At 37.6% G+C, this 51,134-nt stretch overlaps 3 protein-coding genes and 1 long non-coding RNA gene across 10 annotated transcripts; 2 read left to right on the forward strand and 2 right to left on the reverse strand.

Moving 5' to 3' along the window:
• The first annotated feature begins 2,494 nt into the window (after positions 1 to 2,494).
• On the forward strand, positions 2,495 to 5,465 carry LOC136251294 (uncharacterized). Its single transcript, XM_066043740.1, has 3 exons — positions 2,495 to 2,726; positions 2,782 to 2,877; positions 4,316 to 5,465. Exons 1-3 carry the CDS (start codon positions 2,652 to 2,654, stop codon positions 4,742 to 4,744), a joined length of 600 nt encoding a protein of 199 aa, XP_065899812.1. The 5' UTR covers positions 2,495 to 2,651; the 3' UTR covers positions 4,745 to 5,465.
• Positions 5,466 to 23,170: 17,705 nt separating this feature from the next.
• LOC136251303 (short-chain collagen C4-like) lies at positions 23,171 to 31,885 on the reverse strand. The gene is made up of 3 exons (XM_066043748.1): positions 31,546 to 31,885; positions 29,844 to 30,033; positions 23,171 to 23,970 (listed from the first exon to the last, which is right to left on the reverse strand). The coding sequence occupies exons 1-3, from the start codon at positions 31,720 to 31,722 to the stop codon at positions 23,249 to 23,251; spliced, it is 1,089 nt and encodes a 362-aa protein (XP_065899820.1). The 5' UTR covers positions 31,723 to 31,885; the 3' UTR covers positions 23,171 to 23,248.
• Positions 31,886 to 33,897: 2,012 nt separating this feature from the next.
• Positions 33,898 to 38,287, reverse strand: LOC136238185 (uncharacterized). Its single transcript, XR_010692841.1, has 3 exons — positions 38,067 to 38,287; positions 34,688 to 34,758; positions 33,898 to 34,193 (listed from the first exon to the last, which is right to left on the reverse strand). It is a non-coding gene; the product is annotated as an uncharacterized lncRNA (long non-coding RNA).
• Positions 38,288 to 39,798: 1,511 nt separating this feature from the next.
• On the forward strand, positions 39,799 to 41,344 carry LOC136238158 (uncharacterized). Of its 7 annotated transcripts, none has more exons than XR_010692838.1 (7): positions 39,799 to 40,196; positions 40,249 to 40,424; positions 40,474 to 40,534; positions 40,586 to 40,760; positions 40,811 to 40,951; positions 41,002 to 41,082; positions 41,275 to 41,344. XR_010692838.1 is itself a non-coding variant. In XM_066028513.1 (7 exons), exons 1-4 carry the CDS (start codon positions 40,136 to 40,138, stop codon positions 40,870 to 40,872), a joined length of 399 nt encoding a protein of 132 aa, XP_065884585.1. In that variant the 5' UTR covers positions 39,799 to 40,135; the 3' UTR covers positions 40,873 to 40,951; positions 41,002 to 41,082; positions 41,134 to 41,221; positions 41,275 to 41,344. The 7 variants fall into 7 exon arrangements, 5 of the variants coding, with proteins under 5 accessions (XP_065884585.1, XP_065884592.1, XP_065884581.1 ...); XR_010692840.1 differs by having other exon boundaries at positions 40,474 to 40,530; XM_066028513.1 differs by lacking the exon at positions 40,474 to 40,534 and adding an exon at positions 41,134 to 41,221 and having other exon boundaries at positions 40,249 to 40,349.
• Positions 41,345 to 51,134: the final 9,790 nt, after the last annotated feature.

Here is a 51,134-nt window from a genome sequence, read left to right on the forward strand (position 1 = left end):
ATAGTTTAATTGTGTATCTCCTATAAGGATTCACTGTCTGGAGGCCTATTAGTCACTAGGAGTTTGTGTACAACAAATGTTTGGTCAGCAGGTTGTTTGTGCCGTAACTTCAAATCTTTAATGGTAGAAGCTAGCTATGCTTATTTGCAGTCTGATGTTTGGTTGCCTAGCATCAATGTTTGTTCCTGCCCTAATTGTTTAATTTTCCATTGGCTGAACTGTTTGTATAAATGTACTACATATTTAGATTGTAGAGTATTTTCTAGAGTATGTATCCATAATATTGATCTGAATGTGAAAAAAGCATTTGTCTATAATCATGAAAGCAATCTCACACAGCATACGTATATGATAACATGATTACTATGAGATTTGATCGTTACATGTACAGTACATGCAGCCTCATGAACTCAGCACACACAGTATACACATCACTTAATTGAATTGGTCCCAGGATCAATTTGAGTCTTGCACTTGTATTAACATATGTTAAAGATTGACATCACTATAGACATAGTCCCATTAAGAACTCATCTCCCTATAATCCATCACTTAATGGTATATTTAATGTCCTAACCTAGTCAATTAATGGCCACATGCATGCAGCTACTTGTCACTGGGTGGGAAGAATATATACCTCAAACCCCACAATCATTGGTAGTGATCAGCAAAGAAATGTGATGTCTTTATCAATTATATAGTATAGCTGCTTGCATCTAACTTAAATTGTACATTCCCATAAAAAAAACAAAGGTTAGTCACTATTTTTACAGTTTGGTTTGTTATGCACACTTTATGAATACATTTTCATGTGGAACATATTGTGCATGACATAAAATATATATCTGTAATTTTATCAATGAAGTAATACCAATGTGGGCAATGGTTGGTCGGTCAGTCAGTCAGTCAGTTGGTTGGTGGGTCGGTCGGTTGGTTGGTTCATCAGTCAATCAGTCTGTCATTCAGCTAGTCAAAATCTCTATATCCAAGGGCAGTATTTATTTAAATGAATGCTGGACCCTATATTCATTTATGTAGAGTTAGCTATACTTTTAGCATTAAAGTGATTAGACTACCGTTGCTTCGAGATCATCTTTATCACATGCAAGTATATGCACAAAAGCAAAGTCTTCAGCTACCACATAGTCTACCTAGTTAACCAGCATTGGGACACCTGTGCACTACGTACAGAAGTGACAGGAAAATTGGGACTAGTATAACCTGCAGGAGGCCGCACTATGTTTCATAAGTGAAGGCATGGACACCCGAAGTCACACACACACACACACACACACACACACACACACACACACACACACACACACACACACACACACACACACACACACACACACACACACGCACGCACACACACGCACACACACACACACACACACACACACACATACAAACACACATGCACCCACAATTTAACACAAACACACATGCACACACAATATCAGGTATATACATGCCAGTACAAATGTCATCATTAGCCTTTAAACATTCCATTACCCCACTTGAAAGTAATTAGAACTAATAAGGTGCTTCATCACTTGTCTCACCATAGTCTGACATCTAGTGCAAAGTTGATACACACACTTAGGGCTTGCAACATCACTTGTAGTGCACTTCACTAGGCCTCTGATTAGAAATCAGAACAGAAACCAAATGGCATGTTACACCAGAGTATCAGTTGCATCATCCAGTAACAAAACTGTTACTAACCACCAAGCACCATGAGAAGGTACGATTTGGAGTCTGCCTCACACACACACACACACACACACACACACAAGCGAATGTCATGCATGAATCTGTAAAGCAATTAAATTAAATTAAATCATACTTACATGCTTCATAGAATTAAAGCAATTAAATTTTATGCTTCCTCCACTGCTGCCATTCCATTTTCTGGGTGGAGTGAAGCAAGATATACTATAGCTACTGATAGCTACTGTACTGACAACTAAATATGTGACTGGGCCTGCAGCATGTGGGCACATAAAAATTGTCTACTTTTTCAAACTTTGATGTGTCATAATTTCACATTCCAATATCATTGCAATTTTATGTTCATATTACACATTTAGTTGGCTTCAACATACAAGTTGCAGAATGAAAATATTCTATTCCAGTACTGAGATATGACCGGTTGTGTGACAGGGTATAGTTTGTGCCCACATGCCCTATTTTCCCAGGCCGGGACACATATTTTTGTGCCTCTTCAGATTTTGCACAATTTTTGTTAAATTCTTTACTTTTGCATTTCTTGAAAAACTTGAATGTTTTAATTGTGTTGGGACACATAGTATGTGCTGTAGTTCACATGAAAATGAATTCCTTTTGGTAATATAGTATAGGACCAACACAATTAGATTGTTTCCATAAATATAATGCTTCTTTTTTCCTTATGTACACTACCTGTACAGTTACAATAATTACACACAGCTGCTGAGCTGCAGGTGTCATATTTTCAGCTGGCTACCTGCCACAGGAAGTTGCTTATTGGTTTCTCATGGTGCTGCTACAATATAAAAAAAGCAAAAAAATTGCAAATAATGTCAGTACACCTGCAAACAAGAGTTGACCTATCTGCAGTATACATAGCGGTATATTATTGATCCAGGCATAGCAGAGTATTATTGAAAATGAACTTATTCTTCTTGAGTGCATTTCTATGCACTGCTGTGATTTCTAGTGGAAATGCAATTGATGATCCAATGGTATGATAACAGGTACAAATTGTCTTAATCTTCACCAATTTTGTGTTCTATACAGGATTTTACTGAGCAGAAAAGTCATCAATATCAGTTTGATCCTCTTCATTTAGAGCAGTCCTACCTGGGAAATACAGCAGGAAGACGATTAAAGAGAGTAAGCCAGTGATTATTACTTATAGCATTGCTAAAAGGTTGTCCGGAAATTAACACTTTGCCTTTGCCTATAATGCTTTGTCTTCTTATGCTTTGACAAGTCTTTGCCTTTACTTGTCAAACTATATAGCACACTATCAACAGGCCAGCATTCTATAGTGTTAAGTGTAGCTATATATTAAGGTTTGAACAAACCTGTGCACTAGTATACAGTAGCCTGTACAAAGAATATTGACTACTTTATGCTTATCTTTTATATATATATATATAATACTGTACCTTATCCCAATTACCTGTGTGACAAAAACAAGATGCATAGATTAATTGGACAAGATGTATACCAACAAGTAACTTATTATCTGGTGCAACACTTTAAGTGTATATAGCAATTGCAAGCAGTTTTGGGTTTAACAGTGCAGCTGCTTCTTTTTGGAATAGTGTAAAGAAAAGCTGCTTGATATGATCTTAGTTGATCACCTTGGCTATCTATATAAAGTGAGTAGAGAATCCGAAGCTAACACATACGTATAGAGAGTAAACAACTGAAGTTGAAGTGTCACAGTGATACAATAGTGAGGCTGAGTTGAGGTTTTGATTGTGTCATTTTGAAGTGTTTTAGCTATACAATCTGAGCTGGAGACACATGCAGCCTTTCGTGTAGCAAAATAAATGCTATATAGTAACTAGCTGCTCATAACTAATGGTGAATACCATTCACCCGACAGGGTGTTAACTTTAAAACTTTCTGTATACACTACAGGTGTTAAAGGGATTCAAAAGACAATAATTTTACTTAAAATGATTTGTACCATAAAAATAAAATCACCACGATGTTCATCATAAATTATTGTAAAGCCCCATGCCAAGCTTCGTCTTCATATGTATTAGCTCAGATTATGAAGCAATCACACAAGTTACAGTTAATGCATATCAATTCATATTATTCCAGGATTTTATTGGAAAATATAGGTACTGCAACACCTAGTAAAGGCACAAACCTGTGCTCTCTCACCTGCCAGCGTCTTAGAGACAGTCCTAGACTCCCAGAGAAACACGCATCATCCCAGATACTGTTGAAGCACTGCTTATTCTGCTTTTATTTGCCTTGATTGGCTTTTTCTGAACTTTAGGATTATGCCAATGGCCTAGCTCTCTTAGTATAAGCGAAATTTGAACAAGTATTCTGAAACGGCATTTGGCTTTGTGGCTAATGTCAATTTTTTGCAATAAGCAATACCTTTTCAGTCAGTATGCTGTATGCTACACAAGATTTGATAGTCCCAGAAACCATACTATTCATGCACATTATATCAGCTGATTGCAGCAATGCTTATAAATACAAATAGTTGTATGTACCATGTGGCCATATTGTATGTACCATAATGTTCAACGTGGCCACATGAACACAATATGCAGTTAATGCCATACAATAATGCTAGGTGGTGGAGTGTTCGGATGGTGATGCAACTTACCAAAAACAATATCCTAAAGAAAACATTCCTTATAAGGTTACAGCATTAAAGTGTGCTTACTTGGCTAACTATTCCTATGAAGAGTACAGCAAAGTACAGGGGAAGATCAACTCTATGTCAACAAAGTTTAATTTTAATCACTTAAACATTACAACAGATCTCAATAATGTGACTAGTAGTGCTGACACTCAGGGTTTTGTGGCCATAGACGAAACAAACTGTGAAGTTTTTATTGCGTTTAGAGGCACAGAGAGCTTCCAAGATATTATAAATGATGTCAATCTTTATGGACACAGTGAGATGTCATCATATGGTGGAAAGGGTACTGACGATTTTGCCACATTTCTTAAAGGTTTCAACAAAGCTCTTTTGCCTGTCTATGAATCCAAAATTTAGCCAGCAGTGGTTGATGCTTTACGAAAAGGAATGAAGGTTTACTTTGTAGGCCATAGCCTTGGTGGAATATTGGCAACTATGGCAGCCATCAGGACGTACCATGAGAATTACGATAATACAAAGTATGCAAAAGCTTGTACCTTTTTGTTTATGGCTGCCCTCGTGGCATTGGAGGAGGTTGGAAATTTTATGACTACAACAACAAGCCTAAAGTTCATTCTTATAACATTAAAATCAGAAATGATTTAGTTACAAATTGTCAATTGATGTCAGGATTTGAGTCACCAGACAAAGTCTACAGCCTAGGAGAATATGATGGCAGTTCTCGTCAAGCCCATTCCATGTCAAGTTACATTGAAAAGTTGGAAAAACTTGCTAATGATACATACAATCATAATATACCAGCAAGGGATTCTACCTTGATAGCATCAACCAATTGTGAACGTAGAGAACAAGTGGGCTGTTCAAGTACGTGGTTTTCAAAATGGTGCTGGATTAGATGTAATCCTGATAACTTTGATGACTGGTGTTGGACCAGAGAATTAGATGAAAGGCGCAACTATAAAATGTGTGAGGAGCAGCAAGACAACCTCAGCTGTGGAGATAACGGATGTTCATAGAGACACTAGAATGGTTGTCCCAGCATTGTTGTTAAAACATTTTTTTTGTTGTTGTGCTATCAGACTAGCTATATGCACAGTGCATGTTATTAGTTACTACATCCAATTGCAGTATAGTTTTATAATGTGACTATAATTTAATTCATGCTAACCAAAGGCTGATTAAGGGTACAGGGATAGGGGAGAGTTTAAGGCACTGATTCATTATTATATAGGCAAATAATTAATCAGATACGTAAATAATTATTTCATTGTGTTTTACTGTTTAGCTATAATAAATATTGCCAAAAAAGGTATCTTCTACTAAGGTAATTACTTGTAACTACAATACCTACTACACCTTCGGTGACTTGGCATAAACATGCACTTTATACTCTCACTGCTAGATGACTTGAGTAACATAGAAGGGGCTGAGATAAAGTACCAATAAAATGTAACGTAGTGTATTTCCCACCCTTTCCATTCCCACACAGGTTCATTCTTTATGGGTGCATGTCACTGTTCACACTGCTGTTTCCCTCTCATTATTAGTGATAGTTTAATTCAATAGGGCACACAATAACCATCTGCGTGGGAACACTATGCAAAGACCAGAAATTTGGCATAAACTACGGTGCATCTCATCACAAAAAGTCATACAAAAAGTAACTGAATGGAATAGTAGTATAACCTATAGTCGGTATTATCTACATGCTTCTATGGCCAATGAATTGCTGTAAAAAAAACCTAAAAGTTAGGGTGGCATGAAGCTATGAGAGTTCGTGAGTAAGGCAGGACTATGTTATTTACTTCTATGTGGCTAACGGCTGACTTTTGGTAGATGTCAATAGTGATGGGACAAGTTGTATAATCAGACTGAAACAGAAACCTACACCAAAGAGTACTATTATTATTATTTGTGCATTTAAAATCTATGTACCGGTAGTTTTTGCACTAAAAGTACCTCAAGATCCAATCTTGTGATTATAAAATTTTAAAAATAACTAATAAAAATTTTACTTTGTGGTCTACCATTTGCAATCCTGTTATATGAATACTTTTATTTTCTCTTTTGTAGTCCACTATTGAGACTAATAAGACACAATAATGCCATGCAAAGCAGTCCAACCAAACCTCATAACTATTACTGTAACAGACAGTAAAGTTACAGTTTCCTCTTTTTGTGTACACTATTTATTGAAATTTGTTTCACTTACTATTTGGTTAAATTGTTTCCAGATTCAACCCTGTGATAGTTTTTAGTGGACACACTCCAGACCCTTCCATCTAAAGCAAACTGTGTGCACTTCTTGTGAAGTGCCTTTAGTCTATCCCCTGCAATTGACACTTTAACACACAAACCCTCTCATAACTGTTTGGATATTAATTTTTCAGTTTGAATCATGCTACGTAACTATACTGTAGAGCCTACCATGCACCTCAAAATTCAAAAGCTAGTATTGACAAATATCTGTAGTCAATACGATCCTTCTCTGTACTTTCCACTTCCTGTTCTTTAATCAAGGGATAGTTTTAAAAAGAATATTTGATAGCAACCTCACACAATAATTAAGCAATGGGAGCACAATAAAACCAAGCATATGAATGCAATAAAACCAGACGTGTAGATGCAATAAAACCAAGCAATGTGCATGGGCACAGTGGAACTAAGCGATGTGGGTGCAATCACACCAAGCATGTAGGAACAACAAAACCAGGTATGTATGTGGGCATGCACTAACTACACCCCATCACAACATTTTTACATGGAGACAGTCCAAGATGAGTCACAGTAACACCAGTGTTTAACAGTAACTTGCTGAGATACTTTTAAAGTACAGTATCAGTACCTTGACATAAAATATTTGAATAGACTTGTTTACAGTTGCTGCTATGTATATTGATATGTTAGCAGATGTTGAATGATAAAATTAATGATAGCACATACATACTTAAAGGGGTTAACAATTTGGTAACATCAAGACACACGGTAGTGTGTCGTGCGGCCCAAGAAGCCGGCGCGCCACACCGTGAGTATATTAACAGGAAGAAAGAAAACGCAATTTTCACACCTATGTAGCTCTGATCCCTACTCCGATTGGAACCAAATTTGCTACAGAAGTGCCGGCCAGTCAGGGGAGTCTACATATCAAATTTGAAGAAAATCGCTCCAGCCATTTCCGAGATACGAGCGAACAAAATTTTATTTTAATTTCTTCGTTTTTTCTTCTTCTACTTCTTCATTTCGCACACTTCGCAAAATCCACCATACACACGAAGTCGTGCTCCAATCTAGCTGAAATTTGGCACACATAAAGGACTCATTAAGGCGGATCTTAGTACCAACTTTGGTAGGAATCCGATGAACATTCACGGAGTTATGACCGATTATTTGCGTAAAATAAGGTCGAAGGTCTGTCACGTGTGAGGGATATTTTACTTGACAAACATCCTGCAGGGCGCCCTTTGGATTCTAGTGCAGTTATTGCTCCCTCTCCACATGCTTTCCGCCCTCATCCAGTATATGTGACCCGGTCTGCGAAAAGGGCTCTTATAGCCTTTCCAATTATCCATGTTTGGCTAATCATAACTCCTAATCTACTAAAGCTATCACCATGTAATTACACCCACAGCTACTGCCAGGTTAGGGTTGTTGAGTGACCAAATTGTAGGCTTGTACCATATTCACCAGTCAAGTTATGGGTTACCATATGTATGCAATTGGAAAGGCTATAAGAGCCCTTTTCGCAGACCGGGTCACATATTATGATTGTATCACTGGTTCTTTGATCCGTGCAGTTGCGTTACATGTTGATGGGGAAGCTGGACCATCTAATTTGGATGCTCATGATTGGCGACGTATCTGTACTTCCTATCATAGTGCCTCTGCTGATATATGTAATGCTTTAGCTTCTTTTGCTCGACACCTATGTACAGAATTTGTGGATCCATCTGGTTTGGAGGCTTATACTGCTTGTCGTCTAATTGCTCTGGATAAAAATCCAGGAGTTCGGCCAATTGGTGTTGGTGAAGTTGTTAGAAGAATCATAAGTAAAACTATCCTTTCAGTGGCTAGTGTGGAGACACAAAAATCTGCTGGTTCTCTTCAACTATGTGCTGGTCAACCATCTGGCTGTGAATCTGCTGTCCATGTTTTGAGACACATTTTTGATGACAGTTCTACTCAGGCTGCTTTATTAGTGGATGCTTCTAATGCCTTTAATAATTTGAATCCCCAGCTTGCTTTAGTCAACATTCCATCTGTTTGTCCTGTCTTGTTGAATATTGTCATAAATACTTATCGTACTGATGCCAAACTCTTTGTTGGGGGTGAGACCATTCTATCACGTGAAGGTACTACACAGGGAGATCCTTTGGCCATGGCTATGTATGCCTTGGCCTTAGTTCCAATGATTAATCATTTGCATGGCCATATTAAGCAGGTGTACATGTGGTATGCGGATGATGCTGCAGCAGCAGGTCTTCTTACTAATTTGAGATCCTGGTGGAATATGTTATGTGATATTGGACCCCAATATGGCTATTTTGTTAACTCAGCTAAAACATTTCAGATTGTTAAGGAGGAGCATGTTGTGCAGGCACATTCAATTTTTACAGACACTGGCATTCAAATCACTACTGAGGGAAAACGCTACCTTGGTTCTGCTTTGGGATCTCCTGCCTTTGTTGAATCATATGTGAATGGGAAGGTTAAAGAGTGGTCTGATGAACTGTTTAAGTTGTGCAAATTTGCTACTTCACAGCCACATGCTGCTTTTTCTGCTCATACTCATGGATTGTTTGGAAGATGGATTTATCTCTCCAGAACTTTGCCCAATATTTCTGAGTCACTTTCTCCTTTGGAACAAAATATCCGTTTGCATTTCCTGCCCACCTTAACTGGTAAATGTGTATTTAGTGATCTTGAGAGACAATTACTGTCATTGCCTTCACGCTTGGGTGGTCTCGGCATTATTAACCCATGTGCGTCATCTGTTGCTCAGTTTGATTCTTCACAGAAAGTGACTGGTCCCCTGGTATCTCTCCTTATTGAACAGATAACTGAGTTCACTGTCACTGAACTTGATAAGCAATTTGTTTTGAAGCAGGAAATCTATCTTAAGAACCGTCGCAGCTGTGAAGAGTTGGCTTCTGCTCTTCATCCCCAGCTTTCTCTGGATCTGCAGCGTGCTAGGGAATTTGCTTGTTTGAAGGGAGCATCCAGCTGGTTGACTGCTTTACCGATTGATGAGCATGGGTTTGCTCTGCATAAGAGTGATTTCCGTGATGCTGTTTGCCTCCGTTATATGGCTGGCCTCTACTCCATCTGCCTACTGAGTGTATCTGTGGGACTTCGTTTACAGTTGAACATGCTTTTACCTGTTCCCATGGTGGTTATCCAACATGACGCCATAACGAAGTTAGAGATATTACAGCCCAGTTAACGTCAGAAGTTTGTCCAAATGTAGCCACTGAGCCTACTTTGCAGCCTGTCTCTAGTGAACGATTTTTTCATCGCTCTGCAAATACTGAATGTGGTGCTCGTTTGGATGTGAGAGCTCAAGGATTCTGGGGTGTTCGTCATCAGCAAGCTTATTTTGATGTTCGTGTTTTTAATCCATTGGCCAACACAAATCGCTGCAATTCTCTTGCCAGTTGCTTTCGGTCTCATGATCGAGAAAAGCGTAGGACTTACGAACAAAGTGTGCGTGAAATTGAAAGGGCATCATTCACACCTCTTGTGTTCTCAGCTTTGGGAGGAATAAGCAAGCCTGCAGAAACCACCCACAAAAGATTAGCCTCACTCCTTGCTACAAAGAAGAATCAACAATATAATGTTATGATCACCTTTATTCGCTGCAGATTATCTTTTTCCCTACTACGTTCAGCTATCATTTGTCTTCGTGGAAGTCGTTCTGCTGCTGGTCGGCCTCATAAAGATCTCACTGACTTTTCTCTTGCTGTGAGTGAGGGAAAGCTCCCTCTTTCTGACTGATGACCTATATGCAATTTTGTGTGTGTTTGAATAATTAAAAACTATGGGGCATTGAAAAAAAAAAAAAGGTCTGTCACGCCTACAGGGTAAACCCCTTGGAGGAATGAGTTGAAAATTGCTATGTGGATGGAGTAACCATCGTAAGAGTGCCTTTTTGTGGTTTGAAAGGAATCGAGATAAAGACCATGGAGATATGACGCAAAACCCAACCTGTGTCACAATTACGCGATCGAATTTTATTAATATAAAACTATTAGTTTTCACGCCTACCAGGTAAACCGCTTAGAGCAATGAGCTGAAAATCAGTATGTAGCTGGAATAATCATCATAGAAAGTCCTTACAGTAGTACAGAAGAATCGGATTACAAACCACTGAGTTATGATTCGAAAGGCAACTACGTTTAGCAAATGTGAGATCGAGATACTCTAATAGAACAGTCACCTTAATAGAACATTCAGCTACGTTTATAACATAGAATTATATTACATTGCAGGTTATTCTGTAGGGAATTCAGCTACAACCAGTTAATCTGATAGACAATTCAGCTACAGGAAAGTCACCCTGTCAAGAGTTTACCTAGAAACAAATCACCCTGTAGAGAGATCAGCTAGAAGAAGTCACCTTGTAGAGAGTTCAGTTACAAAGAAACCACCATGTAGAAAGCTCAGCTGCAAACAAATCACCCTGTAGACAGATCAGCTAGAAGAAGTCACCTTGTAGAGAGTTCAGTTACAAAGAAACTATGCACCATGTAGAGAGTTCAGCTGAAAACAAAATCATCCTGTAGAGAAATCAGCTAGAAGAAGTCACCCTGTAGAGAGTTCAGCTACAAAGAAACCATCATGTAGAGAGTTCAGCTGCAAAAAATCACCCTGGAGAGAGTTCAGCTACAAACAAACCGCCCTGTAGAAAGATCAGCTAGAAGAAGTTACCTTGTAGAGAGTTCAGTTACCAAGAAACCATCATGTAGAGAGTTCAGCTGCAAAGAAATCACCCTGTAGAGAGTTTAGCTGCAAACAATGCACCCTGTAAAGAGATCAGTTAGAAGAAGTTACCTTGTAGAGAGTTCAGTTACAAAGAAACCACCATGTAGAGAGTTCAGCTGCAAACAAATCACTCTGTAGAAATATCAGCTAGAAGAATTCACCTTGTAGAGAGTTCAGTTACAAAGAAACCACCATGTAGATAGTTCAGCTATAAACTAGTAACCCTGTAGAGACATCGACTAGAAGAAGTTACTTTGTAGAGAGTTCAGCTACACAGAAACCATCATGTGGAGAGTTCAACTACAAACAAGTAACCCTGTAGAGACATCAGCTAAAAGAAGTTACCTTGTAGAGAGTTCAGCTGCAAAGAAACCATCATGTAGAGAGTTCAGCTACAAACAAATCACCCTGTAGAAATATCAGCTAGAAGAAGTCACTTTGTAGAGATTTCAGTTACAAAGAAACCACCGTGTAGAGAGTTCGGCTACAAACTAGTGACCCTGTAGAGACATCAGCTAGAAGAAGTTACCTTGTAGAGGGTTCAGTTACAAAGAAACCACCATGTAGAAATTTCAGCTGCAAACAAATCGCCCTGTAGAAAATTCAGCTACAAACAAATTGTCCTGTATAAAGATCAGCTAAAAGAAGTTACTTTGTGGATAGTTCAGCTACAAACAAATCACCCTGTGGAGAGATTAGCTAGAAGAAATTACCTTGTAGATAGTTCAGCTACAAACAATTCACCCTGTAGAGAGATCAGCTAGAAGAAGTCACCTTGTAGAGTGTTCAGTTATAAAAAAACACCATGTAGAGTGTTCTGTAATAAATATATGTAATATATGTATAATTTGTACATTTACTGATAAAATCAGAAATATGTAAAGTATTTGACATCTGCTTCATCTTTTCTTCTTCCTGTGGTAAAGAAAAAAGATAGGTTAAAATATCTCCAGTATACAAATACAAAAAGAAGTGAAATCTAATCAAAAACAGCTAAGCAGGTGCGGCCCCCAAAACGGCCATTGTGAAAAAAGATGTGAAATCCGAGGTGATGGCCAAGAAATGGCTGTGATGGTAGGTTAATGGTAAAAATTTTAATAATGACAATTTAGGTGAATTTTGTGCCAAGACCCGCACCTTTTTTTACAGCTTAGCTGTTTTTGATTAGATAATATTATGCAACAAAGATGATACATTTAATGACACCTTTGGAGAGGATAATATGAACACGTATATGCATACAGCCTTGGAAATGGTCAGGATGAATACCACATACAGTAGCTAGTACACATAAGTTGCCAGCTAATTCTGCATTATGGTACATTCATGTACATTATAAGCTGAGTTTGGATAGTGTGACCTGTCAGAAACCAGCAGCTATGTCATTCAGAATAACATCACAACCAACCACTCTTCCAAGGCCTGACTGATTGAAGCTTAAAACTTTTGTTGAAGTACTAAAGTGTTTTTAACCTGCAACAACAACATTTTATATGTAGTTGAAATGGAAACATACAGTATGTATTAGATCAAAATGCAGTTACGTATAGCTGTTTTGAAAAAATACTGTAGGAAAATAACTTGCCATTATTTTCACAGCAGGTGCAGTAAACTCAGGATTTTGCAAGTCCATTGTAGTGAGTCATATTATAAAAACTAAATGGAACTCATGTGAAAGACAGCTAGGCTAATTTCACCAAATTCTTATGAAGTACTTTGTATTGGTTCTTATACTAACAAGTTCTGACAAATATCTTGCAATACACTGTAGAGAGAAAAATTGCTCAATGCTAAAATGTTTAATAACCAAAAAGCATAGGTGGACAGCTATCATAATGATTCCATATTTAAATTTGTAATAGTGAAGCTTACAGCAAACCAGAATAATATTTACAATAACTTCAAATCACTAACAGATTACTTGCTGATCAAGACACACGGTAGTGTGTCGTGCGGCCCAAGAAGCCGGCGCGTAACACCCGTAAGTATATTGACAGGAAGAAAGAAAACGCAATTTTCGCACCTCCGTAGCTCTGTGCTTCCTTGATGAAACAAGACGATTTTTGCTGTGGACATGCCCCCCAACTGCAGCACTCTACATTCCAACTTTGAGCGAAATCGCTTCGCGCGTTCCCGAGATATGCGACTTCAAAAATTGGCTGAGTTTCTTCGTTTTTTTTTTCCTTATTTTTCTTGTCGCACACTTACAAAAACTGCTATAAAACTCGAACGCGTTATCCGATTGCCTTGAAATTTGGCACACAGAAGGGGGGTATAAAGGCGCATCTCGGTACCAACTTTGGCTGGAATACCATAAACAGACAAAGAGTTATGAGCGATTATGCACGAAAAATAACACCAATATGTTGTCACGCCTACAGGGTAAACCGCGTATGGGAAGAAGCTGAAAATCGGTGGGTGAATAGGTTAACTATTGAACCTCAAACCTTTTGTGGTTTGAAAGAAATCGAGCTAAAAACCAGGAAGATACAGCGAAAAAATCAACAGTGTGTAACAATTACGCAATCGAGATTAGCTAATTTTTAATTTTTTAATTTTATTATTATTATTATTATTATGCTTGCCACGCCTACCAGGTAAACCGCTTGGGGTAATGTTTTCAAAATCGCTGTACAGATGGAGTTATCATCTTAGAAAGGCTCTTCAATGGTGTAGAAGAATCAGACTTAAAGCCACGGAGTTATAACACGAAATCCAACTTGGTGTAGCAAGTGCGAGATCGAGATACTCTAATAGAGCAGTCATCCTAATAGAGCAGTCACCCTGAACAGAATTCAAGAGATCAGTTAGAAATAAGTAACCTGTATAGAGATCAGCTACAAACAATTCACCCTGTTAAAACATCAGTTAGAAGAAGATTTCTTGTAGAGAGTTCAGATACAAACAAATCACCCTGTTGAAAGATCAGCTAGAAGATGTCACCTTGTAGATACTTCAGTTACAAAGAAACCACCATGTAGAGAATTCAGCTACAAACTAGTGACCCTGTAGATACATCAGCTAGAAGAAGTTACCTTGTAGAGAGTTCAGCTACAAAGAAACCATTCTGTAAAGAGCTCAGCTGCAAACAAATCACCTATACAGAATTCAGCTACAAACAAATCACCCTGTAGAGAGATCAGCTAGAAGAAGTTACCTTGTAGATAGTTCAGCTACAAACAAATCATCCTGTAGAGAGATCAGCTAGAAGAAGTTACCTTGTAGATAGTTCAGCTACAAACAATTCACCCTGTACAGAGCTCAGTTAAAAGAGGTTTCCTTGTAAAAAGTTCAGCTACAAACAAATCACCCTGTAGAGAGATAAGTAAGAAGAAGTTACCTTGTAGATCGTTCTGCTACAAACAATTCACCCTGTAAAGAGATCAGCTAGAAGAAGTTACCTTGTAGAGAGTTCAGCTACAAAGAAACCATCATGTAGAGAATTCAGCCGCAAACAAATCATGTATAGAGAGTTCAGCTACAAACAAATCTCCCTGTAGAGAGATCAGCTAGAAGAAGTTTCCTTGTAGAGAGTTCTGCTACAAACAAATCACCCTGTAGAAAGATCAGCTAGAAGAAATCACCTCGTAGAGAGTTCAGCTTCAAAGAAACAATCATGTGAGAGTTCAGGTACAAACAAATTGTCCTGTAGAGAGATCAGCTAGAAGAAGTTACCTTGTAGAGAGTTCAGCTACAAAGAAACCATCATGTAGATAGTTCAGGTACAAACAAATCACCCTGTAGAAAGATCAGCTATAGAAGAAATCACCTTGTAGAGAGTTCAGCTACAAAGAATCTATCGTGTAGAGAGTTTAACTACAAACAAATCACCCTGTAGAAAGATCAGCTATAGAAGAAATCACCTTGTAGAGAGTTCAGCTACAAAGAAACCATCATGTAGAGAGTTCAGCTACAAACAAATCGGCCTGTAGAGAGATCAGCTAGAAGAAATTACCTTGTAGAGAGTTCAGCTACAAAGAAACAATCATGTAGAGAGTTCAGCTGCAAACAAATCACCTGTAGAGAGTTCAGCTAGAAACAAGTCACCCTGTAGAGAGATCAGCTAGAAACAAGTCACCTTGTAGAGAGTTCAGCTAGAAGAAGTAACATTGTAGAGCTACAAAGAAGCTACCATGTAGAGTTCAGCTGCAAACAAATCACCCTGTAGAGAACTCAGCTACAAACAAATCGCCCTGTAGAAAGATTAGCTAGAAGAAGTTACCTTATAGGGAGTTCAGCTATGAACAGATCACCCTGTAGAGAGTTCAGCTACAAACAAATCACCCTGTAGAGAGTTAAGTTACAAAGAAACCACCATGTAGAGAGTTCAGCTGCAAAAAAATCAATCACTCTGTAGAGAATTCAGCTAGAAGAAGTCACCTTGTAGAGAGTTAAGCTGCAAATAAATCACCCTGTAGAGAATTCAGCTACAAACAAATCACCCTGTAGAAAGATCAGCTAGAAGAAGTTACCTTGTAGAGAGTTCAGCTACAAAGAAACCACCATGTAGAGAGTTCAGCTGCAAACAAATCACCTGTAGAGAGTTCAGCTAGAAACAAGTCACCCTGTAGAGAGATCAGCTAAAAACAAGTCACCCTGTAGAGAGTTCAGCTAGAAGAAGTCACATTGTAGAGAGTTCAGCTACAAAGAAACTACCACGTAGAGAATCCAGCTGCAAACAAATCATCCTGTAGAGAGTTCAGCTAGAAGAAGTCACCTTTTAGAGAGTTCAGCTACAAAGCAACCACCATGTAAAGAGTTCAGCTGCAAAAAACTCAATCACCTTCTAGAAAGATCGGCTAGAAGAAGTTACCTTGTAGAGAGTTCAGCTACAAAGAAACTACCATGTAGAGAGTTCAGCTGCAAACAAATCACCTGTAGAGAGTTCAGCTAGAAACAAGTCACCCTGTAGAGAGTTCAGCTAGAAGAAGTCACATTGTAGAGAGTTCAGCTACAATGAAACTCCCATGTAGAGAGTTCAGCTGCAAACAAATCACCCTGTAGAGAACTCAGCTACAAACAAATATGCAGTGAAAAAGATCAGCTAGAAGAAGTTACCTTGTAGAAAGTTCAGCTACAACGAAACCACCATGTAGAGAGTTCAGCTACAAACAAATCACCTGTAGAGAGTTCAGCTAGAAACAAGTCACCCTGTAGAGAGATCCGCTAGAAACAAGTCACCTTGTAGAGAGTTCAGCTAGAAGAAGTCACATTGTAGAGAGTTCAGCTACAAAGAAACCACCATTTAGAGAGTTCAGCTGCAAACAAATCACCCAGTAGAAAGTTCAGCTATGAACAGATCACCCTGCTGAGAGTTCAGTTAGAAACAAGGAATCCTGTAGAGAGATCACCTAGAAGTATCGCCTTGTAGAGTTCAGCTACAAACAAATCACCTGTAGAGAGTTCAGCTACAAACAAATCACCCTGTAGAGAGATCAGCTAGAAGAAGTTACCTTGTAGGGATTTCAGCTACAAACAAATCTCCCTGTAGAGAGTTCAGCTACAAAGAAACTATTCTGTAAAGAGCTCAGCTGCAAACAAATCACTTGTACAGAATTCAGCTACAAACAAATCGCCCTGTAGAGAGATCAGCTAGAAGAAATTACCTTGTAGATAGTTCAGCTACAAACAAATCACCCTGTAGAAAGATCAGTTAGAAGAAGTTACCTTGGAGAAAGTTCAGCTACAAAGAAACCATTTTGTAAAGAGCTCAGCTGCAAACAAATCACCTGTACAGAATTCAACTACGAACAAATCACCCTGTAGAGATCAGCTATAAGAATTTACCTTGTAGATAGTTCAGCTACAAACAAATCTCCCTGTAGAGAGATCAGCTAGAAGAAATTACCTTGTAGAGAGTTCAGCTACAAAGAAACCACCATGTAGAGAGTTCAGCTGCAAAGAAATCATCCTGTAGAAAATTCTGCCAGAAACAAATTGCCCTGTAGAAAGATCAGTTAGAAGAAGTTACCTTTTAGAGAGTTCAGCTACAAAGAAACCATTCTGTAAAGAGCTCAGCTGCAAACAAATCACCTATACAAAATTCAGCTACAAACACATCACCCTGTAGAGAGATCAGCTAGAAGAAGTTACCTTGTAGATCGTTCAGCTACAAACAATTCACCCTGTAGAGAGAGCAATTAGAAGAAGTCACCTTGTAGAGTGTTCAGTTACAAAGAAACCACCATGGAGAAGTCACCTTGTAGAGTGTTCAGTTACAAAGAAACCACCATGGAGATTTCTGTAATCAATATATGTGACCGGATTTGCGAAAAGGGGTCTTCCACACACATCCAATTCCGTAAATGTTGGAGACCATAACTCAGTGTTCAAGTAACATATTAACCTGAACATTTCACCATGTATTCAGCTATAGTGGTGCTCACCACTGCCCAAATATCAAGGCAATAGCTCTTTCCAATCTGAAGTTATCAATTGTCAAAGTTGGCAAATTGGACCCCTTTTTGCAAATCCGGTCACATATGTATTATACAGTATATATAATTTGTACATTTTCTGATAAAATATTTAAAGTACATCTACTTCATCTTTTCTTCTTCCTGTAGTAAAGAAAAAAACATAGGTTAAAAAAGTCCCAAAGCTGGCCATAGGCCGGCTTTGGGGTATACAAATACAAAAAGAAATGAAATCTAATCCAAAACAGCCAAGCTGTAAAAAAAGTGTGCGGCCCTCAGAAAGGCTATGGTGAAAAAAGATGTGAAATCCAAGTTTGCGGCCAAGAAATGGCTGTGATGGTAGGTTAGTGGTAAAAATTTTAATAACGACAATTCAGGTGAATTTTTGTGAAGCGGCACAAAAATTCACCTGAATTGTCATTATTAAAATTTTTACCACTAACCTACCATCACAGCCATTTCTTGGCCGCCACCTTGGATTTCACATCTTTTTTCACCATAGCCTTTCTGAGGGCCGCACACTTTTTTTACAGCTTGACTGCTTTGGATTAGATATAATTATCAGTATACATTTACTATTATGTAAATAAAAAACTGCATTTTAAATTTCAATTGCGTACAATGATAATCAGCTTATTTCATGAAGGAGTTAAACTATTATTATCTCCAGGGGTGGATCTAGGGGGTGGGCTTTGGGGCTGAATTCCCCCTTCACTTTTAGGCTTTACTTGATCAATATGCTGAGGATTATAATAAAATTTTGTCTTAGCATAATTATGATCACTAATAATAGAAACACTCATAAACCCATCTTATAAACATCTTTCCAAGGCACTATTAGTGGATTATGCTAAAGGTTATGCAACAAGGATCCGGATCAGTATTGGAGGTGTACAAGATCGAGATACTCTAATAGAACAGCCACTAACTATGTACTCTAATAGAGCATTCAGTGTAAGCATAAAAGGTGGTTCTGTTATGGAATTTTTGCAAATCTGCCTGTGCCTATACATACAATGTAGTGCATTGGTCTGTTTAAAAGGCTTGTTCATATACTTGTTTAGTTATTACCGGTACTGGTATACTTAATTCAGGTACACAATTTCCATTGAAAATGCTCTCAGATTCAATATCAAATTTCAAAATTTTCCAGTTTCAACATTATTATTCTATCATGCATGCAATTGTGAGAGGGTGCATCATGTGCTTGGTTGTCTGAACTTACCCAACCCTTTCCATTAGCAAATGCTGCAGAAAGCCATATGTATCTAAAGGCAGTATATAAATATCTATGGACAGAAATATGCATTTTATGTGGAAATGTCTCCAAATTGCAGCATTTTAGCATCTATTTTTCAAAAATTTCTTGGGGGTGGCATGCCCCAGACCTCCTAGTTCCAGCATACCTCGCATGCTGGGAGGTGTGCAAAGGCACACCTCCACCCAAGAGATTAGTACCTTGAGTTAGCCCCCCCTTTTATAAATCCTAGATCCGCCCCTGATCTCATACACTGATATAAATTTAATTAGATTGTATAGCAAATGATTATGTCAATGAAATCATCTGGATGCTCAAGCACACTGTTTATTTATATGCGCATATCTGGTGAAGCCAGCAAAGCCTTAATACCCACAAAGTGTTCACACCTAAATTATAAAAGGCCAGGTACTTTTACTACTTTTCAGCATTCACAAAGAACTGATACCTGTATATCATTTTTGGTGCTAAAGTTTGATACTTTTCCATAAGTACCTCACTCAATCAGCAAACACGATGCAATTGTGGTGGTACCTCACCATTCTGATCCTCACAAAGGAACTAGTGATGGTTGATGATGATCAATATACAGATTTTCAGTTCAAGTCTCCATTCCTTCCTGGAGAGTCCTGTGAGGGAATATATAATAAGAATCTTAAAGCTAGACCAAATTAGAATATTTCTGGATCCTTAGTAGAGAATATTGTGGGATGAATTATACTGGATCATCTTGTGAGGACACCTACAACAATAATCCTGAAACTGGTGACAAGTCAGGTTACTATTGTATAAATAACAAATGGACTTACTGCAACATGAACAAACTTGCTGCAAGTGATACTGGTGACTTTATCTCAACATGTGCTGGTGTGGATGGGAGATGGAGGAGAATCACCAATGAGTTTACAATAGTAAAAAACATCCTAACAACTGTCCATGCTCTGATGGTGGAGGCTACGCAGCTCCACCCTTTGAGAGAGCTAATTATTACTGTGAATCAGGACCTACCAATTACTACAATAACAATGTCTATTACTTCAATGACATATTGTGGGACAGATTTGGCTACCCTGCTGGCAATTGCTGTGATGATCCAAACCAACTATGGTTTTACCGTGAATTGTGTGGAAAAACAAAAAGGGATATAGAAGCTAGACTGTGTACTATTGATCCATTTAAACAAAACCCTGTCTTGATAGACCAGCTGAAACTATATGTTTAATAAAAACAGCACTCATTTAGTTGCAACTTTGCAATAACGAATACATCATGGACTCTTACTATACATTATTGTGTGTATGATATATATCACCACATATTATAAGTGTTTGGATATAATCTTGCATGATCTCATTTACATGCATCCTGTAGCAGAGAAGGTAGGACATTGTGCATGCCACTTACTTAATTACATATTAATCTGGAATTTCACATTATTCTCAGTAATGCAGAACCAGCAAATACTGAAGTTCGCTTGGGCCAGGGTGATGGCCTAGAGGTCAGGAGATCTTAAGATAGCAACACTTTACATAAGCTTCAAGAAAAAAAGCCCCAGTAGCTGAGGGGTCCACAACTCTCCTGAAATTTCATACAGTCTCTTTGTAATCTTTAAACCTTTACAAAGTGTTGCAAAGTTCCATATGTGATTATGATTAATACAGGAAAAGGCACAGCCTGTATACCCGTTCAAGGAAATTTCTTTCCATACCAATAAATCTTGGATCAAGTAGCTAAATAACTACACTGTATCTAACAACAATTTAAAAGTATTAATGAAGGTACTATTTACGACATAATAATTAAGTAGGAAATGATTGGTGATTCCATTAATAAAGTAATGTGATCTACACATTCATCATGAGCATTCCTTACGCAATTATATTATTTTGCCCCTAGTTTTGTATAAATCGTTGAAGTAATTGTTAAGAAATCTGTAAAGGAAAATTAGCTACTGTATGTAAATCAACAGTAATTATTTTGAATAAAATTTAAATAACTCTGAGGAAAATCATTCCAAGTAACTGAAAATTTGGTGTGCAATAGTGTCAGATCAAGACAGGGAACACTAATAGTATCATGGTGTGTCAAAATACATTGCCATTAAGTATATTACTTAAATTAGATGACATCTGGAAATATCAAGGCAAAATTTTTTATGAGATGAAGAGCACAATTGATTCTGTCTCTACATGTTCACAGCAGGAAGATGGGTGATCTGCAATCCAGGTGTGTTTGTGTGTACCGTATGCGTATGATTCTCCATTCTAAATTCAAAATACTAAAAGTACTAATTTTATGGTTTATTGTGTATAAGGTACTATAGTTAAATGTAGATACTATGTACATGATTTACAGTTGTTTGCATTGGATAATAAGTTCTAAAGCAAAGTAGCTATCTTCAGCAACAGATCAGAGTAACAACTTCCTATTAGTTATTTACTTATTGTTGCTCTAAGTATTTCTCACTTGCAAAGATAATGCTTTCAATGACTGGTACATTGTTATTGTTTACTTCACTAAGGAACAGATGGCTGATGACGATTAATGGACAAACTCTCAACTAATAAGGTCTCTATTCCTTCTTGGGAAATCTTCTGACAGCTACAATACAGAGAGCCACTCTAATCAGGATATTAATGGGTCCTAAGCAGGGATTACTGTTAAATGGCATATACGGGATCATCTTTTTAGATAATCTGCAAAGATCATCCCAAAATGTGTGACAAGTCAGGATACTATCACATTTATGACAAATGGACCTATTGTTGCATGAAAGCTATAGCCCCACATGTGCTGGTGTGGGTGGAGGATAGAGAAGAATTGTCAAAATTGATGGAATGACTGCCCCTGAGGATGGCTTCAAGGAACTTATTATGGTGTTAATGTAGTTTCTGTCATAAGACTGATGGCTGGCGTACTTGTCCTTCTGACTAGTTGAAAACTTACCAGAGGGTGTGTGGTAGAGTGTAAGAGGGTATCAAATGGGCTATACTGTGGGCTCTGAAGGCACTAGGCAGGCAGTTATAGTATGTACACGCTGAGCTGAATCCTCAAAAACATTTAATAACTCATGGATGCAATTACACATGATCTTGAAATTTGGCTTATTTGTAGTACTGCTTGACCTGCTAAAAATATTTCAAAATCTTTTTGCTCAAATGTCTGACATAATATTTATGGCCAATCAAAATTGTCATAATACATTTCCTATGGGAAGCCATATAATTACAGTGTCCATTACAGCCCTTACCAAACTTATAATGAAGCCAAGCCATACATTTCTGTTGTTGACACCTTTGCTGTTACCACTAATCATCTGGTTGGCTGAAATGTTGTTAACTCTGTTGAGAAAAAAAATCCGCTTTTAATATTTAGCTGTTTTTCTGGATTCAGTTCAACTTGTACATACTATAGTGAGTCAGTAGAAAATTTCATTGAATAAAATTATTTTAAATATTTTTAGCAAGCTAGTGGAAGTATTTAGTGTCACACTTAAGGCACATTTGGGCTTGGTTATACCTAATCAATACTGCCAAGGTACCAGGATGGTATTGTGAAGCTGGTTTGTGCGTGACAGAAAAACCCAACCTCCATGATCCTTAATAACAGTATGATAGTGCATGGTCACAACATCTAGACATTTTATTCAGACATTTAGACATTTAAGACCAGAATTTAGACATAATATAATATGCAAGTTGATACTTAGCTTTTAGTGATAAAGTAATAGATTGAAAGAAGTACTATTCTCATCAATAGCTCCCAAGGGGTCAGCTACAATGTCTAAATCTTGTAGGCCATTGATGAAATCTGTATGTAATCTTAATTAAATCTCAAAATTGGACTAAAATTGTGTAAATTTCTGCTGATCTACATTATACCAAGTGACTAAAAATTAACAATAAGACCATTACCTTTTGAGAATAGCTTTGTATATACTATAAATCTCTGTGTGAAACTTTATCTGTAAATCTTGAAGGAAATTTTGCACATTGTGGACTCTTTGATAGCTTCCACAGTTTTGAGATGGGAGGTGCCTTCTTGATAGTGTTATAGTTAGGTAACCTGTTAATCACAGATGTGAAGCCAAGAGCCCTTCCAATTCTGACACCTTTATACCATGCTAAGTATCTTCATTAGAAAAGTATAGACAATCTTACGGTTACTAAGTAAGCCAGTATTATTATTATTTAATAGTACTATAGTGGTAAAGTGCAAAATTCAATACAGGCATACAGTGTATTATTATCATTTAGTACAAACTGCACATGAAAGCTCTCTACCATTATATGGAGGACAAGGGAGTGATTCACATCTTCCTTGAACAAAGTAGAGAACAGCACTACCACGGTATGATCGTGATCCACCTGATTTAAACATAACATCAATGCAAGTAAACTGTGAGCGATAGGCAGTAAATCGTTCAGCCATGAGATAGCCATAGTATTCTCTGATCCATCCTGTAGGACATGTGTATTTTGCTGGGAGCATGTAGACTGTAGAACGTTTTGTAACATAACATACTGCACATGGTACAAGTCGTCCATGAATTTGTCTGTAATTATCAGTACTGGTTTGATACTCAGTTCCAAACATGTGAGCTCTGTAGGTTGTTCTGCCACCAACTGATGAGAGATAATTTGGATCCAGTGGCAAACATTGTGGATTACTACCACCACCACTTTGTGTGCGATCTGATCCTCCTACTCTCCCGTGATACACTAGTTCTGCAGTTGATGGACACTTACCATGTCCCCATCTTACATAAACAGTTCCTCCATTCCTCTCTCCTTCATCTCCCTTAACCCCTTTCTGTCCTGTAGCTCCTTTTGAACCAATCAACCCTGTTATTCCTGGTAACCCACTATTACCCTTCTCTCCTTTTATTCCTTGATGTCCCATTTCTCCTTTCAGTCCTCCTGGTCCAGGATCACCTTTGTCTCCTTGTTCACCAGGATATCCAATTGGTCCTAATGAAACAGTTAACTGTATTATTATACAGTTATTTAAGTGCTCTACTTAAGTGTGAACCAATCATAAATTATAAGGCAGAGTTTGCTTCTCTGCCAACAGAATGGATGATGTGAATCTGCAAGCAATGACCATCAGATGCAGTTTTAATCCTTTCAATTTTAATGATGCTAATGGTCTGAAGTGATCCAATAAAAAGTTATATGAACATAATTATTTCCTTCATGGTATATTCATTTCTACGTACAGGTGTAGCTATATATAAAACCGTGCCATCATTGTCTGGATCAAACCCACATAATATGTTATCACACAAGATTGTCATGCACACATGTTTGCTAAATATGATACTTTGGTGTAACAACCTCTTTAATACTGTATATACATATATACATACTAGTGCAATTATTAAATTAAAAATGAATTAGCGTTCCAGTGATAAAAAGAAGTGGAACAAAAGATATGAATGATGGCAGCAATTAAAACATATAATTATATTGGCATGCTACAGTATGTACTATCTTTTCAATGTCAAAGTAAGGATTTTCCCACATAGCTATGTTGTAATAGCTATACCATCATTCATATCTCTTGCTGCACTACTTTAAAAGTTAATCCTGAAGCTTCATAATATATATAATATATTCATTATTATCAAGACACACGGTAGTGTGTCGTGGGGCCCAAGTAGCCGGCGCGCCACACCGTGAGTATATTTACAGGAAGAAAGTAAACGCGATTTTCACACCTTTGTAGCTCCGTGATTCCTTATCCTATTAAAACCAAAGTTGCTACAGGAATGCCGGCGAGGTAGGGGAGTCCACATACCAAATTTGAAGAAAATCGCTCCAGCCATTTCCGAGATACGATCGGCCAAAGTTTGGGTTTTTTTTCTTCGTTTTTTTCTTCTTCTACTTCTTCTTTTCGCACACTCTGCAAAATCCGCAATAAAACACGAATGCGTGCTTGGATCGGGCTGAAATTTGGCACACTTAAAGGGCTCATTAAGGCGAATCTCAGTACCAAGTTTGGTAGGAATCCGATGAACATTCACGGAGTTATGACCGATTATCTGCGTAAAATAAGGTCGAAGGTCTGTCACGCCCACAGGGTAAACCGCTTGAAGGAATGAGCTGAACATTGCTATGTAGATGGAGTAACTATCGTAGGAGTGCCTTTTTGTGGTTTGAAAGGAATCCAGTTAAAGGCCATCGAGATATGACACAAAACCCAACCTACGTCACAATTACGCGATCGACTTTATGAATAAAAAAACTATTAGTTTTCACGCCTACCAGGCAAACCGCTTAGAACAGTGAGCTGAAAATCGGTGTGTAGCTGGAATAATTATCATAGAAAGTCCTTGCAGTAGTACAGAAGAATCGTATTACAAACCACTGAGTTATGATTCCAAAGCCAACTACGTGTAGCATATGCGAGATCGAGATACTCTAATAGAACAGTCACTCTAATAAAGCATTCAGCTACGTTTATAACTTACTCCATTATAGAATTATATGGCATTGCAAGTTATTCTGTAGGGAGTTCAGCTACAAATAGTTAATCTTATAGACAATTCAGCTACAAGCAAGTCATCCTGTAGAGAGTTCAGCTACAAAATTAATGTGTTGCTGTAGAGATTCAGAACATTATAAGTCACACTGAAGAGAATTCAACTATAAACAAGTCACCTTGTAGAGAGTTCAGCTACAACAAGTCACTGTAGAGAATTCAGCTACAAACAAGTCACTGTGTAAAGGGTTCAGCTACAAAAAAGCTACCTAGTAGGGAGTTCATCTAGATCAGCTACAAACAAGTTACTTTATGCAATGTTCAGCAACAAGTAAGTCACTCTGTAGAGAGTTCAGCTACAAACAAGTCACTCTGTAGTACAAACAAGTCACCGTGGAGAGAGAGTTCAGCAACCAATCAAAAAAACACCATGTAAAAGAGTTCAGCTATACAAACAAGATATAACTCTATAGAGAGATCAGGTAGAAACTTAACAGATCACACTGTAGAGAGTTCAGCTAGAAACAAGTCATCCTGACTGAGTAGAGAGATCAACTAGAAAACATCACCTTGTAGAGAGTTCAAATCATCCTGCAGATAGTTCAGCTACAAACAAATCACCCTGTAGAAAGATCAGCTAGAAGAAGTCACCTTGTAAAGAGTTTAGCTACAAAGAAACTACCATGTAGAGAATTCAACTATAAACAAATCATCCTGTCAAGAGTTCAGCTAGAAACAAGTCATCCTGTAGGGAGATCAACTAGAAGAAGTTACTTTGTAGAGAGTTCAGCTACAAAGAAACAACCATGTAGAAAGTTCAGCTGCAAACAAATCATACTGTACAGAGTTCAGCTACAAACAAATCACCCTGTAGAGAGATCAGCTAGAAACAAGTCACCCTGTAGAGAAATCAACTAGAAGAAGTTACCTTGTAGAGAGTTCAGCTACAAACAAACCATCATGTAGAGAGTTCAGCTGCAAATAAATCACCCTGTAGTGAGTTCATCTACGAAAGGATCACCCTGTAGAGAGTTCAGCTAGAAACAAGTCATCCTGTAGAGAGATCAGCTAGACGAAGCTACCTTGTAGAGAGTTCAGCTACAAACAAATCACCATGTAGAGAGTTCAGCTAGAAACAAGTTATCCTGTAAAGAGATCAGATAAAAGAGGTTACCTTGTAGAGTGTTCAGCTATGAACAAACCATCATGTAAAAAGTTCAGCTGCAAACGAATCACCCTGCAGAGAGTTCAGCTACGAGAAGATCGCCCTATAGAGAGTTTAACTAGAAGAAGTCACCTTGTAGAGAATTCAGCTGCAAAGAAACCACCATGTAGCTAGTTCAGCTGTAAACAAATCATCCTGTAGAGAGTTCAGCTATGAACAGATCACCCAGTAGAGTTCAGCTAGAAACAAGTCACCCTGCAGAGAGATCAGCTAGAAACAAGTCATCCTTTAGAGAGACCAGCTAGAACAAGTCACTTTGTATGTAGAAAGTTCAGCTACAAAAAAAATCACCCTGTAGAGAGGTCAGCTACAAAAAAATCTCCCTGTAGAGAGATCAGCTAGAAGAAGTCACCTAGTAGAGAGTTCAGTTACAAAGAAACCACCATGTAGAGAGTTCAGCTACAAACTAGTGACCTTGCAGAGACACTAGTTATCTTGTAGAGAGTTCAGCTACAAAGAAACCAACATGTAGAGAGTTCAGCTGCAAACAAATCACCTGTAGAGAGTGCAGCTACAAACAAATCTCCCTATAGAAAGGTCAGCTAGAAGAAGTCACCTTGTAGAGAGTTCAGCTACAAAGAACCATCATGTAGAGAGTTAAGCTGCAAACAAATCACCTATAGAGAGTTCAGCTACAAACAAATCTCCCTGTAGAGAGATCAGCTAGAAGAAGTTTCCTTGTAGAGAGTTCAGCTACAAACAAATCACACTGTAGAAAGATCAGCTAGAAGAAGTTACCTTGTGGAGAGTTCAGCTACAAAGAAACCATCATGTAGAGAGTTCAGCTACAAACAAATCTCCCTGTAGAGAGATCAGCTAGAAGAAGTTACCTTGTAGAGAGTTCAGCTACAAAAGAAACCATCATGTAGAGAGTTCAGCTGCATACAAATCACCTGTAGAGAGTTCAGCTACAAACAAATCACCTTCTAGAAAGATCAGCTAGAAGAAGTCACCTAGTAGAGAGTTCAGTTACAAAGAAACCACCATGTAGAGAGTTTAGCTACAAACTAGTGACCTTGTAGAGACTGATATCAGTTATCTTGCAGAGAGTTCAGCTACAAAGAAACCATCATGTAGAGAGTTTAGCTGCAAACAAATCACCTGTAGAGAGTTCAGCTACAAACAAATCTCCCTGTAGAGAGATCAGCTAGAAGAAGTTACCTTGTGGAGAGTTCAGCTACAAAGAAACCATCATGTAGAGAGTTCAGCTGCAAACAAATCACCTATAGAGAGTTCAGCTACAAACAAATCTCACTGTAGAGAGATCAGCTAGAAGAAGTCACCTTGTAGAGAGTTCAGCTATAAAGAAACCATCATGTAGAGAGTTCAGCTGCAAACAAATCACCTGTATAGAGTTCAGCTACAAACAAATCTCCCTGTAGAGAGATCAGCTAGAAAAAGTTTCCTTGTAGAGAGTTCAGCTACAAACAAATCACCCTGTAGAAAGATCAGCTAGAAGAAGTTACCTTGTGGAGAGTTCAGCTACAAAGAAACCATCATGTAGAGAGTTCAGCTACAAACAAATCAACTGTAGAGAGTTCAGCTACAAACAAATCTCCCTGTAGAGAGATCAGTTAAAGAAATTACCTTGTAGAGAGTTCAGTTACAAAGAAACTACCATGTAGAGAGTTCAGCTGCAAAGAAATTACCCTGTAGAAAATTCAGCCACAAACAAATTGCCCTGTTGAAAGATCAGTTAGAAGAAGTTACCTTGTAGAGAGTTCAGCTACAAAGAAACCATTCTGTAAAGAGCTCAGCTGCAAACAAATCACCTGCACAGAAATGACAGAATTCAGCTACAAACAAATCACCCTGTAGAGAGATCAGCTAGAAGAAGTTACTTTGTAGATTGTTCAGCTACAAACAATTCACCCTGTAGAGAGAGCAGCAAGAAGGAGTCACTTTGTAGAGTGTTCAGTTACAAAGAAACCACCATGAAGAGTTCTGTAATAAATATATGTGAGAGGTTCAAGTAAAATCCAAATTTTATTTCTTTTGAACAAATCTGAAAAAAATGCAGATTAAAATTTAGCATTATGATGTCATCAATATGACATCATCATTATGACTTCACCATGCACAAGATTTATCAAAATTAGTTATTATGTTGATACGACATTCCTCATGGACTAAATTATATAATTGTATTTTAAAAAATAAGTTTTTAAAATACGGCAATAATGCTTTGATTTTACTTGAACCATATTTATATATATAATTTGTACATTTAATGATAAATATTTAAAGTACATCTGCTTCATCTTTTCTTCTTCCTGTAGTAAAGAAAAAAGACAGGTTAAAAAAGTCCCAAAGCCGGCCTATCACCGGCTTTGGGGTATATAAATACAAAAAGAAGTGAAATCTAATCCAAAACAGCCAAGCTGTAAAAAAAGGGTGCGGCCCTCAAAAAGGCTATGGTGAAAAAAGATGTGAAATCCAAGGTGGCGGCCAAGAAATGGCTGTGACGGTAGGTTAATGGTAAAAATTTTAATAACGGCAATTTAGGTGAATTTTTTGCCAAGACCAAGCGGCACAAAAATTCACCTGAATTGTTGTTATTAAAATTTTTACCATTAACCTACCATCACAGCCATTTCTTGGCCGCCACCTTGGATTTCGCATCTTTTTTCACCATAGCCTTTTTGAGGGCCGCACCCTTTTTTTACAGCTTGGCTGTTTTGGATTAGATATATATATATATATAGGTATCAATCAATATCAATATCTATTACTGGATCTCAGTTATCATGATCAAAAACTATAGTTAATTGAAGTGAAAACATACCAAAGTCTTCTAGGGTTGTAGCATGAATACTAGCATTCTTTTGAAGCTGATACAGTTGGAATTGTATGGAAATTGGGCATTATGATGGGATTGTTGAGCAATTATACATATATTATCAGCTTCAAAATAATGCTAGCATTCATGCTACAACCCTAGAATACTTTGGTATGTTTTCACTTCAATTAACTATAGTTTTTGATCATGATAACTGAGATCCAGTAATTGTATAAATTAAAGAGATTTATTAGATCAAGTGGGTCCCTCATTAAGGGAGTATATATTATTTGCTTTTTTACATGCAGTACTAATAACTTATACTTTGCCATTTATAGCAATACATACATAAGTACCTATTTCTCCTCTTGGTCCTCGATCTCCAGTATCACCTCTTGGTCCTGGAAGACCAACATCTCCTTTATGTCCTTCCTTTCCTATTAAACCAGGAGGACCCCTGGGACCTGGTGTACCATTTTTACACCAACACTCATCCTCTTGTTGCCTCTTTGTGATGTCATGAGTGATAATGGTATTTTCATGCAACTACAGTATTAATGGTAAATATTCCATGTATAATATGAAACTGTTCAGCTGTTGTGCTCTCTGTTTTACTTTGTGGTGCAGAAAATTATGCTCCTGATGTAAGATGTCTCAACAAAATTATTACATTCGCAGTTGCTTATCAGTATTAATATAAGTTCCCCTAAAAGCTAATGACACTCACCAAGCAACTCAAGCTTCAAACACACTTGTGTATAACTCTAAAGGTAAGTTTTTGGTGAGTTTGAGGCAAGCTAGGGTTGACCTAGCTTTGCCAGGACAATCGCTTCACTTTCTCCAACCTTAGCTTACCTCTAATTCAACAAAAATGTAATCATTCATACAACTAGTGTGTTTGATAGGGTTGTCCCGGCTTCGCCAGAATGAATGCTTTACTCCCTCTAATCTCATCTTAAATTTACACAAACCTTACTTTCATAGAACTATAGTGTATTTGATGCTTGAGTTACTTTGTCAGTGTCAATAACTTTTAAGGGCACTTACTGACACAGACAATCAATGTCAATAGCCACTGCGAAGATATATTCTTGAGGCATCTCACATCAGGACCCATATAATTGTCCATATTTCTGCACCATAAAGTAAAACAGAGGGTATAACATTCAAATAGCCTCATATTATTATTATATTATACATTCTTTTTAGTAGACAAAGACAACGGATTGCTCATTAAAAGTGAATCTTGCAAACTACCAAATTCATAGAGGCCCTTACAGTTTGACATGCTACCTCACCAGTAACTTCTCCCACAGCTAATTCTAGAAAAGCAAATTTCTATTTTCTTCCACCCTCAGTGGATCATTACTGATCCAAGCCCCCGTTTCCATGCTATTAGTTTTGCAAGCATTAACAGTCAACTCAAACTACAGCATCAACACAAACCTGTGCAATACTGCATATATTACCTTAAGGAAATCTTCCTATGGTGCATCAAAGACAGTTCATAAACCATCCCTAGACAAAGCAAACAATCACTATGATCCCAAGTTTTGTGGCTAACAGCAAAGATCACAGTACATCCTCAAACCATTACTGAAAATGTGTAAAAGGCAGAGCAACCAAAGGGAAATTACCCATGTGAATCTATCATAGAACTACTGAGAGCACAATGCTACTGGTGTAGATGAACATCATCTGAAATTTCAGTCAAACTTGCAAACATACAGTTAAATCATTATCCTGCTCTCAACATAGTATACAGTTTGTCACTCACTGTAGCTAATGCAAAGCAAGAACCTAGCTATTCATATAAACCTCAAATAAAATTGAAACAAATAAACAATAATACAAAATGTGGCTAGTTGGATTTATTGTGTTTGTACATCACAATGAGCATCAAATTACTTCACAGGGGCCACCACACATACACACACACACAAAATCGACACACTCCACACACAAACGTAAACTATAATTTGTAGCCACAGTACACTGGCTCAACGGGGCACTAGCTACACGCTGAACACTCAGCACAGTGTGTTTATAAGGACTTACATTAACTTGTTCCTGCAACTTCAACAACAGTTCCTTGTCATTCTCTACTTGCTGTTGTAGTAGCTTCAGTGTTGACCGGAAGTGCCAAGTCACACCAATGAGCAGAACTAGGCTAACTACTGATATTAACAAACTGACTACTAACATGACATCCTTGTTGGTAGTACTAGAAGTCATAAGTATCGGTTGATTTCACGCTTTCACCACGCTGCAAATTGTACGTTATACAATTTCACAAGTCGCTGTTGCCAGCCTATCAAAATCCACTGAAAAAATCCAAAACAGCACGATTTGTTAGCGTAAAAACTTCGAAGCAACTTCTAAGGCGTGGCTGCTGCAATTGATTTATCTGATACAGTAATTTCCAGATATCCGGCCCGCATTGAATTACCGTATGGTCTAAATATTTCAAGGGGGAAATTTTTGAGGTTGAGCAATGTTGCTAAAAAATTTTTTCATGGATTTGCAAACGCTTACAAAATGTATTGGATTATATGGAGGACTAAATACTTCAAGGATAAAATTTTCACCAGCAACTAACTATACCCAAAAACGCGAAATCAGCGAAATTTTTTCCCCCTTGAACTATGACTGATTATCGACCATACTTGGTGCCTTAACTTCTGAGTAACTCTGTGAAGGAAGGTCCTACAAACTTACAATTTTCACCATCTGCTCTAAGCGAATATATATATATATATATTTTTTTGGGGTGGGGGGGGGGGGGGGGCAGACTTTCAACTTAGAAACTTTTCATACGTAATTTTTTCTTGATAATGTCGCATACCTTATACCGGATATTAGCTTGCCCTTACAATACGTATATGTCAGCCCAGCGTTGAAACCGGGTCGGGTCACCCGGCGGGTCAACCGGGTAACATTTTGTCCGGGTCAGACCCGCTTTAAAAATTATCCAGGTCTGACCAGGATTGGATAGCGTGGGAAGCAAATAGTTTAGTTGGACGGGACGTAAGTGTATAAACGCGTCATAGTACGTCCTGGTGCAACTCAGCTTCTTTCGTGAGCCACGCCCACTTATCGAATGACTGCCTGCAACTATACGTGCAGCCACGTCCATTCATCGGTGATACTTTCTTTGTATTGTAGAAGACAAAGAGGCGATTTAATAGATGTATATAAAATAGTTAACCATTTGTATAGAGTTTCACCAGACCCATTCTTCACCATTGTTGACAGTATTACTAGAGGACATCATCAGAAAATATTTAAGCACCACTCCAGGATCAACCCAAGATTAAATTTCTTTACTAACCGAATTGTAAATCAGTGGAATTCCCTCCCCTATATGTGATCGCGTCAGATAGTTTAAATGAGTTTAAGAACAATTTAGATAATTACTGGCATCAAATTGGATATGGACAGACTAAAAGGCCCTCGGCCTATCAAGACTCAAGGTAGTGAGTCGCGCGGCCAGTAAAGCAGAAACGCGCGCCGCAGACAATAAATGACGCGACCACTACCGTGAGGATTTACAGGAACGAACGTAGTCAAATTTGGCTTGTCAATAACTCACCCGTCTTTTACGCTATCGCTCTGAAACTCTAGAGTTAAACTCATCGTGTCACTAGTAACTACCACACAAGCAGTGAAGCAAATCCATGCCGACTGTTTCGTGATCGAGATTGCCGACATGAAAGGGGATGTTTCGTTTTCTTTTTGTTTTTTTCGCATGCGGTTAGACGCAACCGCAGGTGCATACATTGCGTTCCTTTGTGCATTCCGAACATTGATTGCCCTGCTATCGCTTCAGTACTATCTCGATCGCCTCAAGATTCACATCATTGATTTCACCAGACATCATTACCATACAGTCGTAATTTCAGCACCAAACGAAGTTTCAGTCGTCCTCAGTCGACCTAGAGGCCAAATACAAGCCCCATATTGTTGTTTTCCGCAATACTCGCTTGGCATGTAGGGCAATGTGTCTTTAAACTGTTCTAAAAAATTCGTTGAGATTGAAACATGTTTTCGAGAATGGCTAGTTTGAAATTTGAATTTAGTCGCCCACACGTAATTTGCTCTCTGTAAGAATTTAACTCGGAATTTAAAGAATGACGTAGAGCACAACTGCGGTCACTGGTTATTGATGAACTGGTGCTGTGTGTAGTTAATCAGTACACGTAGCCACAAAGAGAAGTGTGCTGCCATAGATTATAGTCTATAATCTATGGTGCTGCATACCATCGTTCGATTTTAAATTAGTCGCCCCCACGTAATTTGCTATGGGCGCGGCTTAAAGAATGGCACAGAGCACAACTGCGGTTACCAGTTGTTGGCACATGTAGCTGAGGGAAGTGTGCAAAACCACCTGAAAATTTTACAATTGTTACCATGCATTTTATAGCACCCCCACACAAAATTACACATGAAATTACAACATACAGAGGACACATGAATACCAAATAGTTTTCACAACAATAATGTAAGAATTGTACAACAATGACTGTGATATAATTGCTATCAAAATCTTCTCCAGTGGCCCGCCATGGTAGCAAGTCTCACACGACGGCATGTATATTCATCCAAACACAGTGGGAGTAACGAGTAATAAGTGCAGTCACAAGTTGGTATGACTCCATTTGTAGAATCCAGATGAGTGGGTGTGGCTCCACAGTTAACAAACATTCCTGTTATAAATATGTGCTAGAGTTGCAATATAATAGTAGTTTACAACAATACATTGTCTCCATTGTATCACTATCAAACGACACTAAGTGGAGGATATTGTTGCATCTGTAGTATGTACACTCCATCAGTACAACCTGTCTTAATGGGCCACCAGTATAGAATACAACCTCTCTTGAAAAGCCAATTCCAAATTGAGAATTTATACACTACTACCTGCTTATTGAGTGAAGGTGGCAATAAACAAGTTCCACTGTAATTTATGCAGTGATCTGATCTTGTATATTGGATGAGATCCACTTGGCCAGGACAAAATGTGACCCAAATGTCCTGGATGATCCATACTCAACCCAGGACATTTGGGTTGAGTATGGATCATTAATTGTAACTGTATTCTCTGTAATGTATTTATAGAGAATACAGTTACAATTAATTCTAAGATGTGTGGACACATTACAACACATTACAACAGGTACATACAAGACATGCTACATACCGTTTTAGCATTTCAAGTCACCACATTATGTACAGACCAGTCAACAATGCTTCATAGTGCCCATCATTAATCTGAAAAAAGTTACAAAAAATAGAAATGCACATAAATACAGTAAAACCTCATTTATAGTGCCAGCTCTGGGACCAAAAAAATTTGGCCTGAATAACAAGGTGGCCTTATTAATGAGGTCATAAACTACTGTTTATCTATATTTTGAACCTTCTATAGGGGGCCAATATAATGAGGTGATCTTATTGAAGAGGTGGACACTAAGTGAGGTTTCACTATATATATGGTTAACAATGGTGAACAATATTAATGGTTAACAATAATACGTTGAAACCTTACTCAGGTCACTTCTTGTGGCAGATTGCTCTGTACAATGACACATTCAGGGATAGTATTTAGATGAATGATAAAGTAACACATTATGACTTAAATACTCATGATGTGTCACTGCTAGACAGTATCTGATATGGTTACCATATACACAGCACTGCCAAAGCACAACATCGCACTCGCTTGCACGCACAATTTTGCTCAAAATTTTAAAAATTGATAATTAAGGGGTATGGTAACTGTTTCACTCGCAAGACTGTGTGGCAGCTGTTCCCCTTCTGTACAAGTGGCCACCAAGACAGGTCCATTGTGGATGAAAGCCAGGCATTAGATATTTGGTATTTCATGTGTTCAAGGCATTCCAGGGCTTCTGGTAGCCTCAAATCTCACCAGTTTAACTCAGGCAGTGTTGTGGTCACCACTAAACCACTGGAATGCTGTGTTATGTTCATCTCTGAAAAATATAATATAATATCCTATGGATAATGACTTCATCACTTTCGCTTATAAGGACCAAAAGTGAAAATTTTTACACGTTGGGCTGACAGCCAACTGCTTATGTCTGAAGCAGTGCCTTTGGTGTTCTAACAGATTGGCTGCCCCCTTGCTGCCGGTACTCACTGTCTCATACACTGTTCACACTAAATCCATCTCTATAACCAGTTAGAACAGCATGCTTCTTACCATTTTAACAACGCAAAATGCAGCCACCTCCTTAATTAGCTAGGTGAGAAAATTTTGTCTGTACCTGAATAATGACCAGTTTTCACTGTACTATTAGTGATTAGTGATCATGGAGGATTATTTATTAAGATACTAAGATATACAAATGCTACAACCTCTAAATATAGCAGTAAAATTTTTACCCTGGTCCAATAGAGTGATAACTTTTACGTCACAAAATTACATTAAAATGTGTAACCGCAACTTCCACGGGGCAAAAAGTGGTGCAAATTCAATGGCGGAGCGCCTTCAAGAGGCTGCAACTTGGCTTCTGGTGCTCCATTCAGCATGAAACTTACTCAGGACATAGATGAGAAACATATGAAAAACATCACTTGGGCATCAGGTTGGTTTAAAAGGTAGCTAGTAGCTTTGATAATAATATAAATCAATAATAAATGCTCACAGTGGGCACAGAGACAAACTCTGCCCAATCTTGTTGTCAGGTTGGTTTTACCCAGGTTAAAAGGATAAAACGGCTTCCCATGCAATTATCAGCCATAACTCGCCCAGCACGGATCAAACTAACCTGCATTACTTAAACATCTGTTATACTACTCTCCTCTTTGTTCCTGACAACGTGGTTTCATTTAGAAAGACAGTCTCAACAAACCTCAGGCAAAGTAAACTCGTGCCCCAATGGTATGCGTACATTTTCTGCCCTGGGGAAGTGATTATGTAACAACTGTGACGTCAGGTGTTACCACTCTATCTCTAATAATCGTGAAAGACTCTACTGTACAAACCGAGATACAAACACATATGTGACCGGGCCTGTGAAAACAGGGCATGTGGGCACAAACAACACCATGTCACACAACAGGTTGTATCTCAGTACTGGAACAGAATATCTGCATTATGTAACTTGCTTCATAAAGCCACTTAAATGCTTGCCAGGAGATGAAAAGTGTATTGCCATAGCATAATGGTATAAAAAGTTATGAGTGGTGGAAGTTTGAAAAAGTAGGCAAAAGTCATGTGCCCACATGCCCTATTTTTGCAGGCCCAGTCACATATTTTATCATGCCGGTGTCACAGTGATATATGTTTCCCCAGGTAACGTGTTTCCCACACACATATCCCTAGGGATCCGTGTTTCCCCGCACACATATCACTAGGGATCCGTGTTTCCCACCAAAAGCTGTCAGTGATATGTGTTTCCAGTAGCGATTTTTTAAATATTTCACAGCACACACATATCCCTAGGGATTCGTGTTTCCCCGCACATATATCACCAGGGATCTGTGTTTCCCACTAATATATATGGTTAGGTTTCCAAATCACTGAACCGTATATAACTTGCAATCTCACTAAGGAAATATACAAAGTTCTCTTGGCTGTCACTGTTTGATGCTTGCTAAAGCTGCGATGGAGCAGTCCTAGCATTCTGTAGGTCTTAGGAATTATGTTTTTGTAGTGTTGCATGATCCCAAGATAGGTCTGATGATATTATAATTCCGAGATTTCTATGTGAACTATTTGTTAAAACCTATGTGTCAGCTATTTTGTAATTAGTGATGACTTTTGGATTAATATAAGTGGACACTCTTTTTTGGATTAAAGGACATATATCTCGTACTCCACAAAGTTGCTGAGTTTAAATCATTTTGAAACAGTGAAATATCTCCAGGACTACAAACAGTATTATAAATCTTGGTGTAGTCAATGAATAGTAAAGTTTTACTGATGGTAACACAAGATGGTAAATCATTCATGTAAATAATAAAGAGTAGGGGTCCCAAAATACTCCCTTGGGGAACCCCAGATAGAACCGGCAAGGGGGTAGATAATGACTGACTGCATGCCAAAGCTGTAGCTACATTGATTAGCTATACATAGCTTCACATGATTTACTCTATATAGCTAGAGTGAGATAATATTTTGTATATACATGTACTTGTAGCTACTGTTTTATTAAACTGATGCTATAGCTACATATAGCCAAATCACAGCACCAGTTATAGTTGAATGCCAGTGAATGGCTTGATTTCCTCCATTAACATGTATAATTATAGTATCAGTTGTATAGGTATGGCTAGCTATGATTAATAAAAGTGCATGCGCGCCTATGTGCTATAACACTACGTACGTTGCACATGACTTTATAAAGGGCAAACATATTACCCGGGAAAACACATATCACTGTGACTTGTAGATCGCTAGCGAGTTAGTGATATGTGTGCGGGGAAACACGGATCCCTAGGGATATGTGTGCGTTACCCGGGGAAACATATATTATCACTGTGACACCGGTATGCGCTAATCGCCTTTTTACAATTAAGCTTTATAACACAAATACATGTATAGTTAGACTCACCAATTGTGTCTCAGTAGCACTAAATCCCTTCTACACGAAAAGGCAAGCAATGAGACAACAGCCTCTCAAAGATCACAGCCTATTCTGGTGCGCTTATTTAGTAGTAATATAAATTTTAACGGCGTTTATTTACAACAGGACATTATTACGCGCCCCTCTATTGTCTCTGTACATATTTGCCATTTCTCTTATTTCATTTCACAAGAGTTCCTATTGCAAAGGCGTGGTTTCTCCGCTTGAATTAGTCAATGCGTGAAGTAGATCGAGATACTCTAATAGAGCAGTCAATGACTCTAACAGAACAGTCAAGTTTCTACAAGTGCTGTATTTTTATATTGTAAAGTCTATAAGTAGCTAGTGATTTAAACTATGCAATCCAGTGTTAGGCAGAAGTTGTAAATATGCTGTAATATTGATTGCTGTGTTACAGCTGTTTTGTGACTGCTCTATTAGAGTATCTTGATGTAGTACAAGATAAAAGGCAAAGTGTTACTAAGGGTTTACTGGGTGTTAGTTGACTGCAGTTACATGTCACTAAAATTACAGTTGTATTTTAATATTATATCACTGTAATCTGGAGTTTCTGTCAAAACCATGGAAACTCACCTATTGTTTTCAACAGTATATGCTTACTCTAACAAAAAGTATTGAAATCCCATTAAAAAACAGCTTGTAGCTGCAAAAAAAGTAATGATATCATAATGCGGCCATGTGTGAGGTGTGTAAGTTGTAAAATTAATATTATCTAATCAGATAATACAATATTATTGTTGAAGTGTTAATGAGAACTATGTGATGCTGCTAGTTTTTAAGTGTGTGAGCATCTTCATAAATGCCACATAAATTTGATTCTCAATAAAGCACTGTGTATAGATTATCTGATAGCAATAAATAGTTTGAGTTTGGCCGCCGTCCTTTGTTCATAGCATTGCCGTACACAGGAAAGGCGGTCAAACTCAAACTATTTATTGCTATCAGAGAATCTATACACATTGCTTTATTGAGAATCAAATTTATGTGGCATTTATGAAGATGCTCACACACTTAAAAACTAGCAGCATCACATAGTTCTCATTAACACTTTAACAATAATATTGTATTATCTGATTAGATAATATTAATTTTACAACTTACACACCTCACACATAGCCGCATTATGATATCATTACTTTTTGTTGCAGTTAACTCTACTTTACACTGTGAAAAAAGAGGAATATAAGGTGGTATATCTAATGGCTTAAACTATACAAATAATCTCAGTATAGTCTTGCAATATACTAACTATCTTATACTTTAGTATAAACCCCATCTTATATTATGGGAAACAGATTATACTTTAGTTTAACACACATTCTTTGTATGGCTTTGTTTACTTAACTAAATGTGATAACTTTTTAGCTTCACCATCAGATCTCATTATTTTTAGCTTCACCATCTCATTATCACCATCTCATGTGGCTTAAGATTTTTTTTACTGTACCAAACAAAGTCATGATGATTTTACAATAAGTAGCTACACTTCTGTTATCACTATAGCTAGCTAACTAGCTTAAGTTTGTTGTGATAATTTATGCACACATTTTCATATGGCAAAGCATATAATACCAGAAAAATTAATTATTCAATCTAAGAGTCATACAAATCTAGATTTTCTTGCACAGTTAGCACACCTGCAAAAATTCGTAGTAATGATTGAAGGGGTCAGTGGGGTGCGCATGCGTATTAGATGCGCCATCTTTGTCGCTATTGTTGTATCAGAGGTTGTAAATGTGAGTGATATGACGGTGTATCTCGCGGAGAGAGTGTGCGCGATCGGCGCCATCGTCCAATGAGCCACGATGATAGTTATAGACCACAACTGTACATCCCTGCTGGCTGTAGTGGTGAAGTGGCGCGACCAAGTGGACAATTCCTTCGATGGCAGCAATCAAAAACAGCTCTAGATGAGTAAGTATTAGACTAAAATGATAGCTTGTACGATAGGTTTAGCCGTATTAAATTGTTTATTGTGTATTGTATGACAATGGCCTGCAAATGATTCAACTTTGGTGTTGCTGTGTACGTATTACATGTTTTATATCCTGTTATCTCAGCTTATGGCGGATGACGAGTGGACACAGTTCATCAGCGGTAAGAGTATGCATGGTCTGCTCTTATGATTTTGTATATTATCTCTTCAAAGGTACAGTTTCTTGTCGAACCTCTTACTTCTACAGGCTGTCAGTGTACAACATCTGCAGTGTTAGTTTCCTTCAATGGCAGCTGCTTCCTTTAAAGAATCTGGTAGTGACCATATGTGGGCAGTTTTGTTCTTTTTTCACGGAGTTGTTCAACGTCATCTTCTAATTACTTACAGCTGTAAGTGCATTAAGCCTGATTGTGTTTTTATTCATTTTCTTTTCAATAGGGTAGGAATTACAGACTTGGTCTCAGTTCTAGGAGATTCTTCATATTGCTAACATCTGTAAGTAAGTACACTGAGAGTGTCCAGTATACAATTTATATTTACCTTCGTTTAGGTTTGTGGAAACTGGTCTCATTTCTTCTGGGAACCGGTCTCATTTCTTCATACTTTTTATCAACAGCTGACGGCTGCTACCTCATTTGGCACTGTAAATGAGTTGAGTGCTTTCAAGAACCTGTTCCATCTTGTTTGTCCTTATTTCACTGACCATGCTCGTATTGCTAACAAAAGTAAGTTCACTGAGAGTATGCAAATTGTATTATATTTAGTCTTGTTTCAGTTGTACTTAGTGATTACAAGATTCTTGGACTTGGTTATCAGTGTATCAGATGCTTCTTGTGAGCTTATGTAACATGTCAGCCCAAAAAAGTCACATACTAAGTGGCTGTTTTATGTCTGGTTAGACTCACTGATAACACCTGTAAGTACACCAAATAATCCAGAATATGAATTATGTTTGCCTCCATTTAGGGTTGTGAGACCTGGTCTTATCAGACTTGTCTTAGTTGTACATGGATTGTCGGTCCCAGTTTTAAAAGATTGTTACAAACTGTAAGTACGATGATTGTTCAGTATACGCATTATATTTACCATCTTTAATAGAGTTGTGGGACCTAGCCGCCATTCTACATGATAATACTAGGTTTCCAGACAAGGTCTCGGTTTTATGAGATTCTTATTGTTACAAACTGTAAGCCCAACGATTGTCCAGAATACACATTATATTTACCATCTTTGTATTAGAGCTGTGGGACAGTTCTACCAAGCCAACTAACAGATTGTCACAGAGTTCTACAAGGTGATGATAATAGAGGTAATATGTAATGGAACTTGTGAATTGTATTTACTGTCTTACCTGCTGCAGTTGGAAAAATGACAAAACTGATAAATGACAAAATTGATTTGATACTGTCATGGCCAAGGAGACATTGATTTACTAGCTGTACCTATTGTGGTTTTAACATATTTACAGAATTTAATTCATTACAAATATAATTATAGAAATTATTTAATTAAAGTAGCCACAGATTATAGGAAACTAAAAAAGTACAGTAGTATAGTAGCCAACATATGGTTGAAATAGGCTTAGTATAGTCTGATAATACACTGCACTATACTAGTGATTTAATCTCTACTATATGACTGTCTTTAAATGTATTCAATAAGCTTGTTATAGTAAAGTCCTAATCTATTAATATATGCTGTACTATTTCATTACAATACTAACATAATAAGACTGTTATAGACCTTATTATTCTAAGCTTTTTTCACAGTGTTACTTGGACGCGCACTTTTTTACAGCTACAAGCTATTTTTGGATGGGTTATTAAGTTACCTGTAATGATTGTACATTGTCCATAATTTAATACTAATACTAACACTGATATTAAGGTATACAGGTATGCACGAAACCATGCCCGTAGTCTGGGGTCGCCCGCCCCCATTTGCAAAAAGTAAGGGTCTGGGGAAATACAAATACCAACTCATTTCAAAAGGAATTCAATTATGAATACTCCTAGTCACTGTGTTTGTGGTGCCAATTTTTCTACTGATCATGCCATGATATGTCGGCATGGTGGCTTAACATTCATGCGTCATAATGATTTGCGTGACATCACAGCTGAGTTACTGTCTAAGGTTTGTAATGACGTTGCCATCGAACCACCTCTTCAATCTCTCAGTGGAGAAGTAATTACTCCTCGGTCTGCCAACCGACAAGATGATGCCAGAGCCGATATTCACGCTCGCGGATTTTGAGGCGGCGGCACGGCAAAGTGCCTTTTTTGACATAAGGGTGTTTCATCCAAATGCACAGAGCTACCGCAATATTTCTTTTTATTTTTCCGGGCTAGATGGACTGCCCTTGCCACCACCCCCAGCACTAGGTGTTAAAGTGCTGGACAGCTGAAAATACCAGCAATCAAACAAGGCCGCCAGACTCCAAGCGACCCTCGGAGTAGGCCAGATCAATATTAGTAGTTGATGGACGGCCAACTAAAGAGCGATGACCCCTCAACCACATCACTGCAGATCTTAACAATGAAAAACCGCAATACTTCTATTCCATATGTATGCAAGGTAATTTGTTTTTGTTTATTATGTACTGTTTTATCTTATGTCATTAATTTGTAAAAAAATAAAAAATAAAAAAATTCCATATGTATATAGACGTCATGAGCAACAGAAGAAGAGGGAGTATGGTGACCGTGTTCGTGAGGTGGAGTTGGCATCTTTCGCTCCTTTAGTTTTCTCAACAACTGGGGATATGGGCAGGGAGGCAGTCACTTTTTATCGCCGTTTAGCCGAATTACTTTCCAAACGTAATACCGTGACCTACAGCAGCACTCTTGCGTGGCTTCGTTGTTTGATGTCCTTTTCTCTTTTAAGATCTGCAACTATGTGCATCCGGGGAAGCCGTTCCATCTCTTACAGATCATCTGATGCTTCCCCGGATCTGGGCCTTGTAAGTGGCCCTATGGACTTGTAATTGTCCCCATTATTGTTGTTTCAGTTGTGTCCAGCACACACGCCTTTTGTGCTGGGGGTGGTAGGCGGGAATAAAATTAAATAAATAAATAGATTAAGCAGCGCACGTAATACTTGTTACGTCAGATGATTGCATTTCAATTCGAACAAAAGCATTGTGTTGCCAAGGCACTTTCTGTGTGAACGTCATTGCCACGCATTAATTGGCTCCCGATGAATCTGGGCGGTATAAATGATGTAGTATTTGTAGTTCATCAGACCCTTGCTTTTGCGAAGGGGCGGGCGGCGCTAGACTAAGCTGCCTGCTGGCTTATGTGGACACGCTCACCAATCGATTGTTATTGTATGAGATAGGTCAAGGCCAGTTTTTTCGTCGTGAACCACGCCCACTTTATACCGGGAATGTGTCATACTTTTTAAAATTATGCTGTTGGGTATGCGCAAAACCACACCTACTTACAGGAAACGTATCTTGCTGTTTGCAAACTTACGTGGAATCATGCCCACTGACTACCATCGTTAAGTATAGACACCCTCGGCTTAACGCGCTAGTCAGCACTCGTTGGCGCACACCTCACTTTAAATTAATTCTGGTCATCCGGGTCAACAGTAGTGACCCGGTCTAAACACAATTAGTGCAGTCTTGATACTGATAGAAGTGTGCTGGATTTTCCGACGTTGGAATGTTTGGCAATGAATAGCAACTTGCATGATGTGTGAGCACCATACGTACCTTAGTGGCTGTTGACTTCAACACCTTGAGATATATGGATATAACACATGAAATGCAATACGGATAATAAAGTAACACATGGAAAATTATTTCTGCTGGTATAGGTCTACTACTGTGTGGCTCACTTCAGTATTTAATAATAAAGAATGCAGTTCGCACAACTCAAGGCCAAACCATTGAGTTCACTTACATTATCAAGTGATAAAGCAAATGCACTTAACCAACAGTTTTTATCTGTTTTTACTCAGGAAAATTCTGATATTCCTACCCTGCCATCAAATCAATATCCCTATACAGAAAACATCGATTTTACTAGCAATGGCATCAAATGTATTTTAGAAAACTTGGATTCAAGCAAACCTGTTGGTCCTGACAGTATTCCCACCCGTATTCTGAAATTATGTGCTACTGAAATTTCCGCTATACTTCAAGTTATATTTTCTCAATCATTTAAGGAATACTCTCTAGTGACTGGCTCCAGGACAATGTTATACCTATTCATCAGAAGGGTGACCCAACTGTACCAGCTAATTGCAGACCCATTTCACTTACATCAGTGTGCTGCAAGGTTATGAAACACGTAATTTATCATTCCATCATGTCTCACTTAGAACAGAACAACATACTTAACCTCCTCTAACATGGATTCAGATCTGGCCACTTATGTGTTACCCAATTACTTACCATGATTGGAAAACTAGCTAAGAGTCTGGATGATTGTAAACAAGTTGATGTTGTATTCTTGGATTTTGCTAAGGCTTTCAACAGTGTGACCCACCAAAGTCTACTTTTAAAGTTAGTCTTATGGTATTACTGGTAGGACTCATTACTGGATATCTCAGTGGCTACAAAATGAACTCAAAGAGTAGTGATTAATGGAACTGAATTTAAGTATGTCCGTGTAATATCAGGAGTCCCCCAAGGAACTGTACTAGGTCCCCTTATGTTTTTGTTATATATATATGTATGACATCAGTGAAAACATCTCATCATCCATTCGTCTATTTGCAAATGACTGTATTGTATACCGATCAATCAGTAACAATGACAATACCACCTTTTTACAGAAAGACCTTGATAACTGGGAACATATATAACAGATGAAATTTAATGTTAGCAAATGTGTATTACTAAGAGTTACAAGGAATCATTCATCATTAACTTTACAAGTGAATGTATTTTAAACAATCAAACAATTCAGTTAAGTGACACATAATATTATAAGTAGCTACCTCGGAGTTCTACACAATAGTACACTTTCATGGAACACTCACATAACAAATATCACCAACTGAGCCACTAGAATGCTAAATTTCATCAAAAGAAACCTAGGAAAATGTACCAAAAAGATTAAATCCAAAGCTTATACATCACTTGTTCTCCCAATCCTGGAATAAATTATACCATCCAAGTTTGAGATCCATACCAGAAATCTTTAATTTACAAAAATTAAATGATACAAAGACGAGCAGCAAGGTGGGTTTTTACCAACTATGATTTCCATAGTAGTGTTTCATCTATGTTGAAAGAGTTTAATTGGTCTACACTTGAAGAAAGACAAAAAGCCAGCAAATTGTCAATTTTATCTAGAATTTTTCATCATCAAGAGCCAGCCATACAAATGCCACAATATTTTTTGCCACAGACCTCCACCACCAGACAATTCCACCAATTACATTTCATATTACCATCATCGCACACCCAACCTTATCAAGAATGCTTTTTTTACAGAACTAATCAGGGGCGGATCCAGGAGTCAGCAAGGATAGGGGCACAAACAGACTAAGTTGTTGGTGGGGGAGAGCCAGATCTTCCTGTTAGTTGCTGCATTTTTGAAGCAACAAATAATCACCTCTTAGTAGTGTCTCACTGTTGATTTTCATAATTCTGGCCTTTGCAGATAGTTGCAAACGATAATTATTTTTAGAGGCGCTTAGTACGTACGACCGTGCTGATTGAGAAATTCACAGCTAGTTTTACTGATTCGCTCGGTTTTAGGTGAATTTGTAATAATGTATACTAGTGAACTGTGTATATTTTCATGATTTATAAGTTGATCTTGCCTGACATAAAGTTATCAAAGGAAGTAGCTAGCTATGGCTACTCCACAAGGGGAAGAGGGGGGAATTTGCCCCAAATGCCCCATCTTGGATCCGCCATTGCTGTTAAAGAATGGAATGAGCTGCCACCATCTAGTTATGAAAAACTCCTGGACCAACATATATAAATCAATTTATATTATTGGATGTACATCAGCACATTGCTGTCTTTCCAATGTAATATAATCATAAATCATAATCATCATCCGTTAACTAATTCACAGATTATATATAAGGTAAGGAGTATATAATCTATGACTAATTACCCATGCATGGGCCATTGGTGTTGCATGGCTTCTTCTGTCATTGCCTGCAAAGAACGGTTGTGGCTGCACATTACAAGCGTCAAGAAGCGTGCCTTCTTGAGGTGTCTCCCGCTTATGATGACGCATGCTGCGGCTTTGCGTCATTGTAGTAAACGGTTACTATACACTGAAATATACTTATTTCGAAATATAACTAAGCCAGAAGTATATGCCCAAAAATTCACGCGCCGGTTTGAAATACTGGTGAAACGAGTTTACAAGGACGCGGTGAATTCCTTATCCAAAGAGCTTTACGGACATCAAGAAGCCGTAAAACAACACAGCTAGCCTCCTAGGCTATCAAGTGTAACGAATTCCTTCGAGTTGAAAAGGGGGCGTGCCCGTACATACGCCAACGATAATGAAGAGCAGCTTTGAGGCTTTTCCTGGAGAATTTGAGTAAGAAAATGCTATAGACGAACTATTAAACAGTTAACAAGATACTTCTATGCATTATTAGTGGGTTAAAGTGTTTTGTTCGCCTCTTAACAACGTAATTACAGAATTACAAAATATCTCATCAATTACGAAATACAAATTGCTGTGATTCAATTGTATATGTAGCATAAAAGCAAAACCCAATATAAATAATAGTTTAATGCACTGTTAAATAATTTCAGTTAGGTTTGTTTGCCTGATTTTTAGAAGTATCACAACTTCAACTTGTTTCGTGTAGCTATCTTACAGCCAAAGTACTATGCACTGTGTCATATATATGCTCTTTTTCATTATTTGAAAACAACTGAGCTTCCATCAAGAAAAACTAAGTTTGTATGGTCAGCAGATACAGCTGCAACAATTTTTGGACTAAACTTTACCATTCCATTTATTTTAAGCTTAATACTTTTTCTATTCTCTTGTTTTTTTTTTTTTTTTTTAGACATATTATTACCAGGGCCTTGTCATACTTTAAATCTACCAATCATTTTAAGCCAATATTATATGTTTACCGAGGTCCACACAAGGACAAATTCTACGTACTACTGAACTGGTCTACAACTTGTGGCATAGATAATTCTATGGTATAATGGGCGCAAAGCGAGGATAGATTAAGTGGTGCTTAGAAGTTTCCAATTCAGTATGGGACATCTATTATATATCTATGATCAAATGATGCTACATGTATAGCATGCATAATAGGACATCCACATTGCTCACACTGTGAGTGTGTGTAAAAGTATACGCATTACAACAGTAGTTTATAGGTACGCTTTGCAAGATTGGGGTATTATAAATGATATTACCATGCATGCTGCAGGACATGAATGGCACTGATGTTTAATACTTGGTTGTTATTAAAATGTGGCCCCTGCCCTGGAAAATATAACAGTGAGCATTGCAAGAGGGTTACCGATGGAGAGAGAAGTAGTCATCCCATATGGTCCAGTGCTACTCAGTTTCATTGTTATGCAGTGTTTGTTTACATGTATGTGAATAGAATACACTAGCATTGGTACCTGCCCTAGTGTATCTGCACTTTACTGTTTAATATGTAACCTAAAATTATATGTACATAATATCATAAATGGTGCAATGATGTATAATTATTTTCTTACATAATTATATCATTTTAAATTCTATTACTTTCATTTATCATAATATGCACATTTTTATCATCTACATACCTGTAATTACCAACAGTTTGAAAGCTGAATAAAAATTTACATGCATCAATAGAAGGACATTAACTGTAACCAACATTTTGACTGGTAGCTGTGCTTAAGAATGCACAGCATACAGTGTGTTTCACAAGCCTAAAGGTGTATACAAACTTATTCCAGAAACTGTGTTATTTTATATCAAAACAAGCAAAGTAAAGGCAGTAAAGAAACTATGCATGAGATGGTCCAATTTGCATATACGTATATTCCTTATACAAACACTCTGATGCATCTGTTATTGAAGCAGGTTGCTTATCAGTAAAAAACACAACATAATATTGTAGTGTTGTAGCTGCTGAATTAATGATAAGGTAAATCTTGACTAGATATGGTTTTATCGGCATGTGTAGTGAGGAAATGGGACTAAATAAATTATACTACTGTCATCAACATGCAGTACTGTATGAAACGATAAAGTTAGTTAAAGCTTGCATGTGGATACAATTGTATAATGCATTATAAGTGTTAGAATGAGAGCTAATCTCATAATCTTAAATACCATAAATATGCATATAGTACTGTATGTGCATAGAAAGTCTATAAAGGCACCAACAGCTAGCTTGCTACTTATACAGACCAATTATTAGCATGCTGATTGGTGTGGCAATACCCAGGTGGTGTGCACTTGGCATATTTGAGCAGTGTACACTCCTGAGGTGCATGCAATCACTACCTACCATGTATTTAGTATGCATGCATACTAAATAGACATGACTATAATTGTACTTTCCTAGCTATACACACTACCCTTCCACTGCACCTAGCTCTTAGACTATTGCCTAATTTGCCTGAATCTTCCCACAATAACATTTTCCACAAAGCCATAAAGTGTACACAACAACACCAAACAAACAAACACTCATGTAAATATCTACCACATAACATTGTATACAATTGTCATAAAGTATACATAACAGCACAAAACACAAAATAAACATTCATACAGATATCTATACATAAGTACAGCTGGAAACTGAGGAAATTGTTGGAGTAGGACATAATAACTTTTGTACAAGCCACACAGATAATCATTGAGGATATGGTCCATGGATTTACAGTTGACCGTGAAGTAAATATGTGTTCCAATTAGTACAAGAATGCAGCAACACAACATAATAATTATATGCATAGCAGCACAACGTGATAGCAGCAACCACTGAAAAATCATAAATATAAGTTAAATTTATTGAAATTGATTTCAAATTGGTTTGGCCATGTGCTGCCCAAATTTTCCCCAAACTTTCTCAGTTCCTATTACCCCATTATAATAACACTATCATTTTAGTTGGTATTGCAGGGGCGGATACAGGGTGTGGGTCAAAGGAGGCTCTTGACCCCCCCAAAAAAAATTTTTTTAGTATACCTAGATCGAGATACTCTAATAGAGCAGTCACTCTAATAAAGCAGTCACAGTATTAGAACAGTGTGTAGTGAGCTATTTAAGGTTTTTATGTACTTTATCAGCTATAAATGCGTTGTTGGTGAGGTGGGCAGCTATTGTCAGCTGGCTGTGACCTTTTATATATTTTAGTCTCACCTTATCAAATCAGAGACAATGTAGTGCCTCAGTTCATTTTTGACACCCCCCCCTTTCTATAAGTCTGGATCCACCCCTCGTTTTGTGCACACATGGAAAGGGATAAAAGTATACAGCAAGTCTATAATGGCACCAACAGATAACTTGCAACTTATACAAACCAATAACTCTGAGTTGAACACACCATTGAGGAGAACAAAAGTAAATGATCACTTAGTTTATCTATAATAACATATGAGTGTATCTTAAGATAATGTGCAAATATACAAAAAAAAATCAGTAATGCAACTGCCTACAAGCAGTAAAATTCTGTGTATACTTGGTTATTAAATTATGCAGATAACAGATTGGTCACCTAAAGAAAGTGGCTCATTATCACAAAACAATTTGTAATTATAAGTTACTTCTAGTACTACATTCATCAACTCGTTGTTGCATACATCTCCTTGAAAAGGTTTTGGATCCTTGAAATACTGTTTTATTTACTTTATTAATAATTGACAATTATGGCTTGGTGAAATTTCAATCATTCCATACTTTTTTAATATGGTAAGCACTGACTGAGAAAAGCTGAGTGAATGCTAAAGCTATCAGCACTTTCACAGCAATTGTATTTGTTGCACTGTACAGTAATGACATATAAAGTCCTTGAAAATTTAAAAGCATCACAAGTTCCTGCACATTTTTGAATTTGCTTTTAAATGGTTGAATGATTCCATGTAAGGCCAGTAATATTCCAAGAACTAAACTTCCTATCGTAAATTTCACACCAAACAACTCAACACTTCTATCCACTGCCCAAAAAAAATTCAGTCTGCTCATTAGGAAGCTGTGTGATTGTTGAGTAGAAAAATAGAACTCTACAAACACCAAGCATAACTTTGGTGTAGGAAAGCAAAAATAAAGTAGCAAGTACTGGTAGTCACCTTTGTGCTGCGAGACTTTGTACACTGGAGTAGTAACGGCTTGTTATATAATTATTGCAGCAATCAAAATTGGAAATAATAAATGCAGCCACATTCTAATATAATCATTCATTCCATTGTAAAAACAAGTCTCAATCCCTAGGTCAAGGTTAGCAAGCGAAATGAGCATATATTCTGTTGAAAGTGTGTTATGAAAAAAACACTATAGTCACTAGTACCTTTTTTAGGAATGAAATCACCATGAATAATCTATGAATTGTATGAATTACATGTAATAGTTGTACCATGGGCAAGAGTGCTTTGCTTGATATATACGCACAAGCCCAAGGGCGAGTGCGTATATACAGGCAAAGCACGAGTACCCATGGTATAACTAATATGTTCTACTTTAGCATGTAGACTCACCTAATTGGCAAAATCTTTAGTTGCTATACCCTTCTCTTATATAGGGAACCGAGTAAGTTGTGATTGTGGCATTAAATTTTGCCAAACAAACTGTGATTGTGGGGTTCAATTTTAATACATCAAACAGTAGTTTGATTTTATTATTGCTAATAATATTATAGCAATTTTAAGAGACTAGTGTTAATTATGTTACTTTAATTGCTACATTTACAAAAGTAAGAAACAAACTACTGCTAATGTATTAAAATTGAATCCCACAATCACAGGTTGTTTGGTAGAATTCAATCCCACAATCACAGTTTGTTTGATTCCCTATATAGGAGAAGAGGATAACAGTAAAATATCAAAGAAATCTGGATATAGTGTGCACACCTATTAGGTATGCAATGTCTCTAGTTAACGAGATATATGCAGTGCATATATCTTGCTAAGGCAGTGTGTAATGAGATAT

This window comes from Dysidea avara, chromosome 1 (genome assembly GCF_963678975.1).
Source record: "Dysidea avara chromosome 1, odDysAvar1.4, whole genome shotgun sequence".
Taxonomy (NCBI): Eukaryota; Metazoa; Porifera; class Demospongiae; order Dictyoceratida; family Dysideidae; genus Dysidea; species Dysidea avara.

Excerpts from the sequence above, each read along its gene's own strand:
- LOC136251294 (XM_066043740.1), top strand. The coding sequence starts at position 2,652 with ATGAACTTATTCTTCTTGAGTGCATTTCTATGCACTGCTGTGATTTCT. Across the intron at positions 2,727-2,781 it reads ATGCAATTGATGATCCAATG|GATTTTACTGAGCAGAAAAG; the intron begins GTATGATAACAG and ends TGTTCTATACAG. Across the intron at positions 2,878-4,315 it reads CAGGAAGACGATTAAAGAGA|GTGGTGGAGTGTTCGGATGG; the intron begins GTAAGCCAGTGA and ends CAATAATGCTAG.
- LOC136251303 (XM_066043748.1), bottom strand. The coding sequence starts at position 31,722 with ATGACTTCTAGTACTACCAACAAGGATGTCATGTTAGTAGTCAGTTTG. Across the intron at positions 30,034-31,545 it reads AGTTGCAGGAACAAGTTAAT|TTGCATGAAAATACCATTAT; the intron begins GTAAGTCCTTAT and ends TTAATACTGTAG. Across the intron at positions 23,971-29,843 it reads AGGACCAAGAGGAGAAATAG|GACCAATTGGATATCCTGGT; the intron begins GTACTTATGTAT and ends CTGTTTCATTAG.
- LOC136238158 (XM_066028513.1), top strand. The coding sequence starts at position 40,136 with ATGTTTTATATCCTGTTATCTCAGCTTATGGCGGATGACGAGTGGACA. Across the intron at positions 40,197-40,248 it reads GTGGACACAGTTCATCAGCG|GTACAGTTTCTTGTCGAACC; the intron begins GTAAGAGTATGC and ends ATCTCTTCAAAG. Across the intron at positions 40,761-40,810 it reads TGCTCGTATTGCTAACAAAA|TTGTACTTAGTGATTACAAG; the intron begins GTAAGTTCACTG and ends GTCTTGTTTCAG.